The following is a 71,564-nucleotide window of genomic DNA, read 5'->3' on the forward strand; positions in this document are numbered from 1 at the left end:
TTGACTTTTTCAACTGATAGATGAATCTGGCAATGCATTGATCAATTTGAGCCCCATTCTTCTGATGAAATGGCTCAAGGATGAAACCTTAGCTTCAATAATCTCAATGAAACCATGGGATGATCCCCATATCCAATATAGACCCCGTCTCCTGATCATGCCCTGATTGGCCCAATGCAACTGATTAGGGTTGACCAGTGGTCAAAACCCTAATCTCAAGGAATGTGCTCCAATCACTTGATGAAATCAAACCATGATGATGATGATGTATCATTTCAAACAAGATGAAGACCAATATCCTTTGAGAATCACAAAACCCTAATTTGGACCTCCACATCCTCAGATGATTAATGACCAGTCCAATGAAACCCTAGCTTGCACATTGACTTCCTCATCTTCTGATCAAGACTTGGGAGTATGACTTGCACAATGTAACCACATGATATGCAATATGCAATGCCTAATGACCTAAAAATGATATGTAATATGTTAATGCTAGTCTCAAGAGAGGAGGGCAAATTTTGAGGTGTTACAAGCCCCTGTAAAGACATATCTCATCAAATACACGTCATGCTCTATGATCCTCAAATGGTCGCCAGATGACGTCGGTAGGTGTCAGCTCGTCCAAAATAGGTCCTAAATCATCGACCTTCAGGACTCCCTGTCTATACGACCATCTCATCGCTCGGGGAAGACCACAGTTTCCAGCAGGATTCCAATTCTCCCCTCTTTTTCCAACAGTTGGAAAATACTCGTGAATCCAACACTGTTACAAAATAAAAACATAATAAATAAAACAAATTAAGTTACAATATTTTATAAAATGAATCCAACACTTAATTAACAAAATTAAATTATATACATGTAGGAGAGTAGGATATCCACCGAGCTGTTTGCAACTGTACATGGACGCATCTCCAAGATATCGGTAAAGGGTAACTAGTGCAGCTGCTCCCCAACTATATCCTGAACATCCATCCAAGTCCCTAAACAGGAGGAGGTATCGTGCCTCTACAAGTGTAAAGGTCTTATCAGCAAATATGGTGGAACCCACCAACATCAATAGATATGCTCTAGTCGCATATGCCCAGCTGGAAGCAGCCCTATGATGTACGAATATATCATATAACCACTCCAACTTGTAATACGACCCCCTGCAGCTCCGAACATGTGACTGTGCCTGACCCTGTGACACTCCTAGGTAGTCAACAGCAAGTTCAATAGCTAGCTCTTCAGTCACATCCTGAGGACTCCAAAAGATACCCCTAATGGGCAAGTGAAGTAGACATGCGACATCATCTAAAGTAATGCTCATTTCACCAAACGGCATGTGAAATGAAGATGTCTCTAGATGCCATCTTTCCATAAATGCAGAGACAAGATTTGTGTCTATCTTGTTCAGACTGGTTCTCTGCAGTGAAGCTAAACCGGATCTAGATACCCAACTCTCCATCTGTGGTGGAAGAGCCAATGGAACCCTAGAAGTCAACTTCAGTCCATGTCCGGCAACCTTCAACTCTTTCTTTGGTCCTCTTTCCTAAAAACAATTAAAACACATATTAGAAAACAAATTATAAAATATTCAACTATTATTCATTTTCAAATATAGTCCGTTTACTTACCTCACCGAACCATATATGTCGAGCAACATGATGCTCGTACTTCACCAAAAGAGACGTATCGTACGGCCCTCCTGGATATCCAATCGGCTCAGCTGCAGCTGCAGATGAAGATGCATCCCGGTCTAACGTGCGGACTGGAATCCGGCCATCTGCACCTCTTCTTCAAACCACTGCAAAAATAATGTTAAAAAAATAATTAAAATTAAAAAAAAAATAAAAAAAATTACGTACCTGAACACTTCAAAGAAGAGTTCCGGTAAGTAAAAAACACAAAAAGCCTTCCGGAACACTTTCTTAAAGAGTTCCGGTATACATCATCCAAACCGGAAGTCTTTAAGAAAGTGTTCCGGTATACAAGTATACAAACCGGAAGACTTTCTAAAAGACTTCCGGTTCAGTGTCCCTTAAAGACAACAAACCGAAACTCTTTAGAGAAGTGTTCCGGTATACAATTATCCAAACCGGAAGACTTACTCTTAAGTGTTCTGGTATACAATGCAAAAACGCCAAATATTTTTCTTCTCCGGAAGTCTTCAACGAAAATGATAAAAAAAATTTGAAAGGGAAAATATACCCTATTTATATGAGGGTATTTTGGTCAAAAAAATTTAAATGTAGGGGTATAGGGTAAAATTTTCGTTGTGTTTTAGCATGGACCATGTGGCCCATGTCCACTATGTTGATTTTCCCATTTTTACTCCTAACCCCTGATGTGCTTATCCATACCCTATTTTACAATTTATGTCACTTGCTTGTTTCTATTTATTTATTATTGATTAATTTAAATTAGTAGTTGATTAATTGATTATATTTTTAATTGATTAGTTAATTATTAGTTTTAGTTAGTTATCTCCTTTTTGCTAAGTAGGCTAATCTGATTATTTGTTAGTCGATTACTATATATCCATGCTCATACCTGCACATGTAAATAATTATACTCACTAACTTCACTAATATTTCCAGTGATTCAAAATCTATTTCACCACGACTTCACTTCAAATCTATTTTCTCATTAAAATCTGAAGAAAAAGAGTACCCTGGATGGAATATCCAGCCGTAATCCCGAATATTAGGTCCAAGTTGTAAGAGCTTGCAAGCCATAAGTATTCGTCTTCTCTTCAAAACACTTGTAAATATTCAAACCATTTTCATAAGCAAGTTGGAAGAAAAAAATACCCTGGATGGAATATCCAGTCGTAATCCCGAATATTAGGCTCGAGCTGTAAGGGCTTGCAAGCCATAAGTATTCGTCTTCTCTTCAAAATGCTCCAATATTCAAATCATTTCCATAAGAGAATCCGAAGAAAAAGATTACCTGGATGAAATATCCAGTCGTAATCCCGAATATTAGGCCCAAGTTGTAAGAGCTTGTAAGTCCTATGTATTTGTCTTCTCTTCAAAACATTTGTAAATATTCAAATCTTTTTTCTCAATAAAATCTGAAGAAAAAGATTACCCTTGATGGAATATCCAGTCGTAATCCCGAATATTAGGCCCAAGTTGTAAGAGCTTGTAAGCCATATATATTCGTCTTCTCTTCAAATATTTGTAAATATTCAAACGTCTTTTCTCAATAAAATTGAAAGAAAAAGATTACCTGGGTGAAAAGTCCAGACGTAGTCCCGAGTATTAGACCCAAGTTGTAAGAGCTTGCAAGTCATAAATATTCGTCTTTCAAGTCCAAAAATACATCCAACCAATCAAACTCTTTTCTTCGCCGCCATGCGGTATTTAAAACCTTTTCATAAACGAAATACATTGTCTTAAGGTGATGTAAAGCAATGATTTGGCCATAATTATTGAGTTGATATAAGTGACGTTTTTCCGAATGTTGATTTGTAAATCCATTCGATGTATGGTATACGTCCGCTCCTCATCTGTTTTGGGTAAAATAATATTTTCTTCGATTAATACAATATAACTTTCGCTAAAATCGACCAGCAAACAAATATTTTTATACCTAGAACTACGTAAGCCTTGAGTTCTCTATTGAGATACGTAGGAGCAGGATTGCGAAATCTTGTCAGGCCCATTAATAAAATACTTAGGTTTAGTCCCATTTGTTGCAAAAATCCAAAAACATCTTCTCTTTTCTTTTGATCCTATTATTCTTTCCCTCGTAATAACTTGAGAAGCCTAACATTTCAAGCTAACACTAACGCGCATAATTAACCTAATGGTTACCGTTGAGTACAACAGACGTGAGGGGTGCTAGTACCTTTCCCTTGCGTAATCGACTCCCGAACCCTGATATTGGTTGCGACGACCATAATCATTGTCGTTCTTTCTTGGGTTTTATCTATATTTCCCCTTTCCTTTTTAGGAATAAAAAAAGTTCGGTGACGACTCTGTTCAGTCCATCATGCGAGCATCTGATTACGCTTCGCTAAGTCGTGTTCTCATTTTTTGAGGTGCGACACTCTAGAACCTTCAGGGTTTTTGATATTTTTAATTATGCATATCCCTGATATATTTGTTTTACTTATAATTGTGTCTAAATTACATAGATACTTTGTCTCGGTATACCCGACATGCTGTTGCTGCTTTGGCCTTTGATGGATTCGGTCACTAGGAGGCTTTTTCGTCATACTGACACCGTGTTGGTAAGAAATGCCTGGAGGACATCGTTCTAGATCTAAAGATTCAGCAGGACATTTACATGCATGAAGTAGAGAAAACTTCTACCTCTCTAACTTGGTTGGAAAGTGATTTGCTTCCCTTGAAGCTCGTTTTTTTCTCTCTCCGACTGGGTGACTCATCTGGTGAAGAATGTGCCAATGAAGAACCAAGATATGGTTATTGCTCGGGTAGTTTAGCATCTACTGAAAAAGAATTAGAGTCTTAGAATCCTCAAAATGCTTTGCTGACCCAACAACTAGCTAACTGGACAAGTGCCACCCTTGACGCCTTCTCACAATCATTTGAAAATGCATTGAAGCAAGTGAATCACTTCGACCACCATTTGACACTTTCAATGGAGCAAATCCAGCTAGATCAAGTAGTCAAAGATGGGATAATCGTTTCTCTGCGAAAGTAGACCTGACAGGGCCTTATGTTCCTTTTTTTTTATGTATTATTTGTATAGTACCCTATAATGGAAGAGCATGTAAAAATACTTCTTTATTGAATGAAAGTACCTCTTGTTACCCGTTTGAGGTGTTTTTGTAGGATCATGGGTGTATAACTTCAGATCTTTGCGAACTTACAAGGTATTTTCTCAAAGTTAATTGGACGTCACTATGGTTGTTCACGACCAATGGTTGGTCCCCTTCCCCTACCAGATGAAAACCCGGTCATGTTAGACGTGTGACCAACCAACCATGACATATGGAATGGCTAGCTTCCAGACGAGGGTGGGTTATTATTGTGTGTGTAAAATTGATTGTTGTGGACAGATGTGCAAAGCGTCTCCGACATCACCCATGACTTTAGATGGGGAATTGATTGCTTTAGTCAGACATAAAAAACGTCTTTGACGACACCCTCGACTTTAGGTTAGGAATTGGTTACTTTAGCCTAACGTGCAAAACGTCTCCAGAAGAGCCCCTGACTTTAGGTGGGGAATGATTTCTTTAGTCGAACGTGAAAAGCGTATCCGAAAATACCCCTAACTTTAGGTGGGGAATTGATTCTTTTAGCCGGACGTGCAAAGTGTCTCTAACATCACATATATCTTTATAAGCAAACTGGACATTGATATCTTTCATCGTACCCTGGGCATATCATTTGATATGATTAAAGAATAGGAAACATAACCGGGTGGGGAAATCATGCTTATTCTTTCGCTCTCTTTATCCAATTCAACCACTTTTTGAAGGACAAATGCTCATCCTGTTGAGTTGTCTAGTGAGAGAAGCGACATTGATCTCCATGGATATACCTTCTCCCTGATCTTTCTGGAGAGCCTGGTATATTATTTTTGCTCCCTCCAGGTCAGCTCTAATGGTCGTCGATTCTCCCTGCAGGTTGTGATATTTAAGCTTGAGGTGCACTGGTGAGGCAACAACGTCTAACATTGCTGCAAAGGGTCGAATCAATATTCGGTTGTAAACACTCTTGCAATGAATAATAAAAAATTGAGAATTTACTGCCCATATGTCCTTTCCGTCACCTACAAAAACTATCAGCTTCATGTATCCCTAGGGATGGGTAATGGTTTTGTTGAATGCCTGGAGATTAGAGCCCTCAGAAGGCAATAAACCTCTTTCGTATAACCCAACTTTTTCAAACATCTCTGAGTATATAATGTCATAGGAGTTGCCACCGTAGATGAGGATCCTGGACACTTCGAACTGCCTAACTGTAGCAATGATGACGAGGGGAAAAATCTTGTTGGGAACGCTTCTGGCCTTCTTTGAGTCTCAGAATCCCAACATAGGCCGGTCTGGGACTTTTGCCTAAGTATTTCCTTCCTTGCGGTGGACGACCATCATTTCTGCAATGTTCCTCTTCATAGTGTCTTTGGACGGGAGGTTTTCCCAATATGCTCCTCAGGCTATGGCGGCGATGTAAGGGCATTTAGTTTTGCTCTCCTCATTGTTTTCTGTGCTTATTCTGACCTCACGGTCTTCAAGGGAGACTTACATTTAAGTGACTTTTCTCTATCCAGGATTCTCACAGACAATGGAAGCTTCGGCTAGATCACTCCCATCGAGTTTTTGCTTGAGCCGGAGAAGGAATGTGACTGCCCTGGTCTCCCTGGGGCTCTGAGCAGAAGTTCAATGCTTTCTGCTCTTACGACGATCATTCTACTGAGGGTCCTCGTCTCTCTTCGTCTCGGCTGGTTCAGGGATATCAACATGAGTCTTACCTCAAGAAACTTCTTGGATCGTATTTTCCTGGTAGGGAGCGTTGTGAAGGCTTTCTTCCAAGCGTTGAAGCCTTACTTCAAGCACGTGTTAGTTTTGCTTTCGAACAATGTTAAACATGATGTTCAACAGTTCATTAGCACCTTGCATGCCGAGGTTTGCTTGTAGAGTGTGGAGGCCATGCAAGACTGTCGTGCAACAGAGGTGGAACAAGAGTCTCTATAGGAATAACTTGAATAGATATAGCCAACTACGAAGCTTGGACCAGATCTGGATGAAGCGAAACACTCGTTCCAGGATCAAAGAACTTTTTTGGAGGAGGAAGATGTGGTTGATTACTTGCCGCTAGAGCAGCGACGATAACATCGTGGGCAACAACATATGTAGTAGCCTTAGATCTAGCCATCATCGAGAATTGAAAGAACTAAAGATCTAGAAATCTAAGGAAACAAAATTGAGATTATGCTCGGTTGAATCACGACGCGGTGGATCTTTGCGCTTTATTGCAAATTCTTTCGCTCTGGTGATCGGAGGAAGTTACAGACTGTGAAGTTGGCAAGTGAACGTGAATTCGTGGAAATCGTAGAAATTAGAAGTCGATTCCCACAGACGGAGTCAATGTTCTGTTCTAGAATAAAAAATAAGAGGAGAAACGACGATGATGAGATATCATAATTTCTAGTGTAATAAATTGGTGGAACCTGCGAGCTTAATAATCTAACCCTCGATTCAATACTTAAAAAAGAAGAAGATAATAAAATTGAATTTAATCATTTGAAATATTGAAAGTTGAAAGTCATTAATGGATCATACAACCAACTTTCAAATAAGTCATTTTGAAATATTTTTAATATGATTTCATTTCCTTTTAAAACATAAAAACAAACCAGAGTTTTGTAAGTCTCTTTCTAACAGCTGGTGGTGAGAGAGTACACATAACAACTAGTAATGATAATTTACATACATAAGACTCACTCAACTCAACCAAATGGAATATTACCAGAATCAAAACATCACAGTTGCATTACACATGACCAAAATGGCATTATCCAAATCAAAAACACATGCAAGTTTCTATAAAGAAAGTGCCAAGTTCGGTTAAAGTAATGGCAGTAGGTCCCACACTGGCTTCATTATCGATGATCCTCACTCGCCGACTCAAAGAAAATAGAAACAAGTACAAAAACAGAGTACAATACAACGTTAGCATAAATTTAACAACACTGTCTCATTCTGGAAAGTAAGAAAAAAACATCTACTCTTCAATCAAACCAGTGTTTTTCAATGGCGGTGGAATATCAGTGTTGTGAAACAGAGTTTTTCATCAGAATACTGATAATTGTGCTGCTTGTTGTGTTTGCTGGATTGATGTCTGGGCTTACTTTAGGCCTCATGTCTTTGAGCCTTGTTGATCTTGAGGTTCTTGCTAAATCCGGTACTCCTCAGGATCGAAAACATGCTGGTACTGTTCTATACATAAATTCATGTCATGTTTTACTGTTCTATACATAAATTCAAAATCATAGGATATTTTCTTTATTGCTTACATCACATGTTTCTGAACATGTTTGATTTCACGGTGAATTTGTCACAATTATAGCGTGATATGGTAATTTTCGTAAAAAAAATAACTCACCGTATCTTCGTAATTTCGTCTGATTCACTGTGATTTTAAATATTTATTCAATTATTTTCTCTAATCAATGTATCTGATCTATATATAATTTAAATATATTGAATTTTGTGTTTGTTTTTCAGATAAAATATTGCCTGTGGTAAAAAATCAACATCTATTACTTTGCACTCTTTTGATTTGCAATGCTGCTGCCATGGAGGTACATATAAATTCATGTCCTATTTATTTTTTAATTTATAAATTCGCTTCGTAGAATTCAGCGTTAAAGTGACACTAATAGTCATTTGATATCTCTGAGAAATTTGAATTTTTTTTTTAAGATTTCGTAAATGACTAAACTCTTACCATTGAACTGATATCTGATCAGGCACTTCCGATTTTTCTTGATAGTCTTGTTGTTGCTTGGGGAGCTATCTTAATTTCCGTGACACTAATTCTTCTGTTTGGTGAGGTGAGAATTTTTTAAATTTCCTTACATTTTGAATTTAATGTATTGCATATAACATGTTTACATTAATTTTTTTCTCTGTTAATTCTTTGAAGATTATTCCTCAATCGGTTTGTTCTCGATATGGTTTAACAATCGGTGCAACAGTAGCGCCAATTGTTCGTGTTCTTGTATGGATATGTTTTCCAGTTGCTTATCCAATAAGCAAGGTAATAATACACATACACCATCAACAACATTTTTATCAAATTTTTTATTTGAACCAACCTAAACCGAATCTGATTTTTATTTCTTAATTTCAATTTTTTATATTCAGTTGTTGGATTTTTTGCTCGGCCATCGCCATGAAGCTCTTTTCCGCAGAGCTGAGCTGAAAACACTTGTAAATTTACATGGTAACGAGGTATGTTTCAAAACAATGAGACCGTTTTTTTTATGATTCCATGTAAAATATTCATACAGATAAATCATTATTGTCACAACGAAGACGACGCGTTATTTAATTTTGAATTGATGATGAATTTTGTTAATGTTAGGCTGGAAAAGGAGGCGAACTAACACATGATGAAACAACTATCATTGCTGGAGCACTTGAACTCTCTGAGAAAACTGCTGGTGATGCTATGAGTCCTATAAATGAAATATTTTCTATTGATATTAATTCAAAACTTGATAGGTGAGAGACATTTTTAAAAATATTTATAAAATTTAATATATATTTTTGAAATTTCTTACAATTTTATGTCTAATTTTATTAAGCAGAGATTTGATGAATGTAATATTGGAGAAAGGGCATAGCAGAGTCCCTGTTTATTATGAAGAGCCAACAAATATCATTGGACTTATTTTGGTATAAAGCAAAATTTGTATTTTTTTATTTATAATCTTTTAATATAAATAAATTTTATATTTATTTTATTTATTTACATTGTTCATGATCTTTGTTTTAAGTTTTAAGCATGCATGCTTTTTAATTTTAGATCAAGAATTTGTTAACTATTGATCCAGAAGAGGAAGTACCTGTGAAAAGTGTGACCATACGAAAAATACCAAGGTATTATTATACTTTGAAGTATTAAAAATAAATAGAATTATGTTAATTTAGTAACCATAAATCCATGTTTAAGTTTTATTAAATATTTTGATAGGGTTCCAGAAATGATGCCACTGTATGATATATTGAATGAATTCCAGAAGGGACATAGCCACATGGCTGTTGTTGTGAGAAATTTTGACAAGACAGGGCAACAATCTTCCAACAATAATTGCAATGGTAATTAAGCATGCATGCTATTTTTTATCATCATAAATTTAGGGTTTAGTAGATGATATTTGTGTACTAATGTAAAGATGTGTGAGATATTTCACAGGTTTTAATATCCAACAAGAATTATGTGTCAAATATCTGAAACGTGTGAGGTTGTCCCTGACACGATGACGATATGTTTATTTTATTTATCATTTTTAAATTGTTATTGATGTTGATGTGTCGGTATCTGACACGTGTCGGTATCTAACAATAAAAACTTTTTATGTGTTTGCACGTGTCAGTATCTGACAATAAAAACGTGTCATATGTCTGACACGTATCCGTTCTGATATTGTTATAAGATACGACTACATCACATATGATTATACTTATTTTAATTTATCTTTTTATAGTTTTCATTGATATTAACGTGTTGGATGTATGACATGTATTTGTATTTGACAATAAAAACGTGTTAGGTGTGTATCTGATTTTAATTATGTATGTGAAATAGATTTAGTGAGAGATGTGAAAGTGAATATTGATGTGGAAAAGACTCCTCAAGAGAAAATGTTGAAAAACAAGATGCAACTTCATAAGAGAAAAAGCTTACCAAATGCAAGTAATTCAAATAGGAGTACTGGTTCATCTAGGAGCAAAAAATGGTCACAAAATATTTACTCAGATATTTTGGAAATTGATGGAAATTCAATTCCAAAGCTACCTGAAAAAGAAGAAGCTGTTGGAATTATTACAATGGAAGATGTAATTGAAGAGCTTTTGCAGGTAATTAATTTTGAACAATTTTATATAACTTTTACTTAAAATCTTGAAGAAACTTGTTAATTGATACATCATTATTTAATTTTGTGTAGGAGGAGATCTTTGATGAGACAGATCATCATTTTGAAGAGTCATAACAATGATATCTTGATAAAAGTTAAATTTTCTTTGTTTATGTAGATTCATATATAAGCTGATTAGATTAATTTAATTAGATAATGAGAAAAGTGAGTGATTGGAAAATGACTAGTTAGCCATTATTCCTTGTGAAAAGTAGTAGTGACAAGGAAAGCATTTGTTAGTATTGTGTAACATGTTTGCATAGGATAATTTTCAATGTTGAGTAATACATCAATATCAATTTTTTTTATTGTAAGGTGTGCCAGGAAAGGCTGTATTATGTGATAATGAAGATTTGATATTGATACGTGATGCATTTGGGAACATTATAAATGGTACTAATTGACAAGACTTTTGGACAAACATGGTTATCTTACTTTGATCATGATTGTGAGATAATTGGGGGAGAAATGATAGAATCTATAAATCTAATTTTTTGAAGTTGTGATTTAATATTTTTTTTATCTCTTATTTTTAATTTGGGGTTCAGTTTGAAATCTTAACTTTCAAAAATATTGTTTTGTTCGGTTATTTTTTTAAACGATTTTGTATTTATCTTTTCTATTATCTCTGTTAATTAGAGTCAAGTTTAATGACCATGTATTGTCTACGTGGTGTTGATGTGGAAATGAAATTAGAAAACATAAGGTGAATAAAAGTGATTCACTTTTAGTCTTGAAACAAAAGTGATTCATTTGTAGAGAAGTCTTATGGAGAAGATGATGATGTAGGTGCAGTAAAGCTTTGAATATCATTTTATGGAATACGATAATGTAGGTGCAATTGAAGATACAAATTTCAGGACAGTTAATCATTTATAGCCCCTTTCTCATTTAGGATTTAGCTAAACATCCAATCGTTTAGGATTTTTTGTGTTTTTCTGAGTTCTAGTATAAAGTTCCAATTTTCTGTGTACTTCTGCTTAGGGTTTAAAGTAACACATTGTCTTTTTAGGTTTTGAGGTCGTTTTAGTTTTCTATGTAGTTTTCATCCCTTTCTCCCCCTTTCTAATTTAGGTTTTGTTTTAGATAGGTAAAAATGGAAGAATTTCTCCATGTGTTTATTCATGATGGAGGGTTATTTGTAAATGATGAACTAACTAAGTATGAAAGAACAAGTTCGTAATTGAAATGTGATGTTAATAAGTGGAGTTATTTCGAGTTGGTAGGTATAGTTAAAAAACTGAGATATAGGGAAATAAATACTATATGGTATAAGGATCAAATGTTTGGAATGTATATTTTGGTTGATACCAAGGGTGTCCAAGATATTACAGATTTATGTAAGGTGGACTTAAGTGTTGGTGTTTATATACAACATCCATTGTCTCAGCCTGAATTTTATGATGGTCCTCTGGAGGAAAAATATGTAAAACCCTAAGGATATTATAAAGTTTGATGAAGAGGATTCAATTTTTAAACTGTATGAAGTAGTGAAAAAGGATGAATTGGGTGAAGGTAAAGACTAGTCTAGTGAGGTGCGGGATGGTGAATTGAATGAAGGTGTATGACAATATGGTGAGGTGTCGGATAGTGAACTGAATGAAGGTAGATGCCATGATATTGATGTGAATGATAATTATATGAATAATGAGGTTAATGTAGGTGTGATGAATGAGGGTGACATGGTTGGTTCTTAAAGTTAGGATGATAATGATGATCTAATTTTTAACTATCACAATGCATTGAATATTTCGTTTGAAGACTCTGATGATGGTGATGATTTTTTGAAAGAGAAAATGGACAATATGTTATATTATGGGAATGGTTCTGAGGGTACTAGCAAATTACAGAAGCACGGGGGAAAATTGATGAGAGTGAAAATGATATTGAGGAGTTAAAAAATGGGTGTGAAACAAATTAGAATAGAAAAATAAGTAGGAAGAAGCATCAAGTTTTGAAGTTGCAGAAAGACATGGCAAACTATAAATGGGAGTTAAGAACTTATTTTACTTCTAATTGTGATTTTAAGGAACCAATAACAACTTATGTTATCCATAAGGTTAGGGTTAGATGTAATAAGGGACGTGAATGGAAAACATATCGTGCAAAGTTTCCAATGGAGGATTCTTGGCAGTTGAGAAAAGTAGTTAACATTCATAATTGTAATAGACATTATAATGTCAAGATGATGACTACAAAGTGGTTGAGTAAGAAAAATATTTTTTATTGAAAGATAATCTTAAAATGAAGATTAAAACAAACGTAATTAGAGCAATATGTGCATCTAGAGACATTGTAGATGGTTCATTCCTAGAGTAAGAACAAATTATGGTTCCATGGTCAAGTTAAATGTCCAACATGTGCAAGAAGAAGTATCTGATAAAAGACCTCATTCAATATATTATACAAATGTTATGCAACATGTAAGGAGAGTTTCAAGCTTTGTAGATCTGTGATTCGTCTTGATGAGTGTTTTTTTAATGGTCTTTGTATAAGACAAATATTGGCAGCCATGGGAAGAGATCCTAATAACCAAATGCTGCCAATAAATTTTGTGTTATTTAAGGGGAAACAAAGGATATCTAGACATGATTTTTGGAATTTTTGATTGATGATATTGGAGGTAGTTCTCAGTGTCGTACCTACACTTTCATATTTGATCAATAAAAGGTAACTATCTTGTATTTATTTTATATATATATATATATATATATATATATATATATATATATATATATATATATATATATATATATATATATATATATATATATATATATATATATATATATATATATATATATATTATATATATATATATCACCTTAATCTTGTACTTATGTTATATTGCAATGTCTATTACCTGCTTTGCTTAACCTTTTACCCAGTATCGAGCGAAGCTTTTATGTGTGACACTTGTACAACAATTTTAGGAAGAAGTATTCAAGAAAGGTATTGAAGGAAATCATTTGGAATATAACAAAATCAATTTACCTACCGTTTGGGAAAAGGAAATAAGGGGAAAGAGAGTTGTCAATGAGGAACCTTGCAAGCATATAATGAAGACTCCACTTAGGATCTAAAGTAAATCACAGTTTATACAAAATGTGACTTCCTACTTAATAGAATGTCAAAAGCATTTAACAATGTGATCATTAAAGAAAGATTTAACCCAATAGTTACTATGTTAGAAGAAATTAGAACATACATAATGGAATGGTGGACAACATAATAGGATGAAATTTCCAAATTTAAGTAATGAAGTTGTTTTACTCAACATTAAAAGGGGGTAATGCATTTTTAGACTAGTTCCTTAATTATACATACATAAGTGTGTTATTTATTTATTATCTAACTTGTTCCTTAATTGTTACCTAGGATTGAGAGAACAAACATATGCACCAACATGTGGACTGTAAGATAATCGTTTCTTAATTGTTCCTCATATGTTACTTTTGATTCATTTGACTATAATATGATGCCATATTAATTTGGTACTTTAATTTGTTATAGGATTTCAGTTGAGCATATTTTTTTAGGTTAGCCACATTGAAAATCCATGAGACAAGTTTTCAGCCAATTTGAAGGAATTTGTTTGTTCATGCAGAAAATGGAAGCTCAAATCCTTGCCACATGTTCATGAACTTGCATATATTAAGAGTAAGAACCTTAAAATAGATGGTTGAATTTCCAAAATATACAAAAAATGTGGAGATAGGTGCAAAAAAGAAAATAACACCAAGGAAGAAAATGAATCTTGAACAAGGTGAAATTGATAGATCTGATCGTAAAATGAGAAGCTATATTTGAATACTATGTGCAGTAGGTGCAAAAAACTGATCATAACAAATCTACCTATAAAGTTCCACCATCACATGGAAGTCAAGAAACTCAAGCCATTCAGTTAACCACCTCAAGCAACTTATGCCAGACAACCGATTTAGATCAGTTAAGTCACTTATCAAACTTAGGACAGTCAAACACTCAAACTAGACCATCAATTCAAGGAAGTCATGGAAAGGAAAAGAAATTAAATATTAGGAGGGCATAAAAAACTTTTGTATTCCCAAGTTCTACTATCAGATTAAGTGTTGCAAAGAATGATGTTGGACCTACTATAAGACTCAATTCATCTCAAACAACGAATACTACTCTAAGAAACAAAACCACTTAGTTTAGAAAATTATGTTTATGAATGTTGTAGGATTCTTAATGTTGTTTGTTTATGAATGTTGTTGAGCATATTTTGTAGGTTTTTTGGATGATGAATGTTGGATCATGTTAAGATATAATTTTTTTGGATACTAAATTTCAATGAATGCTTGGTTGCTATTAATTTATATCACAATAAATTAATTTCTTAGGTTCTAGACGGGTGATACTAAGCTAGTACATTGACAACACACTTTGAAAGTATGGTACAATTAAAAACACAGTTTGAGAGTAAAACAATTTGTAATTAAGTTTGACGGTAAAAGTTATATGACCAAACTATGGTTAAACTGATACAATCAAGTTCAATTGCATAATTTTGGGACAAACGCAATTTGACAGTAAAAATTATGTGAAAAAATTATGGTTAAGCTGGTACAATTTGTTGAACAAGTGACTCCAAACACAAGAGGGAGAGGTGAATTGTGGTATTCAAAATTCACAATTACTTTAAGATTAATTGTTAAAAAATCACTTTGTGTTAGTATAGTTAAAAATAGAGATTGCAACGGAAAATGGAAACATAGAAATGCAAAAGAAAGTAAATTACTAATATTAAATAGAGAGAGAGAGTTAATAGAGATTGCACCAAGATTATAGAGGTTCAGCCAATCTCTTGGCATACTCCTTTACTCAAGAAACAAACTTCTTGAGAGTTCCACTAATAAAATCTTTTGAGATTTTGCTAGGTTATGTTCGCAAACCTTATTACAATCGATTGAGAGATTTTCATAGTTTGATACCTCAAATCAAGTAGATCTTTTCACATGCTAAGCTTATGAACCAAGAACAAGATTTTGATCGGCTACTCTCGGAAACCAAATAGAGGTTTTAGAAGGACAACCTCAACAACTAAACAAAAGAGACTTCAAGAGAATCACACTTTTAATAAAATAGATGAACACATGTATAATAAAACCTCACAAATGTATTTCACTCACAAAGGCACTAAAACAACTTTTAGTGAAAGAAAGAATAAAAGAGAAAGAGGTTAAAAAGAGAGGAGACAAATTTAAAAATGAATTATGGTCTGAGAAATAGTGAGGAGGCACCCTCCTTATATCGGGAAAAGTGTATCTCAAAAAGGAAAAAATTCATTGACTTTTTAATGCTCATAATCGATTATATAGTGTTAAAAGGGAATGTTTTCAAATTATGATGTTACTAATCGACTAAAAATCCTAGTAGTCGATTATGAGGTGAAATAATCGATTAAGCATAAAAGACAATCAATTATCCAATGTAAATTTCCCAAATAATCAATTAAGCATAAAGGATAATGGATTACCCATTTAAATTTCCCTTATACATCATTATTTGGGCTAGTAGCCAAATAGTATTGTGTAAAACATTTTATGGTGCTTTTCATGAAATTATAGGGTCCTCAAAACCACTTGGTGAGTGTGTGAGAGTTGTCTTAGTAACTTATATGCTACTCTAACATTTTTACAATACTTTAGTCACTCAAACACTGCATTAAGCGCGTTACCGACCAGGAGAGATTTCACACTTCCTCTCTTTCACAACTTTGAAGCTTCAAGTTCCTTGCCACATTAACTTTGACTTTAGCACTTCATTGAAACCTTGAATCGTCTCCCTGATGAGGCTTGAGATAACTTTAGGATAAGAAACATCATCAGATACAATTGGAAAGATATCGCTAGTGATGATCAAGCAAAGGATCAACCATCATGATTCCACCGGACATCAGAGTCATCGTCAAAACCACCGAAGAACGGAGTCAACATAAAAACCATCATAGTCACCAAGGAATCAATTCACCAGCATACCTAGTATCTGTAAGTACATAGATCCACACAATTAAGTTCAACTGCATAAATTTGTGATAAACACGGGTTGCCAGTAAAAATCATATGGTAAAACTATGGTTAATAACTGGTACAATTAAGTTCAACTGCATAATTTTTAAAACATAGTGTTCTTTAGATTCATTACAACATATCATTACATTCAACTGCATAAAATTTATAGATTAAAATAGTCAAAATAAGTTGTACATTAATACAGTCAATACAAAAGAACTTAAATTCTTCTAGATTTTCATCCACGTCATAGTGTTCTTCAAATCCACTTCAAGTTCTACAAGTTGTTGCTTTTGTGCCTCAATTGTGACTTTTTGTGTTTCAAGATTATGCAATTTCTATTCATTTACTTTTGTTAAAATTTTCCAACATCCTCTTTTGCTTCATTATAAAACGATCGTTTTATTCTCCCACATCTACATAGAACCAATAAAAGAAACCAAACTCAGTTTGAGTAGAACTCAATATGAATTCAGAAATCCCACTTCCAGTATTACAAAATAAGATATGTTCTAAAAATTTCCAGAATGATGAAGGTTTACCATGTATTATCATTTTAAGAAATGGGACTCAGTTCGTCAATACTATCATGGTTGATTATTGCAATGACTTGGAGTATAAACCAATTTCATATCGGGAGTTCACCCTTAGGCGAGCGAGAAGGAAGAATTAGAAAATAAATTAATACTGAAAGGTATCAAAAATACGTTGGATGATGCCAAGGGATTGTGGGTTGAGCACTTGCATGAAGTGTTGTGGTCATATTACACCACCCCTCACTCCACCACCAGGGACGTCATGCTTCCAGTCAAAATCGACACACCATCATGGAAACACTCTCAGTTCGATGAGAGGGGAAATGAGGTGGGATTAAGATGTGCCACTGACATGATTTATGAGACAAGAGACTCCGTCTACATTTGAGAGTTCACCGCTAAACAAAAAACATCCAGAAGATATAACTCGAAGGTAATTATAAGCGAGATGCAAGAAAGCGATTTAGTTCTATGACAAGTCGCCTTTATCTCCCAATAAGGAAAGTTGCAACCTAACTGAGATGGATTGTAACATATATATCAGAAGTTGTCTTATGGAGCTTACAATCTCAGAGAGTTTGATGGACAGCTAATTCCCAGATCTTGGAATTCAGTCAACTTGAGATATTATTATAGTTCATTGGTAGGAAGGCGGGTCGTCTATTTATTAAAACTCTTGTAAAAAGATTATGATATTTGCAACAGTTTATTATGGTTTGCCTGTCAAATCAAATTGTTGGAATTTCACAGGAAGATCTTTGTCGCGCTACAGGGTAATTAAATTGTTGAACTTCCCCAGGAATATCCTTGTCGCCCTACAGGATAAATAAATTGGTGGACTTCCACAAGAAGATCCTTGTCTCCCTACGGGGTAATTAAATTGTTGGACTTCCACATGAAAATCCTTGCCTCCTTACAGGTTAATTAAATTACTAGACTTCCACATAAAGATCTTTCCCGCCCTACGTGGTAATTAAATTGATGAATTTCCACAGGAAGATCATTGCCTCCCTACAAGGTAATTAAATTGGTAGACTCCACATGAATATCCTTATCGCCCTACGGGGTGATTAAATTGTTAGACTTCCTTAGGAAGATCCTTGCCACCCGACGGGGTGATTAAATTGTTGGACTTCTACAGGAAGATCCTTGTCATCTTATGGAGTAATTAAATTGATGGACTTCAACGGGGAGATCATTGTCATCCTACGAGGTAATTAAACTCTTGAACTTCCACAGGAAAATCAATGTCGCTCTAGGGGGTAATTGAATTGTTGGACTTCAATAAGAAGATCCCTGTTGCCATACGGGGTAATTAAATTATTGGAATTTCACAAGAAAATCCTTGCCTCCTGTCGCAACCTGAAAAATACAGTGTGCAAAAAAAAACAACCGGTGAAAGAAAATGACAGAAGAGTCGCCACTGTGCGTTATTTATCCCAAAGGAGGGAAAGGAAACGCTCGAAGTAAACCTGAAAAGAGGAAAGGAAAAGACAAGGTCTCGCAACCAAATCTTGGGTTCGGGAGTCGGTTATGCGAAGGGAAGGTATTAGCACCCCTACGCATCCGTAGTACTCTACGGGATCCACTTTTGTAGTTCTTGTCTAAAGGGTGTGAGTTTATCTTGTGCTGTTTACTAAAAAAGAGGTTAAATGAAAATGACTCGCGCGGATGTCGCATCCACTGCATACGTATCTCATCTGAATATGAGAATCAGAGTCTTCGTAGCTCGGCTGACCTATGGGTTTGGGGGATGTGTGCTCGCTAAGACATCGCGTCTTATGCCTACGTATCTCATCTGGAATGAGAATCAGAGCAAGTCGTAGTTCGGCTAACTACGGGGTTAAGGATTATGTTTTGGGGGCGGACGACGTTACTATGCAATCTACCAGATGTTCGACCTTTGGAGACTTACTCACATGTAGTAGAAGGAGTAAACGTGTGTTTAGGAGAAGAAAAATCAATGAAGGGTTAGGGTTAGGGATGCTCATGCAAAAAGGGAGTCCTTGACGAAGGAACCTGCATAAAGTAAACACACAAAACATTGCCTCCTATCGAGGTCTTCCAGCTAAGAAAGCGGTAAAAATATGGGAAAATGTAAAAGTACCACACGGATAAAGATCCGAAGTAACAGCAATTAAAGGAACGATAAACCCTGAGATCCTTCCAAGCTAACATCATCAAAGAAAGTGGGTCAGTACAGGTAATCGGAATGAAACCTCCAGGTGGTATCCCACAAATAAAGTGGAACAACAGGCAAACTATCTCTGCAAGAGTCATATGAGCCCTCACAAAACAAAACTCAACAAACAGGTTAGAGAAACAAAATAGGGTAACCAAGAGTTGCCCCCAAATCAAAATGTAACCACATGAATCATGCCATTAAAATTCACAAAAAGCTCACAAAAAGCAACCAAGGGTAGGAGGCCTAAACCTCTTGTCAAACACATGCATCAAAAGGGTATCAAATTCACCCATAATACCTCATACATTTAGAGCATTCAAATTAAAGGCATAAAGATGATGGATATAGGGCAAACCTGATTGGAGAGATCGGTTGAAATCAAATGGCACGGCTGGATTTGCAAACCAATGTTAGGGTTTGCTTGAGCTGAAAGTGTGTGAGTCAGAATGAACCTTTCAGAGTTACCTGGAGGTTGCTCTGAACTCTGTTCGCTCTTCTCTCACTATCTTTTTCTCCAGGGTTCTTCTCTCACTATCTTTTTCCTAGACAGGGTAATAGGAATAGAATGGCCTTTTGTTTCACTGAAACTCTGAATTTATAACTTGATTTTTGTGGACCTGTGGGCTCAAATGAGAGAGGTCCAAGTCCAAGATTTTTTCTTTTATTTATTTATTTATTTTTATTTTTATTTTTGTTTTTTTTTCTTCGTTTTTTCGTTTTTTTTTTCAAAACACGTGGGCTTCGCCTAGCGAACATGACAGCTCATGAACAAACCTTTGCTCCTTCAAGATTAACGTTTTGACTGACGAATAGACCCCTGTTGGAAGTAACTCAAGTCTTTCCCTTGTGTCTTGGATGATGTTCAAGCTTCTTGGATCCGATTCCGATTGCCATGATGAAATGCAAATGCTAAATGATCTAAAAATGAATGCATGCATGAGGTGTAAAGCGTATGCTTCCAGAAAAAATGAAGGGTAAATTTTGGGGTATTACACCTCCCTATAAGGTGATTAAATTGTTGGACTTCCACATGAATATACTTGCCACCTGTGGAATAATTAAATTTTTGGACTTTGACAGGAAGATCCTTTCCGTCCTACAGGGTAATTAAATTTCTATACTTCAACGGGAAGATCCTTGTTGCCCTACGGGGTAATTAAAATGTTGGACTTCCATAGAATGAGCCTTGTTGTCCTACGAGGTAATTAAATTGCTGGACTTCCACCAAAATATCCTTTCCACTCTATGGAGTAATTAAATAGCTTGACTTCTGCATGAAGATCCTTGTTTCCCTATGGGGTAATTAAATTGGTGGACTTCCACGAGAAGATCCTTGTCGCTCTACAAGGTAAATAAGCTGCTAGAATTCCACATGAAGATCTTTTCCGCCTATGAGTAATTGCTCTACGAAAATCTTTTCTAAACTCAATGAGGAACTCAAATAAGTCTTACTTGAGGGACTCAACAGAGTCTTTCCAAAAATACTGAACTAAGTCTCATCGGGAAGACTCAACTAAGTCTCGCTTGAGGGATTCAACTAAGTCTCGCCTAAGGGACTTAACTAAATCTTACATGAGAGACTCAATTAAGTCTCGCCTCGAAGATTTGACCAGGGAGACTAGACTTAATCTCGCTTGAGAGGCTCAACTAAGTCTCGTCGAGAAGACTCGACTAGGTCTCCCATGAAGACTCGACTCAGTCTCGCCTGAGGGACTTAACTAAGTCTCGTCCAGAAGGTTTACCTAAAGTTTAAGAGCTGAAGGAATGAATAAATCTTTTATAAGGCTCATGTGAAAATCTCAAATATTAGTAAGGGACTGAAACAATCGTCCTCTACGAGCCTTCGTGCTCGAGAGACTGTGTAGTGGTGTAGTTGAAAGTGGCCAAAGGCAAAGGCATACACTTTGCCTATCCTTCTTTCCAAATCTCTCATTTGTTCGTTTAAGTGCCATTCTTTTGAATAAGGCGCCCTTTTCTCCGGATATGCCGCTCGGATCCTTCGTGTCTCCGTCCATAGCGCGTCATCCTGCAGGAATCGTGTATTGGGTCACGACACAAAGGGAGTCGTGAGAATTACATGTACTCTCTGAATTTCAGAGAATCAAATATCCATTCTCGGGGTGGTTACTATACCCCAAGAAGTATTGGATCCATTTAGGATGACTATAAATACCTCAATATAGTGATAGAGAATAAAATACATGAATGATGAAATAATATTTTATTTTTTAAAATGTGTGTCAAAAATACATGTTAAAAATAAATATATATTTTGTTATTATTCTATTAAATTCATTTTTATTCAGATTATTATTATATCATTTCTCTATTTTGTAATATGTATTAAAGAGATTTTTATTCTATTATATTCATATTCATTTCTATTTAGTTTATTAGTATATAATTTATCTATTTTATAATGCGTACCAAAATATTATTAGATAGATTTCATTTAATATTTTACATTTTGTTCAATTATTTAAACAATTAATTATATTTTTTAAATATGTATATTATTAGTTTTAAAATATAATCAGAGTCAATTGACCCTAATAGTAAATAAAAAGGGGAATATTTTGATATTTTGATGTACTTTAAAATAATGATATTCGATGCAACATAATATTTTAATTTAATTTAATTTTAAAATAAATTGAAAAATTAAATTTATTTTTATTAAAAGTATCAATATCCAACCAAAAATTAAAGTTCCAAAGAATTTATCAAATGAAAATATTTTAGTATTTTAAATTTAGTTAGTTATGGGTATCCATAATATTCAAATGTCATCTATAAAAGGTAAAACATGGAAGCTTTTATTGGTTGGTTAAGTTAACTAATATTGATGCTCTTAGTACTAGGTATGTTTATCATATAATTGTTTATATATAAAAAGAATTTTAAATAAAGTGAAGATGTCTTTAACTAGTTTTTTTGCTTGGTAAACAATAATTGATAATCGGTGGTAGATGAGTTTAGAGTAGACATTCAAATAGATTTATTTTGAAATATTTATTAAACTTAACATTGAACTAACCGATAAATATAAAATAATATCTTAAAATTGATTAACTTTTTCAATTAAAATAGTCAGAATTATTGACTGAAAAGATAAAATTATGAACTCACATATTACTTAAAGTAAGATATCAAAAATCACTATAAACTAATTTCATATGTATTATGAATTTGTCAAAAATTCATTGTTATTAAAAAATCTTTTTGTCCATATAATCTATAAACTATCAATTATAAGTTGTGAAGTTCATCTTACCCGTTGAATTGTAATTCTTTGTGTCGAATCATGTTGTTCGACAGAGTAAGGAAGTGTCGAACAAACCTAGTATGTTGAGTAGTGTTAGCTATTTTGGGCTTTTATAGTTTTGGGTTTTGGCTTGAGGTCCAAGTTAACCTAAATCTATAAATAGAGGGAGTAACCCTTATTTTTGTAATAGAAGTGAATAGAGCATTCATAAATTATATTCACAGTATTTTGCAGTTGCAAAGTAAATAAGAAGTTTTCCACAGTTTGTGGGCGGTGAGAAACTCTGCAGAATTATATTACTCTTCTCCTTCATCGTTCTATACACTCTCTCTTTCTCCATTGTTCTTCTCCTTTCGTTGTTATTGTGTGGATAATAACAATCTTGTTCATCAAGATTGATTGAAATTCTCCATAGGTTTTTGGGGATTTCCAACATCTGGTATCAGAGCTCCGATTAATTGATTTGTGGGAAGAAAATCACCATGGCAACGAATCATCCAAACAGGCATTTTCCAGCAAATCTTTCGATTCTCAAGAACGATAATTATGAGAATTGGTGCAAGCAGATAAAGGTTGTGTTCTATTATCAAGATCTTTGGGATCTTATGAAGGAAGGAGTAGCAACGCTTGCAGAAGCCGCGACGGATCAAGAAAAGACTGCACATAAAGAATTGAAGAACAAAGATTATAAAGCTCTCTTTATGATCCATCAATGTGTTGATGCAGATAACTTTGAAAATGTTAGTGATGCAGAGTCAGCGAAAGAAGCATGGGAAATTCTGGAGAAATCATTTGGAGGCACGGAGAAGGTTAAAGAGGTGAGGTTACAAACTCACAAAAGAACGTATGAATTGCTTCAGATGGAAGACAATGAAAGCATAATTGATTTCTTCACAAAGGTTACAAAACTGGTGAATCAAATCAAGGTATGTTGAGAAGTGTTGACATCAAGATTTGTTGTTGGAAAGATCTTGAGGTCGTTGGCTCCAAAGTTCGACCACATAGTAGTAGCCATAGAAGAGTCGAAAGATTTGTCAAAACTGACAAAGGAAGATCTTCAAGGGACGCTTTTGAATCTCATGAACAAAGAATGGATGAAAGAGTTGCAGGAAAGTCGAAGAGTGATATGGATTTGCAGGCTCAATCAGTAAAAGAAAGAAAAGGCAAAGGAAGCTGGAATGGCAACAAAGGCAGATGAGGTTACAACAATTCGACTGGTCGAAATCAGCAAGAAGGAAACTGGTCGAATAAGAGAAAACCCTGGAACCAAGGCAACCAAAGAGGTGGTGCTGCAGGTAGAGGAAGAGGTGGTGGTCAAAAGCCAGACAAGAGTCACATTCAGTGTTACAACTTACAATTGTCAGAATTATGGTCACTATTCTAGTGATTGTCCAGAAAAGCATAAGACAACACTCTAGCAGCTGAAAAGATTGGTTTGTCAACTTAAAGTCCTCAATGAAGAACATGGTGAAATTTGCAAATGACAACACTCTAGCAGCTGAAGGCGTTGGTGATGTTCTGATTATGAGGAAAGATGGCAAGAGGTCATTAATTTCAAATGTGTTGTACACACCAGGCATGAAGAGTAATTTGCTCAACATAGGGCAGTTGGTAGAAAAGAACTACAAGGTGTCGATCAAAGACAAGATGATGAGAGTTCTCGACTCAAATGGAAGGTTGATCTTGAAGGTTCCAATGTCTCATATTAGAACCTTCAAGATTGAGCTTAATGTGATGGAGCATAAGTGCCTTGCAACAGCAACCAACAGAGATGAATGGATATGGCATTATAGACTTGGTCATCTCAATTTCAAAGACATCAGAGATTTGAAGTGAAGAAATATGGTTTCAGGATTACCAGAAATTGATATTCCAAACGAAGTGTGTGAAGAATGCGTGCAGGCGAAGCAACATAAGAACAACTTCAGTAAGGATGCAGGAAGCATGTGGATTCGATTGGAGGTAACAAATACTTTGTTACATTCATAGATGATTTTAGTCAAAAACTGTGGTCTTACCTGATCCAGAAGAAAAGTGAAGTGATCGAGGTATTTTCCAAGTTTAAATCTATGGTCGAAAGACAACGCGGTCGAAAGATCAAGATTTTGAGAACTGATGATGGTGGAGAATATATGTCGAAAGACTTCGATGCATTATGTGTGAAAGAAGGGATTGTGCATGAGGTGGTGCCATCCTACACTCCATAGCAGAATGGAGTCGCATAAAGGAAGAATAGAACCATTATGAATATGGTTATAAGTATGTTGAAAGGCAAGCATCTACCCAAAGAATCATGGGGAGAAGCTGTGTCGACTGCGACATATATTCTGAACAGATGTCCGACGAAGAAGCTAGAAGGAATCACACCAGACGAATGTTGGTCTGGTGTCAAGCCTAGCTTGAGTCATCTGAGGGTGTTTGGATCTATAGCACATAGACATGTGCCAAATCAGTCGAGAAGAAAACTAGATGACAAGTCCAGTCAGATGATCCTGATAGGATATCATTCGACTGGAGGATACAAGTTGTTCGACCCAGTGAATAAGCAAGTGGTGATCAACAGGGATGTGATCATAGATGAGCTTAAGGAGTGGGATTGGACTGAGAATGTCAAGAAAGATTTAGTGAGAATCTTTTGTGATGAACCAGCTAGTGAAGTCGAAAGAGAAGTTTGACAGGAAGAAGTCAGAGGTGAAGCAGGCCCAAGCAGACCTCAAAGAACAAGACACATGCCTGCAAGGTTGCAAGAATGTGTGATTACATCAGATGATGTGGTCGATGAAGAAGGTGAGCTGGTACATTATGCTTTCTACGCAGATGTCGAACCTCTCAATGCAGCTGAGGCATTGAAAGATTCGAAGTGGATGAAAACAATGGATGAAGAGCTGAAGTCAATCGAAGTCAGCAACACTTGGTCACTTGTCGAATTGCCCCAAGACAAGAAGGCAATCGATGTGAAGTGGGTATACAAGATAAAGTTGAATCCCGGAGGAGAAGTGACTCGACACAAGACGAGACTTGTGGCGAAAGGATTTCTTCAGAAAGAAGGAATTGACTTTGATGAAGTTCTTGCACTTGTTGCTAGGATCGAAACAATCAAGTTGGTTGTTGGTCTAGCAAACATGAGCAACTAACAGATGTGTCAGATGGACGTGAAATGTGCATTCCTTAATGGCCTATTAGAAGAAGAAGTTTATGTTGCACAACCAGCTGAGTTTGTGAAACATGGCGAAGAAAGAAAGGTGTACAGGCTGCATAAAGCCCTGTACGGACTTAAACAAGCTCCAAGAGCTTGGAACAAGAAAATATATGGCTTTCTAAGGGAGAAGAAATTTGTAAAGTGAAAATCTGAACATGGAGTATATGTAAGAAGAAGCAAGAGTGAATTGCTTATAGTATGTCTCTATGTCGATGACCTGTTGATAACAGGTAGCTGCAAGAAGGAGATCGAAGACTTCAAAGGTGATCTCAACAAGGAATTTGAAATGTCAGATCTTGGTGACATTTCATATTTCCCCAACATCGAATTCTACAAGAGTGGTAGAGGTTTGATGATGCACCAAAGAAGGTATGCAGGCGAAATTCTCAAGAGATTTGAGATGCAAGATTGCAACCAACTTTGACTCCAGTTGAGCCCAGATTACAACTGTCGAAGGATTCAGATGAAGATGATGTCGACCCAACCCAATGTAGAAGACTTATTGGGTCACTTCGATACCTTTGTCACACAAGGCCTGACTTAGCATACAGTGTAGGTATGGTGAGTAGGTTCATGCAGAAGCCAAAGGTATCACATATAGTAGCGGCGAAGAGGATACTAAGGTATCTCAAAGGAATTCTCAACTATGGCATTTTGTTTCCTGTAGCTGATAAAGGAAAAGAATTCAAATTAGTGCGATACACCGACTCAAGTTGGTGTAGTGATGCTGAGGATCGAAAATCCACAGTTGGATATGTGTTTATGCTAGGTGGTGCACCCGTTGCTTGGAATTCGAGAAAATAGTCAGTAGTGGCATTATCATCCTGCGAAGCAGAATACATAGTCGCTTCTCTTTGTGCGTGTCAAGCAACATGGATGGTGAGTCTGGTAGAAGAAATAACAGCGAAGAGTCATGGAGCTATTACCATGAAGATCGACAGCATGTCAGCTATCAATCTAGCGAAGAATCCGATAGAACATGGTCGAAGCAAGCACATCGAAATGAGGTTCCATTATCTTCGAGAGCAGGTAGCAGATGGGAAGATGAATGTGGAACACTGCAGAACTGAGAATCAAATTGCAGACATCATGACGAAGGGAGTGCAGGTCGAAGTGTTCAGAAGACTAAGAGCTATGATGAATGTAGATAGCTTAGACACAATGAATTAGGTGATGTGTTAAATTGTAATTCCTTATGTCGAAGCAGGTTGCTCGACAAAGCAAGGAAGTGTCGAACCACCTAGTGTGTTGAGTAGTGTTAGCTATTTTTGGGCTTTTATAATTTTGGACTTTTATAGTTTTGGGTTTTGCCTTGAGGTCCAAGTTAACCTAAATCTATAAATAGAGGGAGTAACCCTTATTTTTGTAATAGAAGTGAATAGAGAATTCATACCATTGTATTCACAGCATTCTGCAGTTGCAAAGTGAATAAAAATTTTTCCACAGTTTATAGGCAGAGTGAAACTCTGCAAAATTATATTACTCTTCTCCTTCATCGTTCTATACACTCTCTCTTTCTAATATCACACAACCGATAATATTTTGATAGCGTGATTGCTTGAAAAAGGTGACTGCAAATTCCTTAATCATGAGAATTTAGAAAAGAATGTCTGATTTTCAATAAGAAAACTCCAGACTCTTGTCAAGAAATATTTCTGGCAAATTTTGTTGAATCTTTGGTTGGATATCATCCCAAACATTGATAAAATTAACTAAATTCGGACACGCCAAAACATGAGCACACGAAGATTGTAACTAATGGACTCAAACATCGATAAAATCGGTGTCGATTAGCGCACTATGGATGAGAGAATTAAAATCTCTACCAGAAATTGCATTTGATGTTACACAACTTTTATACAAAATACAAAACATTAGTTTCATCTAAATTAACTGTTTCAGCAGGTTATCATCACCTCTGAGAACATATCAGATTACATAATAGCCTTTATCGGCGATGTTTACTTCTTTTCTCCTCGGTTTTCTTTTTCTTATGCTTAGATTTCTCTTTGGACCGGTGTTTCTTAGAATGTCCTTTGTCCGAGTGACTTTTATGCGACTTTTTACTCTTTTTTCGCTTTTCTTCAAGAACCTCATCATCCGAAGATTCATATGATCGCAGCGACGTAGGCCTCTGCGGACCATAAATAACACGATATTCCCTTAAATCTGGACTAGTAGAAGGCTCTCCATCAGGATTAGCCGGAAGGTATGGCCCAGTTTCATCCATCCTTGGACCAATAGCGCCTCTGCCTCGCTTCTTCCTGCATCAAAACAAAGTTTCCTAAGCTTTAAAATAATCAAAGAGAAAATGATTACGAGTAAACTTGCATTTTAGTCTAACAATTTAGCCACTCAAATTTCATACCACAATTTAAAAAGTTCTATGTTTGTTTTGATGCATACATGCACATAAAACAACAGAAATAATACCTTGAATGTAGAAACTCTTCGAGCTCTTCATCCTTTAAACCTTCAGGAGTATGCTCGCGTTCTTTTTTAGTTGAGCATGAAGCGGAGGCACCAGTGCTTTTATCGGCCCCATCATGTCTTTCTGCGTTTCTTGATGAGCTATAATTCCTATATCCTTTGTCATCACTACTTTTATCTCTTGATGATGTGCCTGAAGCCCGTTTATCTAGCTCCAGTTCTTTCTCCCGCGCTCGCCACATTTCATTTACTTCCACAGCTCGATTTGCTGGTAGAAACCACCAAAAGATATTCAGTTTCATTCATATAGATAGATGGTAAGCTCGACACATACACGAGAATGGTTATTTACACATGTTAAACATTCAAGAAAATAATTGCATATTCCAAACAAGTGTGTTAAAATATTTCTAAAGAAATTTCTCTCTGCATCCAAACAATTTCTCAAGACCTTTCTTAATAGTTTCTCTTACAGTTTTTCTAAGTCTATAAGACTTTCACCGAAGAACAATACAAAAACAGATTGATTCAACGATAAACCTTGATCAAAAGTGCGTCAATAAAATATAGGACAATATCGAGCAACAATAACCAAACTGTATCGAAAATTAGTGATTAAGAACGAACCTTGTTGTACCCCGCGTACGGTAGCAGTGAGGAAACGCGAATTCGGCCGACTCCTTACGTTAGGCTTTTGAAGATAAGCCAGAACACCGTCTTTCTCAGACTGCCGCCGCAACTCGGCTGCTTCCCGCATAAGCATAGCAGCTAATCTGTTTTCAGTCTCCAGATCCATCTGATGATATTCGCCAAAAATCAAAGTAAAGAACACTCGAATTCAGATTGTGATTAAAAAAATGACAAATTCTTTTTCTCCCAATCCAAAATTCCCAGACTTCTGAATGCAAAAAACATTACTTGCTAATTCAAACCCTAATAATGAATAATTGGATTTGATTATTTGATTCTAACAATTACAACTACAAACAACATTATCATTCATAAACTTGTTAAGTGAAAAACCTAGCAAAAAAATAAACTTTCTGTAATTGATTTGGATATTATATATTTGCTTAAACCCTAGAATTCTAGGGTAATAAGAACTTGTTCAGAGGTATAAAGGGTGGAAATTGAAGACGAAAAAATCGGAGGTGAAATACAGCAGCAAAGTAAAAATCAATGGAGACCCATAAAATGAGGGAAGAAAAAGATTAGAAATTGGAGAAATATTCGACGAAAAGAAGCGTACCGTGTTTCGTTCTGCGGTGGCACCGTCGGAGGATCTCGAATCTCTTCGACGGTAGTTTTGTTGTCCCTTTTCTCAGGTTATTTGAGGGAACAACGTTTTAGCTTGGTTTGGCTTTAAGAACAAATATAATTTAAATTAATAGGAAATAGTTGGTTTGATTTTTAGAATTTTCATAAAATTTAAATCAAATCAAAATCAACTAAAAAGGGGAATGATTTGTTTTGTTTAAATCTAATTGGTGTTTTTAAATTAAGAAAATAGAAGATGCAGGGAAGGAAAATGTAAAATTAAAATTATTTTACATAACATCTATTGAAACATTTGATACTCATAATTTAAAATTAGTAGAATAATTTAGAAGATTGATTATTTTTTGTTGGATGCCGTGTAAAATTTCATTACACTAAAAATGTATGTTCATTAAACCTTTTTAAAATGTTAATAGATTTTTATTTAAAAAAAGAATAAGATTCATTTTAGTCCTTCATAAAAATTGGAGAGTTCTAATTAATCCATAAGAAAAAAATTATTTAAAAAAAGAATAAGATTCATTTTTGTCCTTCATAAAAATTGGAGAGTTCTAATTAATCCATAAGAAAAAAAATTATTATTTAATCCTTTGCAAAATTAATCGAGCCAATGTTAGTCTCTCTTTTACTCAAATCGATTTTTTTCTTACTTTTCGAACTATGACTAGACTGTCTCATATGTATTCTTTTTGCTTACATGGATTTATTATTTTTATTTTCAATTATTTTTAAATCCACAAAATATCCATTTATTTATTTATTTATTTTAATTTTATTTAGTTATAAAAAAAAGTTTGGAAAAAAAAATCAAAATTTACATCAAGTAAGGGTTGAACCAAAGACCCCTTGTCAATGGGCAACTTACTATACGACTAAACCAACATATTTTTCATGTTTTAACTTACAAATAACACTTACATAAATACAATTTCTTATCATTTTTTAATTATTAGCATACTTAATACATTTTGATCCCTAATAAAAAAAAATGCATTATTTAATACCTTACAAAATTTAATTAGGTCATGTTAGTCTCATATGTATTGTGTACAAGTGTGAGTTGGATGCCCACATTATTTTAAAAAATGATGGTTGAACATTTAATAAGTGAGAGGATCCATACACCTATCACCTTTTGGTTTTGGATGAATATATAGTGTTTCTCTCACTTGTGTGTTGCTCTTAACCCAATGTGGATACTCCTCATGATGATCCACCAGTGATATCAGAGTCGATGGTTCAATTAAGGAATCAACTCCTTGTATCGAAAGTCTTCCTGATAATGTGGTGGTCAGACAACGTGTTTCATTGTAGTGCTCGCAACGGCGGTACAAATGTATATGGATGAACAAACTTCCGCTTGAGGAGGATCATAGAGGATAGACTCACACTTGAGGAGGAGATTGTTGTGTACAAGTGTGAGTTGAAAGTTGCATATTACTTAGAAAATCGGAGGTTGAACACTTTATAAGTGAGAAGATCCATACACCTATCACCTTAAGTGTGAATATGTGGTGTCTCTCTCACTTATGTGTTGCTCTTGACCCAATGTGGATGCTCTTCATGATGGTCCAACAACATGTTCAATCATATATTATAGTACCATCACATTGAAACAAGGTGTCATACCCCAAAATTTGCCCTCCATTTTTCACTTTCATCTGACTTTTGGTATATGGTTAATCTGTATATTCATTGGCATATAAGACATTCGTTTTACCATTGCATTTTTGAAGTAAACATCATTGATTCAAAGGCAATTTGGTGTTTATGATCAACATGGAGCTAAGGTTCCCTAAGGACCAAATCTAGGGCATCCTGATGATATATTGACTAGTGATGACCATTTCTCTTGAATTCAAATTTATGAAATCCTAATTCTTGATTCTTGGCACTTGTGAATCATAGGGTTTGCATCATGACATTGAATTTGATTATGGATTGCAGGTTTACTTGGTCAACCATGGAAGATCGTATTTGACCGATTAATCTCTTTATGGGTCTTTTTCAATACACTAGTCATCTGGTTGGTTTTATTTGGATCATTTAGGTGATCAAGGGATTCAATTTCAAGTTCCATTTTCAGTTAAGATTCATTCATTTTCAAATATACAAAGTTTGGATTTTGGAGGGAAAGACAAGATTCAATTCATTTCATGGTCATTCAAGTTCAATTTAAAGTTCACAAAAATGGAGGAAAAAACATTTTCATTGCTTGGAAAAAAAGTTACAACCATACAAGATCAATTCATGGTCAAAACACCAAAAATACATTACAAAAAAAGTCAGAAGTGGAAACTATACAAAAAAACCCCTAAATTTGACCTAAAGTTAACTTTTTAGTCAAGTGTTGACTTTTGGTCAGACAGTTGATCAAAGTCAACTTAACCTTAGACCTATTTCTTTCTTCATCTTCATGATGCCCACTTTGATCTCTCATCTTTCTTAATTTCCATTCCAAAACTCTATCATGATGCACTTTCATGTTATCTTCATGTTCAAGTCTCTTCATGCCATGCCATGACTTCCCTTCTTTTTCTTTTTCACCATGTTATACCAAGCCTAAAAGAGCCTTGCAACATCACCATTCATCACACCATGTTATTCCAAACACAGAGAAATGGAATACACTCAATTAAATGCACACACACATCATGCCAATAACATACACATACAATAGAACACATCATGCATTATTTTTATAATAATGCAAGCATATGTCAGTCCAAACCAGTTACAATTCATTACATTCAATTCCATACAACGCACATCAAATTCCTCCATACAAAAACAACTTATATATATCAACATACCAAGTATACATGAACATGACTACATACAACATGTCAACATACAAGAATGCATCAAGACAAATTCCATATTCAATGCATCAAACATGAACAAGCTCATAACAACAACACCCATACATTTGCACATACAAAATACCATACCACCATGACAGTTTCATGACATAACGAATTATCCTAACAACTCATCGTATTCATAACAGTCACCACTCTACTCATCTAACCTTAAGCTAATTGTCGAAATTCAGTCATCTAACACTAATAACCATTAAGCTCCTAAAATACAATATTTAATCAATGCACAACACCAATGAAGCATAGTCACATACAACATATAAACAACTTCACTTCAGACTAACATACCAACTGTAACTAACCATCAACATTCACTAATCCCATTAAAACATAACTAACCAATTTTCCTAATTTCTAACTGAATTCCCACCATTCAAATTCACATAACAGTTTCAATAACATAACAATTAAATCCATATTCTAATTCATTCTAAGCTAACATATAACCTCTAATAGAATTTAAACAGAAAACTAACATTACTGACATCCTAACCAATTAACTTTCAGTTTAACAAACCTCAATCAATTTTCTAACTACACTAACTGATTCAGTTTTTAACAGAAATCTAACTCTGTTAAATTCAAACTAACTTTCTCATTGAATTTTCTAACAGTTAACAGTTGCCCTAACTTGTAACTGCCACTGCCCGAAACCTTGCCCATATCGGTTAGAATCTCTCGTCTATATATTATAACATTCATCTTCATAATAAAGGGACTTCATCACTCTCATCACCCTCACTCTTTGAACTCTCTCTACAAAACGATCACAATCAAACAGTCTCATTCTACCAAAAAACCCTGCAAATTCTCACCCTCTTATTCCACTCTCTCTCTGAATCACTCTCTGCAATTCCATTCTCTACAAACCATTCTTCTTCAAGCTTCATCATCAATTACTCTCTGCATCACTCTCCATCACACAAACACAAGAACAACACAGAGTAACAGCAGAATTCGATTTCCTACATGCTAAGTTCGAGGCAGAAGAAGAAGAGGAGGTTTTTGCAGAAGAAAAAAGGAAGAGTATTTAAATTACATACCTCTGGATTTATCTTTGTGACATGCATATTCATCCTCTTTTCATTCTAATAATCTTTTACATTTGTGCGGGCTTTCTTTGCACATAGGCCCATTACATTTGCTAACTGCACCCCTGTCTGCATATCACATACCCCTCATGAGCAATAACACAACCATTTTGGGCCTCTGATGAGCCCAATACAGTTTCCAGGCCATACACTCTTGGAGCCAACTGCACCCCTGCCTCTTTTTTCTTTTCCTCCTTTTTATCATTTGTTTTTTTTTGTATTTTTAATACTCTTTTAGTTTTTTTTAATCCATTTATTATATTTAGTTAATACACATTTTAATACCTTTTTTAACACATTTTATTTTGACATAAAAATACTTTTAAAATTCCATAGTAATACTTAGAGTTTAATTGAATCTTAGTTAATTTTACCCATTAATCCACTTCTTGAAAAATAATAATATTTTTTAGTTAATTAGAATTAATTTTCAACTAGTTTTTTTAGAACTGCGATACATGTTAACATTAGATTTTGCTTAGCATTTAATTAGATAGTTTTGAATTTTAGAAGTTAATATGCATGTTAACATTTTAATTCCTTCATGTTTTTTTAGTATTTTAATTTAAAAATCCATGTGCTTGATATCTTGATCCATGTCCTGATTGATTGATCAAAGTCATCTTTGATCAATTAACCAGTTCACGCTCTATCTGATTCCTTTATCCAGTCAAGTGATCATAAGTCTCTTTATCACTTGATAGAATTAGAACTATGTACTTGCACTGCACTGGACCTCAAATCAAACACAACTTCAATATATCATGCAAGACTCTCAAGACTCTAGGTGTCAAGCACAACAAAAAGATTTTCCTGTCAATACTTGTCAGTTATGATGTGAATCATTTGTCACGAGCCTTAAGCAACAGAGAAGAATGACAAAGATTATTCCTATCCTTGTTCTGAGTATCTTTGGGTATGTAGCGTAGGGCCCATTTATTCAAATTATTCTCCTCCATTCATAGGTTTTAGTGCAATTAAAATTGAATAACTGTCAAGTCTTATTCTCCACAGACATCTCAACATTACAACAATCAACATCCATTACACTTGTCTTTTTGGACCAAACACACACTTTCTTTGGACTTTCATACATTTTTTGGGTTAATAGTCTCATGGTTAAAACACCCACTTCTGAACCAGACCCCTCTCTTTGGGTTAATCACCTCCTATGTTTAAGATACCCTTCCTTCTCATGACCTTTTTTTTCATGCATTGTCATATGAGCTCCATGCTCAGGAATTTTCTGCATTGTTTAATCACTATCTATTGGTAAAAATACCATATTCTCATTATTTGGGTTGATCACCACTCCTTGGTTAACAAACCCTATAATTTTTGCATCGATTAATCACCGTCTATCGGTTAAAATATTACCTTCTCATTCTTGGGTTAATCACCAATCCTTGGTTAACATACCCTCATGCATGGTTAATCACCATCTATCGGTTAAAATACTTCATCCTTAGTTTACACACTCTTTGGTTCAGGCACACATATCCTATGGATTCAAACAACATAAAATTTGGTTAAAATCACACTCTCACCACATCCAACACAACACTTTCCTCATTCCACCATTTCTTTTATAATTCAAACAACTTTTTTTTGCAATTCAAGCAAACTATTTCTTTTGTATTCAATTCAATCAACTCTTTATTTTTCTTTCATCACACAAACCTTTTTCAAAACAATTTTCTTTCTTTTCATAAAATAACTGTTATAATTTGTTCCTTAGCAGTCATACTAAAAGCTTAGAGCATCCAAACAAGGATTAGAATCATTAAAATACCCCTCACGTTAGAAAAAATTCTCTAAGATGGATTGCAAGAGCAGAAAATTACTTAGGTTTAATGTTTGTTTTATTAAATATGTATTTGAGCTCAAAATCATATATTTGAATATTGATTTTATTTATCTAACCCTTTTTTTCTTCAGATTCAAATACATGCAAGATCTGTAGAGGATAATTTTGCATCCAACATTTGATCTTCTTTAAGATTCAATAATTCGAAGATTTAAAATCTAGATCTTCAGGGAATTTGATTGTTATCAAGATCCTTAGGGAATTTGATTTTTATCTATATCTATAGGAATTTGATTTTTATTTTAATATGTTGTATAAACAATGTAATATTCTGGTTAAACAATGTAACAGTTAAAAAAAATAATCTTACCCAACGGTTTTCAAGATAAATCGAGATATAAGATATGATAGTTTTGAAAATAATAAAAGTGTTATTGTTGGGGTTCGAACTCATGTGCATATAGCATTAAATCACCGAGGTGATATATGACAATTTTTCATGACGTCATTTGTTACCTCGCTATTGCAACTGAGATAAAATGCATTTTGCATCTGATGTTAAAAACACTTTTTGTAGTAGTGATATGACATGATGTGCTTATAAGTTAGGACAATCCTCATCTTACTAGCCAATTTTGTAGGGTTGAGTTAATTTCAACCACACATTCTTAAGATGATATCAGAATCTGATTTAAGATCTATTGAACCACCCACCATTCAATTTTACACTCTAGACAGGAATGGAGCCATGTTCACATGTATGGGGGCTGGTGCCCCACTATGTTTCTTAAAGAAAAATAGTGCTACTATACATTTATATAATCATTAATGCAAAAATGTTCAATTAAAATAGTAATAACCAATTAATTGAAAGAGAGATATTATTATAAGTAAGATGTAAAATCACATGGTATATAATATTAATAATTGTTTAGGATTTTGTTTTAAGTGATTTTAATTTATTTATTTTTATTTTAAAAATCAATTTTAAATTTAGAATTTGTTTTCCTAAAATATAGTCGATTTGATAGTTTAATTTTAAAATAGTTTTGAATAAAACGTCAAAAATAATTTTAATTTTATATGTTTTAATTGTAACACTAAAACATTATGATTAAAGTTCAAACAACTATTTCATATTATCTGAAATTACTCGTATAAAGAGATAATAGATACATGAAAATTGAAAGAAAATTAAACACATGTTTATAAAATTGAGAAAATTACACATGGAAATGGAAATTGAAAGAAAATTACACATATATTTATAAAATTGAGAAAATTACGCATAAAAATTGAAAAAAATAATAATTTTAAACAAATCTCTTAAAAAATAATATATATATATATATATATATATATATATATATGATAATAATGTTCCATTTCTTAAAATCTCTGACTCCATCACTGATTTCAAATGCAAATTCTAGACGTGAAGGGTATTAAGAATCTCACATAGAATAATATATAAATCGAACATGTTCTTATAAATAGGGACAATCATCATTTTACCGGTCGATTTTATAAGATTGAGTTATACCCAATCACACATTTTTAAAATAGAAAAAAAAAATCCTTATTTTTAAATATCGATAGACCTCTTATTTTTATCATAAGAAGACAAAAAAAAATCTTTATTACTTAGATTTTTTTTCTTTTCTGTCACTGTTACTCCTTTAAGAATCACCAACCTTCTCTTTAATGTAATCTGGCCAGTGTGCTTTGATTATATAGTCTTCTAGTTACATTTTCTTATTATTTCATGTCTACTTTACTAATATTTCCGACCAATATCTTCGAACTTCTTCCAATTTTTAGCCTTCATAATCCCTTTACTAATCACACTTGAACATGCATTCTCACATTCCTAAACTGAGTTATGTATATTATGCAGGTGGTGTTCTGTAGTATGCTGCCACAGTAAAGGGAAGGAACATTTCTCTAACTCCTTCATCTTTGATAATTGGAAAAATTATACCTAATGCACTCTGAAAATGTCAAGAGAAAAAAAAATTAATCAAAACTAAACTACATTCTATGTATTCAACTTTTCGAAAAGAGTAATAATATCTTACATAAATCAATCTTGCTCCAATCCACATGCGTTTCGGAGAAGGAAACGGCAAGAGTAATCGAGAAACACCATATATAGCGACGGCAAAGAAATGAAGAAGCAAGATCAATGGACTCGAGTTTAGACCAGAAAGTAAAGCAACGGGTCCTTCTGAGAAAACTCCTCCAAGACTCAAATAATCAAAACATGCTTCTCTCATTTCCTTACTCCCTGCGTCACTTGACGCACAAAACACTTTGTATAATGCTTCGGCTAACGTGTTTATCGTAGATGCCACTGGCTGCATACGCAACAAAATCATTCATCAATCAACTATCTTATTCGCTATCAACATTCATTTGTTATAAGCTAGTTTATCGTTTATCTGCTATTTTTTTAGACCTAATTTACCTTGCGAAGGATGTAAAACGATTCGAGATATTTGCAAAGAGAAGATGAATCATGTAAATGATGCATAGGTCTGAGAAGATCTCTTAGTAGAACAATATCAGAGAAAGCCACAGTCATTCCTCCACCAGTTAAAGGGTGTCTCATGTTGAAAGCATCTCCTATTAGAATGGCACCTGGTTTGGGATAAGGACATGCTGGCATGCTTCTATTTGGCATGCTTCTTATGTTTCCTTTATCAACTGCTTCTATAAAAGAACAGCGTAGCTCTAGTGGAACCTAACACACACACACACACAATTATTGATTAAGATCTGCATGGAACATGTGGTTAATTAAGGATGTTTGTTGTGTTTAGTACCTGGGGTGTTACCACTGTTTTGAGGTAATGTGCCATGTCACCGTTGGAGAATGAAGGTAGTTTTTGGCCAGGAACATCGACTAAACAACGAGTCTCAGTGGTACTGATTGGATAAAACAAAATGGAAGAAGGGTTACCTAAGATAACATGTCCATGGTTTGCATGTGGAAGGTTGCATTTTTCTAGTATCAAACCAACAAAATGAGATGGTACATCAACCTGTGGAAATGTTTGTATCTATGAGCTTTACAAATAGAACATGTAAAATCTATTAATAACAATGTTTAAAATGTTGGGCTAAAGAGACATGTGAATCATGGTTCAATGGCCTACACATTCAAATATTCGGAATATTGGTGATCATCATAATAGAACATGTCATACTTAAATTTAATATTTAAAATTATAAAATATAAAATAAAATTTATTTCCATTATAATTGTCCGATCAAAATCGAACCATCACTAAGAATACATGAATACGTGAATCCTATGATCAGTGTGGATCCAATTTTCAAATATAGGGCTATTAATAGTACTAGTTACATACCTTTGGGTTGCAAAGGGAACGTCTTAAGTTGGAAAAACAACCATCACAAACTATAGTAAGGGGAGCATTTGCTATGATCTCTTGTCCACTCTTAGTTCTATAGTATACCCCTTTGATGCTTCCATTTTCTTCTATCAAAGATGTAACAGTTCCTTCTTCTAACTTTACACTACATAAAAAACAAGGATTCAATATAAATTTTGAGTTACATAAACATAAACAATGCTTTCAAAAACAAACTCCAAAAATGAAAAGCTAGTTAAATATTTAGTAGTACTTTGGAATAGATGAAGCCTTCTCTCGCATTTTCTGTATGAAACGACCATTGTGAAAGCTTCTTCCAGAAATATCAGCATTATATTTTTTCAAAGGGTAAGAAAGTTTGGTATTTTTTCCATCTTTATAAAGAACATAGCCAAGGACTCTTTGAGCATCAATTTCTTCTACACAATCTGCAACAACTCCCAATATTTATATGAAACACCAACACAAAACCAATATTAATAATAATTTAAGATAACATTTGAGGAAATTGTATATCCGTGTCACATGTATCTCGTTAATAGCGATACTGACGCGTTTTTAATATAAAATATGAAGTATTATGCAGATGGCAAAACATTAATTTTTATTTTTATGCACACATGTAATATGTTACATTGGATATATATTTTTTTTGTTTGTTTAATTTACCTTCCAGGCCTAACTCAATTAATTTCAAATAACCTCCAGGTTGTAGCAATTCACCCACAATCCTATCTGGTTCACTCAAATCTCTTTCAATAACATGTACTCGTCTTCCATCCTGAACAAAGAAACGATTAGATCATTAATTTTTTTATTTGTCTCAAATAAAAGAATCGAATCGTCATAAATATTGTAACTCATACTCATTTTAAGATCGTTTAACTCGGTCAATTCCATTATAGCTACATGGGAGGAACGAGAGAACTCAAGCATGGTTCATGAGTTGGAATATGTGTTTGACACGTGAGCGACGCTACCACATCTTGAGAAATATTCAGAGATGGGTCACCCACCACACTCCCTAATAGAATCGGGTCATAAAAGATCGAAAAAATAGTCTCAAGACTTAGAGTGTCTCATTAGGTCATAAAAGGCTATATATACCTAACTTAAAGGATGGATAAAAGAGATACATTCTTTACGAAGTAACATTGAAGAGAAACTTATGAGCCAAGTAACAAATATGAAAAGATAACTAATTTATCATAACCGTATAACTAACTAATTTTTCAACCCGACTCTGATACCATAGTATGAAAGTTGGAAAAATGATTAGGAAGAAGAAAACTTCATTAACTTTCAATGAAAGAATACATGGTTACTTATACGACAAGCTAATGAGCATACAATCAACCATGGTCTAGCACCTATCATAGCAAAGCTCATAACCAGTTCTCAACTGACCTAAAAATAGTTAGTGAAGGAAATGAAAGACTTTTATTTCATATACCTTCCCAAGTGTGTAAGCAAGGGCTGAACCAGCAACACCAGCTCCTACAATTATAATGTCTATACATTCAGAAGCTTCTTGAGAGCATACTTTTCCATTTTCTGATGCACTATTAATATTAACACAATCATTAATCTTTTTCTTTGATGCAGAACCATAAACAACAAACACAAACATCAAACTATAATAAGCTATAATCCCTCCAAGAATATACTGATAAACCATTTCCAAAAGATTATTAGTGAAAATGAAACTTGAAAAGTACCAAGGGAAATAATAAAGGTTAACAAATGAAAAGTTGATGGCCTAGTTTATTGCAAGTTTTTCTCCCTAGTGATAAAATGTGTGACCTTTAATTCAGCAAAAAATAAATAAATTTACTTAACCAAATTTTCACCGATATTGCATTCTTAATTTATTTCAGTTTCAATTTTTATGTCCCATTTTTACGAATGTATTTATTTCTGGCATGGACAGTTTGGGGTCATATTACTAGTAATGCATGTACCTCATAATATTTTTTGGGTTTACAAAAGAAGATACTTTAATTAATATGAATCCTAAATGGAATGAAATAGTAAAATATTAGAAATATCTTCACTCCAAATTTTATTGTGAGCATTTTCTTTAAATAAAAGGGTACAAAGCTAATGTTTAAGAAGCATTCTAATAAAAAAAAGTTAATGATAAAATAATATAAAAATAGGGTTTAAAAATCTCAACAAAATACAAAAGAATGAGATCAAAAAATACAAGATGTATTTAATCAAATTCACCACAAACAAAAACAATACAAGACATATCAAATACATAAAAGACAAACCCAAATAGCTAGAGAGAAATTTCAAAGACTAAAGCTCCAACTCAACAAGAAAAACAAGTTTGATTTCATTCCAGCAGTAATACATCATCAACTCGACAGAAACATTCAAAAAGATGCCACATCCACTAATCTGAAATCAAGACATAAATTCTAGATCTTGCTATTGGTTTAGACCGAGGATAAAATTTTGAAACTTGTTGAAGAAAGAACATGAATTCACAATATTTCTATTTTGAAACCACTTCTACGCTATAAAAAACGGTTTCCTTCACTTGTTTCACGTTAATTGAAGAGTCTAAAAAATAGTATCATTTCAAACAATTCAAATAAACACATAATTGCATGCCGAATCATAGCATAATCACCTATACTCTTCAATCTTTACTTAAAGAGAGAAAAAAAACAGAGCCTAATATAATTGGCCACCTTGAAACCCATCCACTTAAAATCTTAGACTCTGCAGATAAAGATAAATTACAACAAAAAACAACAAAGTCGAACCCTCACACATAGGACATGAGACACCACCAGGGTCAACAATCATCCTCTTTTTAATCACATATTCTCTAGAAGGGGACTTATCTTGCAAGAAGTGCAGATAAAATACTACAACCTTAGAGAGGGTCCAACTAACCTAAATAAGAGGCAATGTCAAGATCTCAATCGGGTGAAGATGAGTAGAAGAAATTTTAAGATCTACTTGAACTTGATAAGTGCAGGCAATGTAAAAAACACCATTTGTAGCATATTTTCAACTCCACTTGTCTCTGTCTTGATTCATAGTTTAACCATGAAGACTAAAAATGAAACTAGTTGCTCATGCTCAAAGAAATGCCCCATCCACCAAAAATTTCAATACATAATCCCTTCTACCATCTGACCTAATTCTTTCACCTTTTAAAAAAGAAACTACTAGAGAATCATATCTAGATGCCAAGATATTAACTCAAAGACTAAAAGCACTTGAGATTAGTATCTACCTCTGTTTGGTCAAAAGAGTTAAATTGACCAAATAAAGATCTCTAAACCCCTAATTAGACTTCGTCTTACAAATATCATATCACACACCAAAATCTTATGAATCCTAATTATTTTCTTCCAAACTATCACACAGAAAGATAAGAAAAAATAAGGATAACATTAGGTACAAAATTAAGAAGGATCACTCGATCCCTCGAGCTAACAAATTTATGCTTCCAAGAATTAAACATCTTGAATCCAAAACTACCCTTATAAAAATTAATCTAAAAGTCTAAAACCCTAAGAATCATCTTAATACTCCATAAATTTTGATAGAAGGATATGTTAAAATAAGAGTATCATCTACCTATTGAAAATGAGACATATTGTACTACTTCTTTAATTCTTAGTGAAATAAATTAACTTCAGTCAAAAAATAGTTAAGCAAATTAAGTAAAAAAAAAAAACTTAAACTTTAAAAGCTTGTTCTTAGGGATCTTTAAAATTATAACTTTATTAAAAATTACAAACAAAAAAATTAAGTAATTTTATCACAAAATAATAATAATAATAATAATAATAATAATAATTTATTATATAAAATGTTAACAAATGCTTTAAATATTCACTCGCTTCAAGTTATATAACATTTTGGTTATTTCACAGTGTAGTTAATTTTAAAAAGAAAAAAATATATGAGTAATTTTATGAAATTGTCATTTATTGATAATATATGTGAAAAATATTTTTAAAAACATAAGAGAATGAAAAGTAATAAATAATAGATAATAAAATAGAAGAAGAATCATTAATATTATAATAGTAATATAAAATAGTTAATAATTTAGAATAATTTTTATTTAAGATAGAGAGCACATTGTTAACAAATTAAATATAGATACGTTACTTGAAATTGTTGTATTTAATTTTTTAAAAATAACAAAATTAAAATTTCAATAACAAAATTTATTTTAAAAATTTAATAAAGCCTCGTATATCTATAAAAAGAAGCATTGCAAAAAACAGAAAGCAAATCCTAATGCCCATAGAAAAAGAAAATATAAAAGAATGCATTTCTAACCTATTTTTACAAAATGGTGAAATAGTTACAAATAAGACTCAAATTAGTCATAAAATTGGCACAAGTATATTTTAACTATGTGCAAAATATTAAGACTTAAACACTTACTCTTAGCTCTAAGCTATAAAGGCGCATACTGGAATTGGAATGACGAAAGTACCCTTTCCATTACCGTTTTTTTCTCTACCTCACCAGCCTGTCTGAATCGTAACGGCTAGTTATACGGGAATTTAAAACTCTCTGTCTTCGAAAAGAATCCAAAGTCTTATTACACTCTTTTCTTTTTCTTTCCCTTGTTAACAAAAACGTTACTAGTAATTACTTATGGCAGAAAATCGATTCTTACCAATCATTGAAGAAGAAGAAATCGAAATCGACGACGATTTCTATGAGAAAATTGAAGCACCTAAGTTCGTAGACCTCACCGCACCCGATAAACGCCATCCGGACGATGACCGCCACTGGTTCTGTGCGAGATTCGGTATTTTATAGTTTCGGAATTTTAACTTTGAATTCTCATTTCAGGTTCAGTTTTAGCTTTGTGTTGCTAATTTGAACTTAATTCTCAGGATGTGATCAAAAGCATGAAGAAGAATTGGATTCTGAAGCTATTTACAAGAGTTTCGTTCTTAGGGTTGGTTTTTGTTTTGTTTCTATAAATAGGAATAATTAGTAATGAGTAATTTGTAATGAGTTTTGCTCAATTTGTGTTGGATTTTTAGGTTATGGCAGCTAGAAGTCCTAATGTTCGTCTCAGAAAAGCTTTGAATAGAAGAGAAAGAGAAGCAAGGTAAGCTCTTGCTTTGTCAGCACTTTCTTCAAAGTATTTCTTTGTATAGTAGGTAGATGGAGAGCTGAGGTTTTGAAAATGGTTTTCAGATGTAATTGAATCTAGGTCATGTTTAGATAATCAGCTTAATTAAGCTAGTAGTATAATTTAACTGCGTATCATACAAGTGTATGAGCATAAGCTTTTTCTATAAACAAAAGATATAATAAAGTCAGGTTGATTTCATATATAAGAGATAAGTTGATTTCATATAAGTTATAAGTTAGTTTCATTAGCTGAAAACAACTTAAAGAGTGTCATGTAATGGGTTCTTCAAGCTATTTCTTATTATAGTAGTTAGTGGTTGAGCTAAGGTTTTGAAAATGGTTTTCAAATGTCATGTTTAGATAATCAGCTTAATTAAGCTATTAATAAAATATAATTGCTTATCATATAAGTTTATAACATAAGCTTTTTCTATAAACAAAAGATATAATAAAGTCAGATTGATTTCATATATAAGAGATAAGTTGATTTCATACAAGTTATAAGTTGTTTTCGTAAACAACTTAAAGAATGTCATAAATGGTTTCCATAAGCTTCTCAAATAGTCCCGAGCTCTGCAGCACCGACACCTATGAAAAATGTGTGTCCGCGTAAATGTCTGAAAGTGACACCGAGGTTTGTGATTACGTTTAATTTATTCATTTTTTTCAAATTATTACCGCTGTCGACGTGTTGGGTTTTTTAGTGTCCGTGCTTCAGAGATATCGAGTGTTTATGCCGGTAGATAATCTCGAATAAATTGATCCAAGTAGACCCCTAGTCATATACATTAAGGATTTTAGTTTTCTCTGAACCTGAGGTGTATTCGACTTTGATTCTTCTCGACTTAAAATTTGTGCAGTAGAGCTTTTAAAGTAATCTGATTTCTCTCTTTGATGTTGTATTTCAGTTCAAATTTGAAGTGCCCTCTTTCAGCTCCAGCAAAGCCAAGGATGTCAAGAATGGCTTTCATTTCCTCCTTGTCACATAAGGTAACCGAGAATAATGTGAAAGTTGCTAAACCTCTTTCTAAGGTTACTGCAACTCCAAATGCCAAGGTGAAGCAACCACTCTCCGTGACAAAGGCTTTAACCACTCCAAGGAATCAAAAGAAAGTTTCTAATTTGGAACAGTTTAGAAGTGTTCAGAACAAGAAAACAACGACTGTGGCTGTGGCTGAGGCTAAGAACAGAGTAGTGGCCAAGTCTTTGGTTTTTAACTCACCAAAGAAGGTCAAGGCATTGGTTTTCAAATCACCGAAGGTAGTTGGGACCAAGAGTTCGGTAGAGTCGAATACATCCATGAAAACATTGTGTTCTGCAATGAAGAAGCTTGATTTCACTGGAGTGAAGAAGAATGGAGAAGAATGTAATAACTCATTGCCGGTGGCTTCCTCTAGAAAGCCGCTATTCAGGGGACGAGAAGTTAAAAGCCGTGTGTTCAATTCGTTGTATTCTAGTAATCAAAAGGAACTGGAAAGTAACAGGGTTAGATCTCTGAAGGAGAAGAAATTGAAAGAAATGCAGAAACACAAGGTTCTTGTTTCGCAAAGTGATTCTAATGACATGGGGATAGAAGAAAAATCAAGGAGTGAGTCTATAGAAGGAGGAGAGAGTTCAATTCTGGCTCTGTCAGAAGCTTCTAGAAATGATATTACCTCGCAGTCATCAAGGAGTGGCTCTCTCGAAAGAGGAGAGAGTTCAGTTCTAGCTCTGTCATTAGCTTCTAGAGATGATATCACCTCGCTGTCAAGTTCAAATGAAGAAGAAAAGAAAACTATTGAAGAGAGTGAAAATGAAGAGAAAAGGATCACAGTCTTAGACAAGGGAAGAATTCCTGAAGTCATTAAAAGAAAGGCTGGACAAAATTCAATGGCTTATCATGGTAAAGAAAATGAGATCGAAATTACTGAGAATGATGATGACAAGGAAAACTCTTCAGCGCCTAGTGAGAATATGTAAGCAGTTTAGTTTGTCTCAAAATGGGTTTCATTCTGTTTCTTAAACTTCAAGTAATCATTGATTTTTTGTGAAAGCAGAACAATGAGTACCAACAGTGTTTGTTCCAAAAATGCCATTCTTGGAAGCAAGCGGGATGATAGAAAAATATACAAGGTTTGGTCTAGTTTAGAGTTTCCTTGATGTTATTTTTTGTTCAATGATTTTATCTTAATTTTTAAGATCTTGAAACAGAAATCTACACCGACCACAGCTGGTTCTCAAGTTGTTAAATACAGAAAATTAAAGCCCACCAATCCTAAGCCTTTTAAGTTTAGAACTGATGTAAGTAAGGTTTCTGTTCTTGCTAGTTTATTAGTTTAGAGAAATAAGTTACAATAATCTAGTGTGATTTATGTTATTAGTTTTATGCTGCAGGAAAGGGGAATTCTCAAAGAAGCAAATTTGGAGAAAAAAATCACCTCACCCTTGAAAGATACCATGGCTAAAGATGACAAGGCCGCAATAAGGAAATACAAGAATGTAAGCCGATTAAATTTCATTCTGTACCTCCCTCAGTACTTGTCATTGTATATCTGAAATTTGCTTTTTCAGAAAAATGAAACTTATATGTCACAAAGTGATCGAGACAATTATAGCAACTGGGATGAGAAATCTCACAAAACAGCACAAAGTGATCAAGACAGTTATAGCAGCTGGGATGAGAAATCACACAAAACAACACAACGACACCAAAGTGTAAGTTCATGCAAACGAGAGGTTATTGATAAGCATCTGAATTACTGCTTAATGCGTGTTTTTTTAGAGACAATGGCTAAACATCCTCAATCAAAACATTGTGTAGGGAAACATTCATAGTGACAACAACTCGAACAGCGAAGTGAACCATAAATTATCTGCCAAAACACCTCAAGTAAATCCTGGTGCAAAACTTCAGAAAAATGTAGTCCTGGATGAAAATTTCAAAAGAAAATCCAAAATGATGCAACATGGTGTGAGACCTCTAAGGTAAGAGTAATAAATCAGTTTGAAATTTAAAAAATTAAGCCTCAATCTTAATCAATGGTTTTTGGAATTGGATCTTGCAGTGTTTTGTCCAGGAAGAAAGACAAAGTAGCTGTTGTAAAGCCTTCAGACATTGTAAAACCAAAGGAAACGGCAAAGTCAAGTAAACATGACGACGCAACTTGTTTACAAGGAAGGAGAGCTTTGACTGTTCCCAAGGAACCAAAGTTTCATAGTATCCATGTGCCCAAGAGCTGCACCACCAGAAAACCAACTTAGATATGAATGTAGAGTTTGGTGAAGGGAGTGCTGTTCAATATCATCATTGAATTTTATTGAGTGAGTGGCTTTGTTAAATTGAAGAAAAATGTTTGTTGTTGTAACCTAAATTTAATTCATACACAAGATTTGTAATGATAATTAATAGCAAAGATATATAATTGTGAAGAAAAAAAACTTGTCTTTCGATATATATTTCAATCAAAGAGGCACATTTTTAGCCAAGTTGTCTTTAGAACTCTTTTACTAGGGAGGGAGAGACATATTTGTTTGATTTGTTAAATATTAGATTTGATTCATACACAAGATATGTAATGATCATAATCGCAAAGATCTGTAGTTGTTTACACAAAAAAACTTGTCATTTGGTTACCATATATTTCAATCAAAGAGGCACATTTTTAGCTGAGTTGATTTCGATACTATGATAAAAACTCAACAAATTATCAACATGGAGGCACTTTTTTTGCAGGGTTGATTTCGATACACTGATTAAAACAACAAATTATAAACAATCCAATCAAGGGCACATTTTTAGCTGAGTTGATTCAATACAATGACTAAAACTCAACTGAACAATCCGATCAAAGAACATTTTTAGCTGAGTTGATTTCGATATGATGATAAAACTCAACAAGTTATGAACGATCCAAACCACCTGGCATTAAAATTTTCGTGCATGCACGAGAAAGAAGGCAAATTTTACAAAATTGCAATACACATTTATAATTTATTTCTTTGCAGACAAAAAAGCTCGCTAAGGATGTTTCTGATTAATCACCAACTGTGCCTTTTGTGTGTATTTGGTTGTTCACTCACTTTAGTCCCCTTTATTCTTGAGTATGTTTTTCAATTTCTCATTTGCCGCGATAAGTTCAGCAGCTATGCCCGGTTCATTGGCTGAATGTCCTGCATCGGCTACCACCTGTGTTTCACAGTATGATTCAGTAACTAGACCATGTTTCATTGTGAAACTTCATATATAATTATCATAGCATGCAGAAAGACACTGAATGTAAGCGAGACCAATGACCAAAAGCAACCGCTCTCTTCTTACCCGAAAATCTGCCTCTGGCCAAGCTTTATGAAGATCCCAGGCTGACATAATAGGGCAGCAAATATCGTATCTTCCCTATAGAGTCAAGCATGAAGATAATAAGAGTCTGAATTTTGAAGTATGCAGCAAAATGTGATTATTTACCTGCACGATTGTGGTGTTGATATGCCTTATTTTATCAACTCCGTCTAACAAGAATGAATCGGAGGGAAAGAATCCCTTGTTGACGAAATAGTGGTTTTCGATCCTTGCAAATGCCTGATACAAAAATATTATTTGACATCACTGATAAGTCATCATGCAGGTTAAAGATTCTCAATTATAAATTATGCAGGGATAAGATTGTATGCTTAAATTTTTTTAAAGGAAGAAAAGAAAGACTCCTATTATTCCACTTACTTTGCGGCTTTGTTTGGCAACGCCAATAAACCAACTTATAGCTTATTAGACTAGCTTATTTCTCACTTGATGAACTTACCAGTGAAAAGTAGTCATCGTCTCCTCTTTTGACATTCTCTTCATTTGGAAAAAGATGAGCAGTCATCATTTCCCATTTGGTCCATGCTCTAGCCGCGGCATACTAAGAACGAAGATATAGGTAAGTAAACAATGAAAACTCTTTTGAGAGGACTTAGACACTAGAAACAAATAAAAAACAATTCAGAACCAGTTCTTTTTCTATTGAACGAAAGAGATTGCTCCCTGAATCCCCTTAATTGATTATGGAAGGAAATGGTAGAAAGCAAGCTCAGAAACCAGATATAGATAATCACCTGAGTTTCGATATCATCAGAGTTTAATCTCTTCTTATAAGCATCAATGAAGCATCCTCTCTCATTTTCTGGAATAAGATCTCTGAATGGCTCCCAAGCTGACATTAGACAAAAATGCACAAACTATCAACCATAGATCATAATCAAATCAATTACGAGATTATGCAAATCTCGCATGCAAAGAAACCAGAAGGCTATATGTTCGGATGTCATAAAATGAACGGAACGGAGTTGAACGAAGCGGAATGGAGCGGAGCGGGATGAAGATTCCATTCCATCATTTGGAAATTTTAGGACGGAACGAGACAACTTCTTCATTCCTCCCAAATCGGAAGGGAAGAAATATGATGGTAAGTGATGGAATGGAATGGAATCCATACCACTTCATTTCGCTCCATTCCATCCGATTTTAAACTATGCAAACAATGGAATACCGCTCTGCTCCATTCAATTCCATCAATCCAAACAAAGTCGAAGTTCCAAGCTTATCAAACAAGTCAAAAAAAGCTTCATATTTTAAAAGGAGGGCTTATTTTGCATAACAATTATTCAAACTCAATTCACTACACAAACAAATAAGCAAAAAGTTCAATACCATCGGGGAATATTGCAGCAGCACCACCCTCATAAAACCAATCGATCTCTTTCTTCCTTAAAAGAAAGATTCCTCTGAGGACCATGCCAGTAACCTTGTCACAAAATTAAAAAAAAAAACTCCTTAATTACAGATTACACAATCATCAGTGATGCTACAACAACAGAAACATAATAAAAGTTACACATTTTTATATACTTTAAAAGAAGGCAATGAAAATCAAAACATGATATACACCTTGTCGGGGTGAGATTGGCTGTAAGCAAGGGCAAGTGTGCTTCCCCATGATCCACCGAACACCTGTATATTAAACGGATCATAAAATCATATACCATTACATAAGAATCACAAAATGTATGTATGTTGCTGGTAAACAGCCAGAGATGAAAGATGACCTGCCATTCGGGAATCTCCAAATGTTCTCTTAATTTTTCAATGTCGTCGATTAGGTCCCATGTGGTGTTATGCTCTAAGCAAGCATGGGGTGTGCTTTTCCCTGCACCTCGCTGATAAAGAGAAAAATTAGTAATCTCACGAGAGATGCAGACAACTATTACACAAGGAGAGTTAGAAATTTAACCTGATCAAATAGTATGATTCGGTAAAACTCAGGATCGAAAAATCTCCTATTACTCGGGGAAGTTCCCCCTCCAGGGCCTCCATGAAGGAAAACAACTGGCTGCCACAAAATTGCTTATAAAAAATCAGCATTTTTTCCATCCTTAGCAGAGTTAAAAATATACAATCATTATATAAAGAATATAGTATTTCAGTTTTCAAATCGGCTCCAACAAAAACATGAGCAGATAAACTACATATATGAATTCCAACAAAATGGTCTAGAAATTGACATGCAGATTCTCGAGTCAAATCGTAGATCATGCGATCCTCCAATTCAAACATTAGTCTTAATATAACAATTCAATGTTACAGTTCATTCAGTAGCATCAATAAACATTGCCTCACATTGCAGTCTTCATCAATCAATATCAACACATAAATAAACCTACTTCATAAATAAAAATTAGGAAAAGTTCAAAATTGTTATTAAAAACATCAAATGGTTCATCACCCCAAATCTAGCCTCTGAAATTGTAGGTTTCAAACAATTTGATCCCTAAAATTAATAAAACTTAAAATGATTCAATTTAATCCTTGAATTTTCATAGTATAAATTTTGCAAATTGAAGTTAGTGATGGAAATTGGTACTCACATGGCCAGTTGGATTGCCTGATTGCTCCCAGTAGATTGAATGAAGATCTGAAACCTTCAAAAAACCAGTAGTATAGGGTTGAATATCTGGATAAAAGTTAGGGTTAAGTTGTGGAATTCTCTGTTGTGAAGCCATGAAAGGAGTAGTGGTAGGTGTTGAGTGAATATGATTATCAGTGTTTTGCACACGAAGTAAAGTTTTTGTACCTGCATGTATATAAAGAACAGAACAAGATTTAGAAGAGGCGTATGGCACGGAAATAGAGAAGAAAGAGATTGAAAGTGATTTACCTGAAGAATTGGTTTGGGGGTGAGAGATTGGAGTGGTGAAAATGAAGGAAGGTGAAAATTTAGTAGTAGTAGTAGTTGACAATGAAAATGTATTCGGACCAAAATTAAAACCTAAGTTCATTCTTTATTTATGAATCAGCTTGAGATTGTGTTCCTACTGGGTTTCGGTTCGGTTTTCAATTTGTTTTTATTGTTTTTTGTACGGTTTTTTCTTTTGTTTGTTGCAATAACGTTACTACCACCGTTCTTAACTTATCCGTTACTTATATATATATATATATATATATATATATATATATATATATATATATATATATATATATATATAATAGGTTGATTTGTGCCCCAATGACACAAGTTAAGAGATAAATAAAGTAAGAAAATCTTGGAATTTGCGCGATGAACTTAATACAAAGTTATAATTAATGATTCTATTTTTTTTTCAAATAAATTTTTTCCATTGTGGGTTTTTTAACTTGTTCCCTTGGGGCACAAGTTAGCATCTCTCTCTCTCTCTCTCTCTCTCTCTCTCTCTCCTCTCTCTCTCTCTCTCTCCTCTCTCTCTCTCTCCTCTCTCTCTTCTCTCTCTCTCTCTCTCTCTCTCTCTCTCTCTCTCTCTCTTCTCTCTCTCTCTCTCTCTCTTCTTCTCTCTCTCTCTCTCTCTCTCTCTCTCTTCTCTCTCTCTCTCTCTCTCTCTCTCTCTCTCTCTCTCTCTCTCTCTCTCTCTCGCTCTCTCTCTCTCTCTCTCTCTCTCTCTCTCTCTCTCTCTCTCTCTCTCTCTCTCTCTCTCTCTCTCTCTCTCTCTCTCTCTCTCTCTCTCTCTCTCTCTCTCTCTCTCTCTCTCTCTCTCTCTCTCTCTCTCTCTCTCTCTCTCTCTCTCTCTCATATATTTTTTAAAATTTAGTCTAAATCATATCGAATACTTAATTGAGTAAAAATATTAATCATTAAATTATATTAAAATTTAATTTGAATAAGTTAAAAAAATATATAAGTTGAATATCATTTATATATATAATATTCTAAATTTTGATGAATAAACTAGTGTTAATCCTTTTATATGAATTTTAAAAAAATAAATATAGTTAACTATTTTAATAAGTACGAAATTTTTTTTTTTTTTTATAAATTAGATCGAGTAGTAAATATATTTATTTTATTTATTAAAGGGACATGCTAATGAGTGCTCCTGAAACACTATTTAAAATTGGATTTAAAAATTGGATTTAGCTGAAGTACACTGATAGTGTAAAATAATTTTACACCGTCAGTTAATCATGACCATTGGATATTGAAATAAATTTGACTTTTATTTTAAAAATTCATAAAGTAATGCAGATGGGTGATGGTGATGAATCGATAGTGTAAAACTCTTTACACCGACAGTGCATAGTAGTTAATCCCTTTAAAATTTTAAATAAAAAAAATTATATATTCAATGCATTGAATACGCGCAATATTATTTAAAAAATTAATTATAGAAAAAACATATTTTTTTAGTTTCTTAAAGAATGTCCAACTTATCTTATGTGCTCTAAATGTTGTCAGTTTGGACAATTAGAATAATCAATAGATTCAGTAGAGATCAATTGAAAGAGATTAACATTTATTAATAAATATAAAAGGGGATATTTTGATAACATTAATAATTGATCGATTGGTCTAGTAGTAAGAAATATCAAAGAATGATATTTTCTTTCTAATTTTTCTAACCACATATTATTATATTATATTATATATGTATATGTTGTGGTGGAAGAGAAAAGAAAAGAAAAAGATAGAAAACTAGCAGGAAGGAAACAAAGAAAAGAAAAAGGAAAGGAATGGGAGGAAGAAGAAGAGGAAGAAGGACAGGAAAGCTCATGGAAATCATCATCAACACCACCAAATCATCTCAATTTCTTCATCATCTTCATTATGTAGAGGTGAGTTCCTAGATAGAAATAGCTTTTGGGGAAAAATCCATGTTTTGGGAAACTAGGGTTTGTGTGAAATTAGGTTATATATGAATATGTTGTGCCATGCATGATGTTATTGATGACATGTTTAGTGTTGTTGTGATGAATTAGAGTTTTATGTTGTGTTGATTTTGTATGGTGATTGTCGTATTGATGTTGTCTGATTTTGTGTGAAATTTATGTCTTGTTGTTGAAGGAAATGGCTCATGATATTGTGTGAGGTTGTTGTTGGTTCTTGATGTTGAAACCATGTTTTAACGTTGGTGTGTGAATGTGGATGGTTTGGTATTGTTAAGGATTAAAGAAAATATGTTTGATTGTTGTTGATTCTTGATGTTAAACTTGTTGATTTCAAGAACTCATGTTAATGTATAGCTTGACATGATTCGTGAAGCATTGGCTTATGTTCATGTATGATTATGATAACTTGAGTTTAGAATGGTTTAGTATTGTAAAAATTGGAAGAAAGAAGTGTTAAAGTTGGTTCTTTTTAGAAATCATACCATGACAATCGATTGCAGCAAAGGACAATCAATTTTCATGCCCATAAATGCTATTTTTCGTTTGGCAGAGCCTGATGCAATCGATTACACCAAATGACAATCGATTGTATCCCCTATTTTCACTCTAAAATGAGTTTCGTAATTCGGAATGAGGCTCGGTCAGATGCGTTGGAAAACTAGTTCAATGCTTTACTGCTTGGTGAGACAAAATCATGCTTATATATCAATTATAAATTGATTGATAGTGTTATACTATTATGTATGTTTGTTAATTGTTTCTCTATTTCCACCATAAAACGGGAATGGTAACTACGATAAATGTGAGGCCAGACACATTGGAAAGTTAGTCCAATGCTTCATTAATTAATGAGAAGAAAAACATGATTGTGACATAATTATTGTCTGTGTATTGGTAATGAATTGGTTATGTGTAGTTATGCATTATATTGTGAATTGTTGTTGTGTTGTTTGTGGAATAATATGACTAAAATTCTATAATGATGAGTGAGGAACCCCATGAGAATTACTAGGTGAATGAACTAGTAAGATAATTTAGGTTATGGATAATTTATATGGCGATGCTTGGACACAAAGGTACCTCAGTGTGTATCGTGGACGAGTAGTTGCTAGAATTGTAGCTTAGTCACTAACTAATATGCTTTGTATGGAACATAAGTTGACGTTATGAGAATGGGTGGATGTGATCCCCTAGTGATTGATGAGTACAATCATATTACGCTGATGAACTAGTCATATATTCAGAAACAACCTCATTGTTTTGTCGTCCCAAACTTTGAAGCTTATGAAAAGTAAGAATTGGGATATATGTAATATTGCTTCGCATGTTCAACCAAATGGGTTAGAGTCTCATATGATCAACCAAATGGGTAAGAGTCCCATATGTTCAACCATATGGGTTAGAGTCTCTTAGTGCAACTAAATGGGTTAGAGTCACATAGAAGACTTGGACCTCAAAGTGGGTTAGAGTCCTATACAAGGAAAAGGCTCGAAATGGGTTTGAGTCCCATAGGGAGCAAAGATTCTTAGCATGGGTACGAGTCTCATGGAAGGATCCTAAATACACAGAAAGTCGGAGCATGATACAAGGATTTGTGACCCGTGTCGATAGTCCTAGATGTAGGGTTGACCGGAGAAAATGCCTTGGTAGGTTTCCAAATAATGATTGATTGGAGTTGGTGAACTCAAGTGTACATGTTTCCATGCAATGTGATAATCCCCTAGTTGCTTAAGCATTTACTCTCTTTGAACGACTTAAGTTAAGGTATTCGGTTAGAAACCTTGTAGAGCCGAGTGAACCCATGGGATAGGGGAACCCACTGAGATTATTATCTCACCCCAATATTGTTGTTTCTTTTCAGGTGTTATTTGCAGCTTATATACAAGAGAAGTTGTGTGTTGATGTTTTGAAGGATGTTGTGATTTCCGCTGTGGATTGTGTGCAATGAAGATATTGCACCTAGATCTTAGTTTTTATTGGCACTATTGTATAACATGTGTCATAGATGCATTTTAGTTCAGACATGTGTATATAATTATGCCATTAGGAACTTGTGTTGTATCAGTACCTATCATACCCCAAAATTCACCTTACCCTTCACAATTTTCACCTAGGCCCATAACCCTAATTCATATGCATATCTCCATGTTCAATCATTCCACTTGCATAGGCATTATTCAAGACAAGAGGATAGGTATCTTGGATTCAAGGCATAGTTATGTGTACCTAGTGAAATTTAGGGTTTCATAGCAACTTGGGATTGCTCAACCAAGCCAAACCCTAATTGGTTGCATCTTTGCTTCTTTACGCGTGTATCTTGTTTTGAGGAGTCATTTGTATCATCTTAGTAAACCAAAACCCTAATCATGGCTATCATTCATTGTGCATCTAACCCTAATTTCATCTGATTCATTATCATTCATTGTGCATGGTTCATTTGCTTGGTCAAGCTCCATTCAAGATCACTTGTTATTGGTTCATTATGAGGTCTCTTTGATTGGATTAAGTTCATTTCAAGTTTTTACATGTTAATCTATTTCCTAAGGGTATACTTTGGTCCAAAGCCCATTCTTATGGCATCACAACTTCCACTTGTTCCACCCATGGTCATTTCATCTGATTATTTCATCTGGTCATTTCTAGTTCTTGGTTAGTTCACTCATGGTTGTTCATGTGCCCATTGATTCTTCATTCAAGTCTCATTTCCCATGTTAGGTTCCTTGATCCATTGTTCATTTGTGCAATGGGGGATTATTCATTCAAGTCCACTTCACTCCCATTCATTTCATTTTCAGTGTTGTGATGGATTGCCCACTAGTCTTTATTTCATTTAAAAAAATTCATTCACATTCACTTCATTGCCCACTCAAGTTGTTAGGTTTTTAGTTTTGAATGCTTATATAATTAGATTTCGATACAATTCAAGTCCATATTCAATACAATTCAATTTATTTCAAGTATCTTTCAAATTTCTTTCATTCACAACCAAATATCCATTTGACTATACAAATCATGTTCAAGTTCATACATACACAAAAAATTATAAATTTGACCATTTTTTACAATAGTTGACTTTTGATCGACCAGTTGGCCAAAGTCAACTAACTCCCTTTACAATCCTAAGACCTAACCTAATCCATTTTGTCTTGATTCATCCTCTAATTCCATGTTTGCTTATGCTTACTTCATTTGCAAGTCCATTGGCCATGTTCATGTTCATGTCATACCAACAATCTAAGCAACCATGTTATGTTCATGCCATGCCTATAAAACCAACCAAGCCAAGGCAATGCAAAGTCAGAACATGTATGCCTAGCATGCCAATTATAACATAAGCAACTCACCTTTACAAGAAACCAATCAAATGAAAGGTCATGAATATAATCTACAGACCTGCTGCAGCATCCTGCCAAACATTGCAATAGACCAAGCATGACCTGCTCAAGAGCTCACATAACCATTGCATCAACCATTACATCAAGTTATCATGAACATGACCAAGCCAGACCTACACCAAATGCACAACTTGCAGCAGACCAAGGCAAGTATCACTCACCTGTCAAGCATCATGCCAAGGCACACTTGCATCAATTCTAACTTGCAGCAAACCCTGTAGTTAATCATTAGCAATACCTTGCATCAAGTCTGCAATACATACAATGCAACCAAGTGCAAACCAACCTACCAACCTAATCTTCAAACCATGATAAGCAACATGAAACAACACCATCAATAACCTACAGAAGCAATGACAAGACATAAATCAAGCCAAACCAAAGTAACTAAACTCGAGCCATTCAACAAATGAACCTAACATCAACCTCTAACCAACTAACCTAACATTGCCACATCACCTAATTAACTAATTGTTCATCAACTAACCAATCATTGATAGCTAACCAACTGAATGCCTTGATATCCACAAACCAGAACAACAGAAAAATAACTAACTTGGCCTCAATTTTAGCAATTACGGTTACACTAAATCCAATTGAATTCTCATGAATCCCACGATTACACGGCGGTTGCAGCAAATACAATGGAAGCACAAAGAAACACGCAAAGAGAAATGTCGAAAAATGACCAGAAGGCGTTGCTCTATATCCAACAGTGTGTGGGTATGAATGTGTTTGAGAAGATCGTTGATTCAACGAGGGTGAAGGTTGTATGGGACACACTGGTACAATGCTACAACGATCATGCATCTATAAAGGTGAGGCTTCAGTCTCTATGTAAGCAGTATGAGAATCTCAACATGATGAACAATGAGAAGGTACCTGATTACATCTCCAGAGTAACTTTGATCACAAATGAGAAGAAATCTTATGTAGAAACTCTTTTTGAACAATTAATCTTTGAAAAGGTACTGAGATCATTTACTCCTCAGTTTAATTACGTTGTTGTAGCAATTGAAAACTCTAAGGACCTCATCACCATGAGAATTAAAGAGTTGTAGAGTAGTCTAGAAGCATAACAGTTGCGTCTGACTGAGAGAAACTCTGAAAGAGAGGTGGAGCAAGCTTTGAAAGCGTCTTTTGGTAAGAAGAATCAGAAGCAGTCTTGGTCAAAGGCCAAGAAGAAACATGGTGGTGGTTATCAGAAGTCAGAAGCCTCAAACTTTGATGAGAAGAAACATGGTGGTGGTTATCAGAAGTCAGAAGCCTCAAACTTTGATGAGAAGAAACATCAGAAGAGGAATGAGAGTTTTGACAAGAACAAGGTTCAATGCTACTGTTGTAAGAAGTTTGGCCACTTTGTTGCTGACTGTTGGTCAAACAAGAAAAGGAAATTAGAAGAAGCAAACATAGTCAGAGGAGAGTCTGATGATGAACCTATGCTATTGATGGCTTCTGAACTTGATGGTGGATATTTGGTAGACTGGTGGTATATGGACATTGGTAGCTCAAATCACCTAACAGGAAAAAAATAATGACTGATTGATTTTGACTCTAGAAAGAGGACAAATATCAGATGTGTTGATGATAAGTACCTTAATGATGAAGGAATGGGAAATGTCAAAGTTAGAGTGAAGAATGGAAAAACTATTATGATCAAGTATGTTTGGTATGTTCCTAGCATGAAGAGCAATCTGATGAGTGTAAGTCGGTTAATTGAGAAAGGTTTCTCAATTACTATGAAGGATAGTCTCTTGAAGTTGTAAGATTCTAATCAGAAGTTGATTATGTAATCTGAATAGGAAAGCAACTGAACATTCAAAGTGAATGTGGAAACAACTAAAACTAAATTCTTTAGTGCAGAAGGTGCTAAAGGTGACAGTGAGTTGTGGCATAAGAGATTAGGGCATCTGAACTTTAGAAGCTTAGGGCATCTGAATTCTAAGAAGCTGGTACATGGCATTCTTAAGATTGTGAAGTCTAATAAATAATGAGAGATATGCATGAAAGATAAGAAACCTAGATTGCCATTTGAATCAGAAGTGACTTCAAGAGAAAAACATGATTTATGAGTAGTGCATTATGATGTATGTAAACCATTTGAAGTGCCTTAACTTGGAGGAAACAAGTACTTTATGTCATTTGTGAATGAGTTTACAAGAATGACATGGGTAGCACTCATCAAGTTTAAGTATGAGATGTTTCATGAGTTTTAGAAGTTCAAGGTGAATGTTAAAAAAGATAATGGTCAGAAGCTGAAAGTTCTCAGAACTAATGGTAGAGGTGAGTACAACGCATCAGAGTTCATAAGGTTCTCTGAAGAGAATGGAGTTGAACATAAGGTGACTACTCCATATACTCCACAACACAATGGTCTTGCTGAAAGAAGAAACAAGACTTTGCTTGATATGACAAGAAGCATGTTAAAGGAGAAGAAGCTCCCTCGCACCTTGTGGGGAGAAGTTATTGCCACTGCAGCATATGTGCTCAACAGGTGTCCAACCAAGAAGCTGAAGAAAATTGTTTATTTTTAGAAGTGGAATGGGGATAAGCAAAGTGCGAGTCTTTTTAGAGTATTTGGTTTTGTTTGTTGCAAACATGCTCCAGGTGCTACTAGAAAGAAGATGTATGATGAAAGCAAACTAATCTTAGTGATTGGGTATCACAGTACAGGTGCTTATAAGCTTTATTGTACAGTCACTAACAAGGTGGAAGTCAGCATAAATGTCATTATAAAGGAAACAAAAGCATGGGATTGGAACAAGTCTCAATCCAACTCTGGTGCAGTGTTAACACCTGAGTTAACTTCTGAAGATATTTCAGACTCTAAAGGATAATCTTCCCCTGAAGGAGATTCTACCTCTGAAGATGTGTATGAAGAAGACTTTGAAGGTGAATCTGATTCTGATCCAGATTCTGATGATGATCCAGACTCTAGTGGTAATCATGCAGGTGGTCATGCTTATGAAGGTTGTCTAGACTCTTAAGGTAGTACAACATCTGATATTGTTCCAACATCTGAAGAAGATCCTAAACAAGTTCAGAGGCCACACAGAATTAGACAAATACCAAGACCATTTATAGAGTTTGACATGTTGCAAGATACTGAGATAGACTCTGAAGGAGGAGTCATTTAGTGTGCCATGTTGGTAGACTCTAAACCAGTTAGTACTGAATAAGCTCTCAAGAAGAAAGTGTGACTGAAGGCCATGAAAGAAAAACTTGAGGCTATAGAAAGAAACAAGATTTGGGAGATGGATAAGCTTCCAAAGAACAAGAAAGCCATTAACGTTAGATGGGTTTACAAGTTAAAACAGAAGTCAGATAAATCAATTGGCAAACACAAAGCAAGGTTAGTAGCTAGAGGATTTCTACAGAAATCTGAATTAGACTACCTTTGAGGTGTTTGCACCTGTAGTTAGGCGTGAAACAATCGGATTGGTGATTGATATAAATGCTAATAGAAATTGGCCTTTGATGCATTTAGATGTGAAATCTGCATTTCTGAATGGTCCTTTACAAGAGGGAGTTTATGTGTCACAACCTTCTGGATTTATGAAAAAGACTTAGGAAGGGATGGTGTACAAGTTGCACAAAGCCTTGTATGGACTGAAACAAACTCCTAGAGCTTGGAATCGGAAAATTGATTCATTTTTCAAGCCTAAAAGATTCAAAAAATGTGATATGGAGTATGGTGTTAATGTTCAGCATACATCTGATAGCAATATGATTCTGGTGTGTCTCTATGTTGATGATATATTGCTAATAGGGAACTGTTTATATGATATAGTCAAGTTCAAGAAGGTGTTGATGAATGAGTTTGAGATGACTGGTCTAAGAAATATGGTATATTTTCTAGGGGTGTAGATTTTGTACTCTAATAAGGGTATAATTTTACATCAACTGGGGTATTAACTTACGCTTCTGAAGAGATTTTAGATGATAAATTGCAATTCTGCAATCACACGTGCTGAAACAAATCACAAGTTGGATTCTAATGTTGAGAATGATGATGTAAATGCTATAACTTTTAAATAGTTGGTAGGCTCATTGAGATATCTCTGTAACATCAGACCTGACATTTGATATGCAGTTGGAATGGTGAGTAGGTTTATGAATAAACCAAAGTGGTCACATTACCAAGCTGCTGTCAGGATACTAATGTACATTAAGAGGTCTCTGAGGTATGGAGTTTTGTTCCCTTATGGTGCTAAATTTGATTCAGAGTTAATATGTTATTCAAACTCTGATTGGTGTATAGACAAAGTTGACATAAGAAATACTTCTGGATATTTCTTCAAGTATCTGGGAGGTCTCATTTCTTAGTGGTCCAAGAAGAAACCAGTGTTTGCATTGTCAACCTGTGAAGCTAAGTACATTGCAAGTGTTTTGTCTGCGTGTCAATCTGTTTGGATTATGAACTTGTTGCAAGATATGAAGATCAAGGTGAGCAAGTCTATGAGGTTGATGATTGACAACAAATCAGCTATAAGCCTTGCCAAGAATCCAGTGTTGCATGGAAGGAGCAAACACATTGACACGAAGTTCTATTTTCTGCGCAATTAGGTTCAGAATGAAGTGCTTGATGTTGTTCATTATAGTACTCAGAAGCAACATTTTAATGCGTTGGCTAAAGTTATTAGAATGGAACACTTTATTCATTTGAGGGATAAAATTAATGTTGTTGATTTTAGTCTTGAATGTATATTAAGGAATGATGTTGAAATGTAATCCAAATTCACATTTAAATTGCATTTAGATTTTAATTTGAGTTTCATTTAACTTTGATGGTATAAATCCTAAACTCAAATTCAGTTTGTAACATAATTCATTGTAACCATTTTTTCAAAAGAGAGTAAAAATTAATTACACAATTCTCTCTTCCATCTTCTTCTTCTTTATTCTTCTAGACCAACATTTTTTTAATAGCTCCATTATCCATCACCAAAAACACGTCCTTAATACATTTTAGAATAGTGAAAAACAACACAAAATAAAAAGCTTCATTAAGCTTGAAGACAAATAAATTACTCTTCAGTGTTATTTTTCCACTTAAAAAAAAAAACATATCTTTGACCACCACCATTAAATCTAACTAAAGAATCATATCATCCAAGTTGGGTTCCTGCATCCACTTTATTGCCAAATACTTCTCCAACTTTTCTATTAATTTTCATTCTTATTTATTTATCTTATCTTTAGTTTTAGACACTCTTATATGGCAGCCGACAAAGATGATGGATCCTGTAGAAATTTATAGACAATTTTCATTTATTCACATGTGACCAGTTGCATTAGCTATTTATGAGTCAACTACTTCATTTGCTATTCTTTGGTATGAAACTGAATTTTTCTTCATCCATTTGACATTATAATTAATTGTATTGAAAAACAAGTCATTGATGACTTGCAAGGTGATGAGACCTATAGCAACAATCTCCTTAGAACTAAACATGTTTATACAATGTTTGTTAGTGATAAAGTTGCACAAGATAATGTCTTATATATGCCAAATAAAACTAGGACTAATGACTCCAAGATGCAACAAATAAATCTTTTCATAAGTCACGTATCATACTATCATACTTAGTTACTGATTCTAATGACATCTGGTGCACCGGTGTTGGTATAATCAAGTATCATACTTGAAAAACTAATACGCTTTCTACGATTACTCGATTAGTGACCTCCCGAAGATTACTCGTGTTGCACCTTATACATATACATATACATTTACTAGTATTTACTATTTATTACCCTTTCACTGTCTCACTTTATGCATTGCTTAGCTTATCATAGAGGAAAAATGTGTGCATTGCATTTGATAGAGCTTTTTTGTTGTAACATCTTTAACTATCTATGGTGACAACAACTTTCGATGAAGCGGATGGATCCGCGTCTTCCAGCATTTGAACCAACATTCTCATCGATGGTCTCGAAGATGGAACTTTCGCCGTGCACAACGTCGCGATTCTCAACACCTTAATAGCATCTTCTTTGAAATGCTTTGCGATCCTAGAATCCACCAATTCAAGTACACTTTCTTTGCTCCTAATGTTACTGCATACCCAACTGACAATATCATTATTCTCTCCGAACTCCGGCTCCACAGGCTTCTTGCCTGTTACTAACTCCATCAGTACTACGCCAAAGCTGTAAACATCACTCTTCTCTGTCACCTTACAAGTGTAAGCATATTCTGTCGAAATAAAAAATCAACACCACCGATTTCAAGTATATTAGCTATGCAGTTATAAAGGACTAATTGTTTTTTAACAAGTTTCATCGATGAAATCGAACTTATGTTAAATCAAGATCGAGGCTTACCAGGAGCCATGTAGCCGAGTGTTCCAGCAATGACATGAGTCCAATTACCTGCTCCTCCATGCACGATCTTCGCGAGTCCGAAATCAGCGATCCTCGGCTTCCATTCCTCGTCGAGCAATATGTTACTCGACTTAACATCCCTATGCATAACAGGTCTATCACAACCATGATGCAAATACTCCAAACCTCTAGCCGAACCCAACGCAATATCGTACCGAACCTCCCACCCCATTTGAGTCTTCTTACAAGTATGCAACCTTTCCCACAAACTCCCATTCGGTAAAAACTCGTAAACAAGCAAACTACTATCTTCACTTGTGATACTACAATATAGCTTCACCACATTCACATGCCTTACAGAACTCAAAGTTGCAACCTCCGCGTCATACTCAGGCGAACTCGAACTCCTTTTTAGCATTGCTGAACTGCTCCTATAATCACTTCTTGGATTTGAAGTCCATATGTGTTTGACAGCGAAAACTTCGCCGCTCTTTAGCTCAACCTTGTAAACATTCCCTGACCCTCCTTTTCCGATCACATTGTCGGCTTTGATTCCTTCAATAATTTCATTCTCATTGATGTTCAACACATGGTACTGCTTGAAATTCCAAGAATTAGTCTTAAGCACTTGCTTCTCGAACTTGTTCTTCTGTTTAAGTCTCATAAAGAGGAAATATGATAATGAAAGAATCAGAACCACTAAACCAGCAATGAAAAAGAACACGAGGTTTCGGGCTTGCCTCGAGCCGCTAGATTCCACTGAACATGGTTGAAAGTTCTTCAAAATCTGGCTACATAAACCAGGATTTCCCATGAAACCATCTTTGAAAGCTGAAATAGCAAGTGAGTCTGGTATAGAACCAAAAAACTGATTGTTTGATAAATCAAGAAGGCTAAGTTTAAGAGACGATAAACTCGACGGAATCTCACCAGAAAACTCGTTCGATGACAAATTCAACGAATTAAGTGTAAGCAAAGAACCAATACTAATCGGAACCACACCAGAAATCGAATTTTCAGCAAGGTTTACTTCAGTAAGAGAAACACAAGAACCAATAGAATCAGGTAAATTACCAGAAAGATTGTTGTTATTCAAAGTAAGACTAGTTAGTATCTTCAACTTGCCTATAGTTACCGGTATGTGACCAGAAACTCGATTCGAACTTAACTGAATCGAAACCAGAGAAGAAGCTTCAGAGATTTCCAAAGGTAACTCACCTGAGAATTGATTATCAGATAAAAAAAGCTGAGCTAGAGACTTAGCTTTGCCTATATCAGAAGCTATTGAACCTTCAAATTGGTTCCTTCCAAGATCAAAAAGTTCCAAATTTGGTAAACCCCATATACCCTTAGGAACAACACCTGAAAGAGAGTTCTTTGTTAATCGAAAACGTACCAAAGCAGTGCAATTCGCGTAGTTTTCTGGTATACTTCCTGTGAAACTGTTATTCAAAAGTGCTATATCAGTAATTTGATTGTTCTTGCACATATCAGGTGGAATAGGACCAGAAAGTAAATTATCTGAAACATCTATGTATTCCATTCCAATCCATGAACCGAGCTTTTGCGGGAGAAAACCAGTGAGTTTGTTATCGTAAAGAGAAAGTTGGGTAAGATACTTAAAATCACCAAGCTCTTGTGGAATCTCTCCGGAGAATCTGTTCTGGAAAAGCTGCAAGGATTGAAGATTTTTCAAGGACTTTATCTCAGAAAGATCACCTTCAAGGTGATTATTCGAAGCATCGAACTGAACAAGATTGGTAAGATTACCGAATCCAAATGGGATTTTTCCGCTCAAATTGTTATCATATATCTCAAGTAGCCTTAGATTCTTAAGCTTTCCAATATCATGAGGAATCTCACCGGATAAATTGTTATCAGAAATCTCAAAATGCTGAAGTAGACTGAGATTTCCAATACCAATTGGGATTTTCCCAAAGATACTGATATTGGTTAGATAAAGCCAATACAAATTCTCAAGGTTTAGAATCTCCAAAGGAAAAGAAGCTTTTTCAAATAAGTTATCACCAAGGCTTAAGAAAGTGAGAGTTCTAAGATTTTCCAATGATTTCCAGGGAAATTTACCAGAAACTCCACTTAGATTTAGGTTCAAGTACTCTAACTTGTTCAAAGATGAAAATTCAGGTACTGTTCCAGTGAATGAGTTTCCACCTAAATCTAAGTACTTCAAGTTTATGCAATTCTTCAAATCTTCGGTAATGGTTCCGTTCAAAAAGTTGGATTCTAAAGAGATTTTCTCAAGAGATTGAAGGTTGCAGATTGAATCAAAAGGAATAGTTCCGGTGAGATTCTTCATTGGAAGATTGATTTCTGTGACGGAACCTTTGGAGTTACAGATGATTCCGGTGAAGTTGCAGGGTGAGTTTGATAGGTTCCATGAAGTGAATATGTTTGGATTGGGTGTTTGGATGGATGATTTGAAGTTGAGGAGAGATTGAAGGTCGTTTGAGTGAGAGAGGGGAATGAGGGCGAGGAGAAAGAGAGTGGTGAGGAAAATGGACGGTGGTGAGACATGGCGGGAAGGTGGTCCGGTGGACATGCCGGTGGCGGAGATTTTGTTGGGTTGTTAAAGGTTGGTGTGGGGTGAGTGGGGTGATAAAGAGTGAGGAAAGTGGTGGGTGGGTTCTGAGTTGAAAATTGAGATTTGGTTTCAGACAATGTATAGAAAATGTAACATGCATGCAGAAAAGCCAAACACGGAAACATGAACAGAGTGTCGGAGTCAAATGTTTTGGCATGATTGGCCGGTGATTTATTTCAGCATTTCACTCGTGTGATAATTAAGGTGTGTAATTATGTTTGGGACTTTGACCGGTCCGAAACATTGCTCCTTGGGCTTCTCGTTAGATATGGAACCAAGGCTAACAGATTAAAGCGTGACGTTTTCTCTTAAGATACTTGAGTACATTTGAGTGTTGGTATTTTTGAGGTGTGATCCGACTATTGCTTTTCGTCTTCCTATTTTCTTTTCATCATGACGGTTGTTTGTTTGGTTCACCCTTTACTATATAAGGGTCATTTAACTTTCACTCTCATTACTAATGGAAGTATATTTGGCATCTAAGAAACCATATTTTTTTCTTTTGTTGATCCTGCTTATGATGTCCATTTTTTTCATTGAAACAATGTGTGTTCTTTGAGTCTTCCATAACCTTTCATTTACTCTGCTTGCCCTCACCTCTTTAATTCACTTTCGTTTCTAGATCCCCTTTTCAACTCTCGACTCATACTTTATAGTTTGTATCCCCAATGACCTATATGAATGATCAACCTACTAATTCGGGAAGTAGTTTTATTGATGGCGACTTTTCTTCATCCGTGGGATAGAAATCCTAAATGATTCAAATACTACTTCCCGGACGCATATTAAACTTGATTTAGGTTCAGTGGTTATCTCTAATAGCTTTGAGTCCAATGATGTTTCTAGCAAATCTATTTTTTAGGAGGATTTTCTAACGAGTCTTCTAGCATTTTCTCTGATGGGTGTGCTGAGAAATTTGTTGGTGATGTTTGATATGAAAACCTTTTTCTAAAGGGGGTCGCTAGTGACTCTCGCGTCTCTGTCAATCTTTTACCTTCTGTAGAGATTTCCGTCCGGAATGAGCAAATACTTCAACATTTTATTAATTCATCTAGAAGTACATAAGACTAGCATCCTAGAGAGACCGAGATCCAGTATCAAATTGAACATTAAATATGACGAACGTGTTTCGTTGACACTTCCCGCCGACTAAGGGTCAATCAAGTCTTCCATCTCGAGAGCCATCTCGAGAGCCAACTGATGCAAATCAGTATCATTGGGTGGACCGCAGATTGCTAAGGGCAGTATTTGTTTTGATAGCGCGACCAAAGTGGGAAATGCTCTCATAGAAGTAAGTTTTCACCTCGATTGGACAGTCATCCTAGTAGACTCTAATAAGAGGATATAAAGTCACTTTGATGGGTGTTCAATCCCGTTTTACTAGTGTCTATTTACTCATTACGTTTTAGACTTCTTTTTAGTGAATTCAAAGTAGGAGTGTTGAAACATTTGAAGATTACATCCTCTCAACTGCACTCCAATGTCTGGACTTTTGCGAACGTGTTCTAGTTTTAATGCGAGTATCGGGGTTAAAAGTTGCCCCTGAACATATTCTTTCACCTCTTTACCTTGGAGCGTACCTCCCTGGACAAGCTTCGAGATCAATGGTTGATTTTGTTGCGGCAAGAAGTCAAACAATTTAATGAATATTTCGATAATTGGGAAGACTTCAAAGATCTTCTTCTTGGTGCGCCCTCAGACTCCGAAGGCCCACCTCGTCTTTTGCAGGACCTTCACGGACAAGTCTATAATGCCAGATTTCTCCCGGATGAGAATAATTAGTTACGACAACCAAATTTAAAAAAGTTGAACTTGAAATCACTTTAATTATTGAGAATGTCATACCTACATTGTTCTTCTAAATTCTCTAACTCTAGGTGAGATGCCGATGAAGAAAAAATTGATGGCCTTCTATGAAAAAGGGGTTGCCCCTTTAGATAGAGGCCCTTAATGCAAAAGAATTTGTCCATTAACATTCAGACTATAATAGATATCGTCCATACTAATACAAATAATCCATCAAATTTAGAATCTATTAAGGTGTAGACATTAATTCTTTATAGTGATAATTTTTTTAATATATTTGTAAATATTATAATGAGAGTTTTGCCTACACGTGTCTTTATAAAACTAACTGAGAGTTGTCAATTTATAAAAATTCTTTCCCATTTGCAAGTAACGTAGGAGTTGAGATTTTAAATAATAACTGCAATTTTATTCTCAAATTTTGTGATTTGTTTTACTTTTGGATTGAATATGATTTGTTTTACTTATCTGAAAGACATTGCACTCACGCATGGGTTTGATTAGTTTATGTATGGGACAGATGGGTTGTTGGGAGCATGGATATATCACGTGAGTGGATTTGTATGATTCTTCCATATTGTAATTTTATTAGATAAAATAATGGTACATTATGTTCCATAAAGTAACAAAGTAACGTTAGACAGAAAGAGAAAAAACAAACATTGCAAAGTATGCAGTCAAAGAGTTTCAACAACATGATTAGAATTATGAGCCAATTATATGAGCACAAGAAAAGTCTTTTGGCTAATTTTCTATTTATCCATCAACCAAAACAAGGAAATAAAGGCACAAATTTTTGTCATGTTCCTATTTTGTTCGGGAATGAAATATGAATTTTCCTTCAACAATTTTTGTAATATGTGTGAATTATTCATCTATTATGACTAATCTCTATAGAGATATTTAGTTGACTATTTCAAGGAATATATTTTTTTCAACCACAATTTATTTATCTACAAGATTTAAATTATTCAATAGTGTTAGATTGTAATTCAATTTAGTTATATTTAAGGTTAATTTATCTTGTATTTGAATTTGTATTTAGACTTTGATTATATAAATACTGAAAATTAATTTTCAATTTTAGTGTGAATCATTTTGTAATCAATCCCAAAAATTCTATTAGAGAAAAGTTACTTACAAATTCAATTTCTCTCTCTTTTTTCTTCATCTTCACCATCTTCATTTTCTTCCTCTTGATTCTACCAATTGGTATCTAGAGCTCTGATTCAGATTCACGGAAACATCAAGGGAAACACTGAGTGAACATGAGGCATGTTTGATTGATTTAATTTCTTGAATTTGCGTTGAATTTACGATCAAAATCGTAACAGAATCACATTTTTTGATTCTGAGGGATTGTGAAACACGAGTGTTTGGTGAGATCTGAGTGAATTCTTGCACAAGATCGAAGATGAACGGTGGAAACGATAGCTTGAACACAAAGCTTCTAGTATTTGATGGAAAGAATTGGAATCAATGGATGATTCAGATGCGTGTGTTATTTGACACTCAAGATGTTCTTGATCTCGTCAATGACAATTATAAAGTGCTTGCAACAGATGCAACCGAAGCACAAAGGAAAATGTATAGAGAGTTGACGAAGAAATATCAGAAAACTCTGTTATACATTTCACGCATGTGTGGATGTGAATGTGTTTGAGAAGATCGCTGATTCGACGACGATGAAGGCTACGTGGGACATACTGGTACATTGTTATGTATGTGAATGTGTATGGACTAGATTACTTTGAGGTGTTTGCTCTTGTAGCTAAACATGAAACAATCAGACTGATGATTGTTATAACTGCTAATAGGAATTAGACTCTGACGCATTTAGATGTGAAATCTTCATTTTTGAACGGTCATTTACAAAAGGAAGTTTATGTATCACAACCTCATGGATTTGTGAAAAAAAATCATGAAGGAATGATGTACAGGTTGCATAAAGCTTTGTATGGACTGAAACAAGCTCTTATAGTTTGGAACTTGAAAATTGATTCATTTTCAAGTTTCAACGATTCAGAAAATGTGAGATGGAGTATGATGTTTATGTTCAGCATACATTTGATAGCAATATGATTTTGGTGTTTCTCTATGTTGATGATATATTGCTATTAGGGAGTAGTTTAGATGAGATAGCTAAGTTCAAGAAAGTATTGATGAATGAGTTTGAGATTACTGATCTAGGAAATATGTCACATTTTCTAAGGGTGGAGATTGTGTACTCTGGGAAGGGTATAACTTTGCATCAGCTGAAGTATGAACTTGAGCTTCTGAAGAGATTTGAGTTGATAAATTACAAGCCTGCAATCACGCCTACTGAAACAAATCATAAGTTGGATTGTGATGTTAAGGGTGATATTTAGACTCTAAAAGTTTTAAATAGTTGATAGGCTCATTGAGATATCTCTGTAATACTAGACCTCATATCTGTTATGCAGTTGAAATGATGAGTAGGTTTATGAAGAAACTAAAGTGATCACATTACGAAGTTGCTGTCAGGATACTGAGGTATGTTAAGGGGACTCTGAAGTATGAAGTTTTGTTCACTTCTGGTGTTGAAACTGAGTCAAAGCTGATATGTTATTCAAACTCTGATTGGTGTGGAGACAGAGTTGACAAAAGAAGTACTTTTAGATATCTTTTCAAGTATCAAGGAGGTCCCATTTTTTGGTGCTCTAAGAAGCAATCAGTGGTTGCATTATCAACATGTGAAGCTGAGTACACTGCATGTGTGTTGACTGCTTGTCAAGTTGTATGGATTCTGAACTTCACGTAGGATCTGAAGATCAAGGTGAGCAAATCTATAAAGTTGATGATTGATAATAAATTAGCTATAAGTTTTGCTAAGAATCAGGTGTTGCATGCAAGAAGCAAGCATATTGACACGAAGTTTCATTTTCTAAAAAATCATGTTCAGAATAGAGTTCTTGAGGTCGTGCATTGTAGTACTCAGAAGTAGTTGACAGATATTCTGACAAAAGTTATCAAGACTGTAATTTTGATTAACTGAATATGAATTAAGGGATGGTGTTAGATTGTAATTTATTTCACTTGCATTTAAGTTTAATTTAACTTGCATTTGAATTTGTATTTAGACTTTGATTGTATAAATACTTAAAGTTAATTTTCAATTTTAGTGTGAATATTTTGTAATCAATTCCAACAATTTTGTTAGAAAAATTTTTAGTTACATATTCATTTTCTCTCTCTTCTCTCTCCATCTTCATCATCTTCATTTTCTTTCTATTGTGCACTAATAAATATCTCACTTAAAAAATCTAAATTAAGTTATACTATGATCAATGGCGGATTAAAAAAAAATTGATAGGGCAAAAATGATCTATTTATTTTTATTAAAAAATATTAGAAATATTTGTAAAATACATAAATATAATAACAAATCAAATTTAAAATGCACACAAACAAACATATATTACAATTGTTATTTGAGTTTTTATATTCTAAAATTGTTCTATACTTCTTATGATCAAGCCTATTAAATATATATATATATATATATATATATATATATATATATATATATATATATATATATATATATATATATATATATATATATATATATATATATATATATATATATATATATATATATATAACCAAACAATCATTTATTTATGTATTTGTCTCATTGCACATCTTGTTTTTCACAAAACTTGTAATAACGAAGGATCTTTCAAACAGTTTCTATTAAACTAACATAAACATTTCACATACGTATTATTTATGAGTGAACACATGATATTAAAGTAAAAAAGTTTAAACTTTAAAGATTAAAAGAGAAGGTAAGAAGATGACATAATTACATATGGTAGAAGAAGAGAATGCTTGGTATTTAAAGAGAGAATAAGAAGAAAGTGAAAAGAAAGAGTCACAAGATTTTGAGATGAAAATATATATAAAAAAATTATTTAAAAAATTTAAATATAAACATATAATAATAAATATATACTACTTTCTCCGTCTTAAAATAAGTGTCATACTTGATACTTTTACATATATAAAAAAATGCAATAAATACAAGAGAAAAGATAATGATTTTACTAAATTATTTGTGGCAATCGCCGCATCAGGAATTGATAAAACTATGAGAAAGATTGAGTTTCTTGAACAAACACAAAAATCTTTGTTAGGTTTACAAAAGAGAGAAAAGAAGGAAGAAGAAGAATAAGGATTGGTTAAAATGGTTTTACTATTTACTTTCACAATTAGGAAAAATTCTTTACAAACAAATATCAATCAACCTTAACTCTCTCTCAACAACCTGATAGAGCAACATATTTATAGATTACAATCTAACTTAAGCAACAAGTTAACTTGACCAACAAGCTAACTCACTACTATAAAATAGACCTTTTATATCACTAAATTACAACAGTTTGACTGTTAGCCGTGGCAATACCTCATTTTTG

The 71,564-nt window shown here is 34.3% G+C and overlaps 6 protein-coding genes across 7 annotated transcripts; 2 read left to right on the top strand and 4 right to left on the bottom strand.

Moving 5' to 3' along the window:
- The first annotated feature begins 7,416 nt into the window (after window positions 1-7,416).
- Window positions 7,417-10,914, top strand: LOC127083611 (DUF21 domain-containing protein At2g14520). 2 transcript variants are annotated; one of them, XM_051023928.1, is made up of 11 exons: window positions 7,417-7,892; window positions 8,189-8,265; window positions 8,434-8,517; window positions 8,610-8,723; window positions 8,831-8,917; window positions 9,051-9,190; window positions 9,277-9,364; window positions 9,495-9,568; window positions 9,663-9,787; window positions 10,278-10,549; window positions 10,639-10,914. In XM_051023928.1, the coding sequence occupies exons 1-11, from the start codon at window positions 7,715-7,717 to the stop codon at window positions 10,681-10,683; spliced, it is 1,284 nt and encodes a 427-aa protein (XP_050879885.1). In that variant the 5' UTR covers window positions 7,417-7,714; the 3' UTR covers window positions 10,684-10,914. The 2 variants fall into 2 exon arrangements, with proteins under 2 accessions (XP_050879885.1, XP_050879893.1); XM_051023936.1 differs by having other exon boundaries at window positions 7,743-7,892; window positions 8,457-8,517.
- A 16,719-nt stretch (window positions 10,915-27,633) lies between these two features.
- LOC127083625 (uncharacterized) lies at window positions 27,634-29,663 on the bottom strand. The gene is made up of 4 exons (XM_051023947.1): window positions 29,508-29,663; window positions 28,886-29,054; window positions 28,262-28,526; window positions 27,634-28,092 (listed from the first exon to the last, which is right to left on the bottom strand). Exons 2-4 carry the CDS (start codon window positions 29,052-29,054, stop codon window positions 27,777-27,779), a joined length of 750 nt encoding a protein of 249 aa, XP_050879904.1. The 5' UTR covers window positions 29,508-29,663; the 3' UTR covers window positions 27,634-27,776.
- A 7,313-nt stretch (window positions 29,664-36,976) lies between these two features.
- On the bottom strand, window positions 36,977-40,415 carry LOC127083635 (squalene monooxygenase SE1). The gene is made up of 8 exons (XM_051023956.1): window positions 40,168-40,415; window positions 39,384-39,495; window positions 38,968-39,142; window positions 38,691-38,859; window positions 38,142-38,360; window positions 37,784-38,059; window positions 37,395-37,673; window positions 36,977-37,307 (listed from the first exon to the last, which is right to left on the bottom strand). Exons 1-8 carry the CDS (start codon window positions 40,390-40,392, stop codon window positions 37,206-37,208), a joined length of 1,557 nt encoding a protein of 518 aa, XP_050879913.1. The 5' UTR covers window positions 40,393-40,415; the 3' UTR covers window positions 36,977-37,205.
- A 2,804-nt stretch (window positions 40,416-43,219) lies between these two features.
- LOC127083643 (uncharacterized) lies at window positions 43,220-47,307 on the top strand. The gene is made up of 10 exons (XM_051023967.1): window positions 43,220-43,512; window positions 43,601-43,665; window positions 43,754-43,821; window positions 44,756-45,802; window positions 45,884-45,959; window positions 46,038-46,127; window positions 46,221-46,325; window positions 46,398-46,541; window positions 46,648-46,811; window positions 46,892-47,307. The coding sequence occupies exons 1-10, from the start codon at window positions 43,356-43,358 to the stop codon at window positions 47,085-47,087; spliced, it is 2,112 nt and encodes a 703-aa protein (XP_050879924.1). The 5' UTR covers window positions 43,220-43,355; the 3' UTR covers window positions 47,088-47,307.
- A 285-nt stretch (window positions 47,308-47,592) lies between these two features.
- On the bottom strand, window positions 47,593-51,261 carry LOC127083651 (proline iminopeptidase). The gene is made up of 11 exons (XM_051023977.1): window positions 51,017-51,261; window positions 50,727-50,932; window positions 50,093-50,191; window positions 49,908-50,018; window positions 49,750-49,812; window positions 49,513-49,606; window positions 48,918-49,015; window positions 48,623-48,724; window positions 48,289-48,402; window positions 48,145-48,219; window positions 47,593-48,012 (listed from the first exon to the last, which is right to left on the bottom strand). Exons 1-11 carry the CDS (start codon window positions 51,135-51,137, stop codon window positions 47,908-47,910), a joined length of 1,188 nt encoding a protein of 395 aa, XP_050879934.1. The 5' UTR covers window positions 51,138-51,261; the 3' UTR covers window positions 47,593-47,907.
- A 10,669-nt stretch (window positions 51,262-61,930) lies between these two features.
- LOC127083658 (receptor-like protein kinase 7) lies at window positions 61,931-65,458 on the bottom strand. Its single transcript, XM_051023991.1, has 2 exons — window positions 62,718-65,458; window positions 61,931-62,589 (listed from the first exon to the last, which is right to left on the bottom strand). The coding sequence occupies exons 1-2, from the start codon at window positions 65,275-65,277 to the stop codon at window positions 62,240-62,242; spliced, it is 2,910 nt and encodes a 969-aa protein (XP_050879948.1). The 5' UTR covers window positions 65,278-65,458; the 3' UTR covers window positions 61,931-62,239.
- Window positions 65,459-71,564: the final 6,106 nt, after the last annotated feature.

Source organism: Lathyrus oleraceus, chromosome 1 (assembly GCF_024323335.1).
Source record: "Lathyrus oleraceus cultivar Zhongwan6 chromosome 1, CAAS_Psat_ZW6_1.0, whole genome shotgun sequence".
Lineage (NCBI taxonomy): Eukaryota > Viridiplantae > Streptophyta > Magnoliopsida > Fabales > Fabaceae > Lathyrus > Lathyrus oleraceus.

Excerpts from the sequence above, each read along its gene's own strand:
- LOC127083651 (XM_051023977.1), bottom strand. The coding sequence starts at position 51,137 with ATGAACTTAGGTTTTAATTTTGGTCCGAATACATTTTCATTGTCAACT. Across the intron at positions 50,933-51,016 it reads CCCCCAAACCAATTCTTCAG|GTACAAAAACTTTACTTCGT; the intron begins GTAAATCACTTT and ends ATATACATGCAG. Across the intron at positions 49,813-49,907 it reads TGGAGATTCCCGAATGGCAG|GTGTTCGGTGGATCATGGGG; the intron begins GTCATCTTTCAT and ends TTTAATATACAG.
- LOC127083625 (XM_051023947.1), bottom strand. The coding sequence starts at position 29,054 with ATGGATCTGGAGACTGAAAACAGATTAGCTGCTATGCTTATGCGGGAA. Across the intron at positions 28,527-28,885 it reads CGTACGCGGGGTACAACAAG|CAAATCGAGCTGTGGAAGTA; the intron begins GTTCGTTCTTAA and ends GGTTTCTACCAG. Across the intron at positions 28,093-28,261 it reads GAAGAGTTTCTACATTCAAG|GAAGAAGCGAGGCAGAGGCG; the intron begins GTATTATTTCTG and ends GTTTTGATGCAG.
- LOC127083635 (XM_051023956.1), bottom strand. The coding sequence starts at position 40,392 with ATGGTTTATCAGTATATTCTTGGAGGGATTATAGCTTATTATAGTTTG. Across the intron at positions 39,496-40,167 it reads TTGCTTACACACTTGGGAAG|GATGGAAGACGAGTACATGT; the intron begins GTATATGAAATA and ends TTCTTTGTTCAG. Across the intron at positions 38,860-38,967 it reads AAGGCTTCATCTATTCCAAA|TGTAAAGTTAGAAGAAGGAA; the intron begins GTACTACTAAAT and ends TTTTTTATGTAG.
- LOC127083611 (XM_051023928.1), top strand. The coding sequence starts at position 7,715 with ATGGCGGTGGAATATCAGTGTTGTGAAACAGAGTTTTTCATCAGAATA. Across the intron at positions 8,724-8,830 it reads TTGCTTATCCAATAAGCAAG|TTGTTGGATTTTTTGCTCGG; the intron begins GTAATAATACAC and ends TTTTATATTCAG. Across the intron at positions 9,788-10,277 it reads TTCCAACAATAATTGCAATG|ATTTAGTGAGAGATGTGAAA; the intron begins GTAATTAAGCAT and ends TATGTGAAATAG.
- LOC127083643 (XM_051023967.1), top strand. The coding sequence starts at position 43,356 with ATGGCAGAAAATCGATTCTTACCAATCATTGAAGAAGAAGAAATCGAA. Across the intron at positions 43,822-44,755 it reads AGAAGAGAAAGAGAAGCAAG|TTCAAATTTGAAGTGCCCTC; the intron begins GTAAGCTCTTGC and ends GTTGTATTTCAG. Across the intron at positions 46,326-46,397 it reads CAATAAGGAAATACAAGAAT|AAAAATGAAACTTATATGTC; the intron begins GTAAGCCGATTA and ends TTGCTTTTTCAG.
- LOC127083658 (XM_051023991.1), bottom strand. The coding sequence starts at position 65,277 with ATGTCCACCGGACCACCTTCCCGCCATGTCTCACCACCGTCCATTTTC. Across the intron at positions 62,590-62,717 it reads ACTCGGCTACATGGCTCCTG|AATATGCTTACACTTGTAAG; the intron begins GTAAGCCTCGAT and ends TTATTTCGACAG.